At 45.7% G+C, this 72,089-nt stretch overlaps 1 protein-coding gene across 2 annotated transcripts; it reads right to left on the bottom strand.

Annotated features, from left to right (window-relative positions):
• Window positions 1–44,695: 44,695 nt before the first annotated feature.
• Window positions 44,696–66,879, bottom strand: LOC121007616. Of its 2 annotated transcripts, XM_040439664.1 has the most exons (5): window positions 66,818–66,879; window positions 66,158–66,702; window positions 64,230–64,308; window positions 59,652–59,759; window positions 44,696–45,242 (listed from the first exon to the last, which is right to left on the bottom strand). In XM_040439664.1, the coding sequence occupies exons 2-5, from the start codon at window positions 66,651–66,653 to the stop codon at window positions 44,804–44,806; spliced, it is 1,122 nt and encodes a 373-aa protein (XP_040295598.1). In that variant the 5' UTR covers window positions 66,654–66,702; window positions 66,818–66,879; the 3' UTR covers window positions 44,696–44,803. The 2 variants fall into 2 exon arrangements, with proteins under 2 accessions (XP_040295598.1, XP_040295599.1); XM_040439665.1 differs by lacking the exon at window positions 66,818–66,879 and having other exon boundaries at window positions 66,158–66,752.
• Window positions 66,880–72,089: the final 5,210 nt, after the last annotated feature.

Below are 72,089 nucleotides of genomic sequence, written 5' to 3'. Positions count from 1 at the left end.
CACGGCCAGGCGGACACCTGAACGCTGCAAGCTGCGTTCAGGTGTCCGCCTGCTGAGCGGAGCGGAGGACAAACGGAGCCAGACTGATGCATTCTGAGCGGATCCGCATCCATTCAGAATGCATTAGGGCTGGACGGATCCGTTCGGGGCCGCTTGTGAGCCCCTTCAAACGGAACTCACAAGCGGAGCCCCGAACGCTAGTGTGAAAGTAGCCTTAAATATATTTTTTTAACAGAGGATGCACGGTTTGGTTTTGTGCTGACTTCTAGTTGATGCTTGCCAGCAGGGGCGGACTAACCATTCGGTCACTCGGGCATGGACCGAGGGCCCATGGCCACTAGGGGGCCCACTCACTCCTGCAGCCAGAGGTTGCAATAACTTTTACTCAGTGGAGTTCTAAGGGGGGGAGGTCTGTCCCGGGTGCTGGCTCTCACGGGGGTGCCAGAAGCAATGAGCGCTTCCATCAATACAGATGGAAACGCTTATTGCTGGGAGCTGGGTCCTGCCACTCACCGCTCACCTCCCATCCTTCAGGCAGGCGGCACTCTGAATGGTATCTGCAAAAAAAGGGGGTTAGTCAGCACCTCCCAGTGCACAGGTGCACGCTGCCATGGCAAAGACCTAGAGGAAAAAAAGAGACAATGCAGCAGCACCCTGCAAATCAGATAAAGTACAACAATGCCATAGTCACAAAAATTATAGTGCTAATGCTACGCTTATTTATAAAGTGAGATGCTTGGCCAATGCATTTTGTACAAAACCATCTGAGCCCGTCTGCCGTACGTCAAGGCGATCTCTGTTAGACGGGTCCTAACAGTAAATACTACCTGTTATGCGCCATAATGGCCGCCATAAAATTCAGGGAGTGTTGGATCCACATGCATGCTGGATCCACTCTGCCTTTTACCATTTTTGGTGCCATAATGACCTCCATTACAAGGGATGCAGGTACCAACATGCATGCAGAGCCCACTCTATACCTTTCCTTGTGCCAGACAGCTTCCAATGAATGTAGTGAGAGCAGGCTAGAGCTTTATACTGAAACTAATTAAAATCAGCCTATAGGGAAGACAGGCTAATCAGGAGTGCACGACTCGCTGGAGTGCCACATCTCCAGCATTGTAAATCTGCAAAAAAAGGGGGTTAGTCAGCACCTCCCAGTGCGCAGGTGCACGCTGCCATGGCAAAGACCTAGACAGGTGTTAGGACCCGTCTAACAGAGATCACCTTGACGTACGGCAGACGGGCTCAGATGGTTTTGTACAAAATGCATTGGCCATGCATCTCACTTTATAAATAAGCGTAGCATTAGCACTATAATTTTTGTGACTATGGCATTGTTGTACTTTATCTGATTTGCAGGGCGCTGCTGCATTGTCTCTTTTTTACTCTGAATGGTATAGCAGGAAGACTTCTCCCAGCTCCACCATTCAGCCTGCAGGCACGGATCGCACTGCCGACCTGTGTATGGGCGGAGCCTGCAGCCCGGGAGTCTGCACACGCTCCGCCCACACAGTGCTGCAGAGCGATCTGTGGCTGCAGGGGAGAGAGGACTGTGAGCTTCAGCAATCAGGAACCGGACAAGGTGAGTAGTTACTGTTTTTGGGGGGGAGGTTGAACACAGAGGGGGCACAATGGTCATTGCTAATGTAAAGGGCGCACAATGGGCATTTATACTCTGGAGGGGGCACAATGGACATTGCTAATGTAAAGGGCACACAATGGGCATTTATACTCTGGAGGGGGCACAATGGACATTGCTAATGTGAAGGGGGCACAATGGGCATTTCTACTCTGGAGGGGGAACAATGGGCATTTCTACTCTGGAGGGGGCACAATGGGCATTTCTTCTCTGGAGGGGGCACAATGGCATTGCTAATGTTAAGAGGGCACAATGGGCCTTTCTACTATGGAGGGGGCACAATGGGCATTTCTACTATGGAGGGGGCACAGAGGCAATTGCTAATGTGAAGGAGACACAATACGCATTTCTACTATGGAGGGGGCACAGTGCACAGAGGGCATTACTACTCTGAAGGGTGCACAGAGGGGGCACAATGGGTATTACTACTATTAAGGGGGCACAATGGGGATTTCTACTATGGAGGGAACACAGAGGGCATTATTACTGTGAAGTGAGAACAATGGGCATTTTTACTATTAAGGGGGCACAATGGGCATTATTACAGTGAAGGAGGCACAATGGGGATTATTACTGTGAGGGGGACACAAAGAGGGCATTACAACAGTGAAGGGGCACAGATAGGGCATTACTACTGTGAAAGGGCCACAGAGAACGCATAACTACTGTGAGAGGCACAATGAGGGCATAACTACTATGAAGGGGCACACATCTGTACAAAACTACTGTGAAGGTTGTACAATGAGGCCAATACTACTGTGAGGGGGTATGATTTTTTAAAAGTATTGGGTGGGGGTGCCAGAGAAAGGACCCACCCCGGGTGCCAAACAACCTAGGCACGCCACTGATTTTACTAAATAATAAATTTTACTCCCTGGAAAAAGTCCCTTACATTCATCAGCGCAGTGAGCGCTGTGAACGACACGGGCAGCGCAGCGATGCTGCCTGTGCCTGAAATAACCAATAACAAAGCTCCTTACCGCAAGGAGCTTTGTTATTGGTTGGGTATTGGTGATACAGGTCGGGTCAGGCAGGGGAAGCCGGCGAGAGCTGGAAGGAGGAAGGGCCGGCTCCCGACTCCCGGAAGTGGCTATATTAAGGAAAGTGGAGCGCGCTGCCCAAGGACTCTCGGGAGCCGCAGACTTATGTAACTTGACTGGTCTAAAGGAAAAGCTGACCCTGGGCCTGTGACCCACCCCCCCCCCCCCCCCCCGGTGTTGTTGTGGCAGTGAAAAGGCCGGCCTGTCAGTCTCCAAGTAAGTGATTCCCCCCTCCCCCAATCATGGTTCTGTCCAGTCTCACAGTTCTCTGCTCCCCCCTCCTCCTGTCACCCCACTAATGACCCTGCTCCCCCCTCCTCCTGTCACCTCACTACTGACCCTGCTCCCCCCTCCTCCTGTCCCCCCTAGTGACCCTGCTCCCCCTCCTCCTGTCACCCCACTAGTGACCCTGCTCCCCTCCACTAGTAACCCTGTGTGTTCCTGTACAGAGAGGAGCCTGGCTGGAGTGTGGTGAGGCCTAGCTGTGTGTGTGTGTGTGTGTGTGTCTGTCTGTCCCTGTGTGTGTCACCATCACCATGCCCACAGTGTTCCTATGTCTTGACACAGCTGCATCAGGACGTTCTGTGCGGGGCAAGAAGAAGAAGACGGAAGAGGAGGCAGCGCTGGCAGCATGGAGTCCGTGGGAGAGACACAGGGAGGCACACTAAGGACATAGGTGACACTACCACATTATCAAGACTAGTGTTATCTGTGTTGTTACATATGACTGCAGGGGACATCTACTATATTTTCTGTACTCAGCGAGTTATCACTGTATAGGGGGACCCACTGAGACTTTATCGCCCATGGGCCAATATGAGCCTGTTGCCGTCACGGTGCGATATGCGGGTGGGGCTTGAGGGTGGGCGGGGATACAGGAGCCCATAATCTCATATTGCCTGGTGGCCCCATGAATTGTCAGTCTGCCCCTGCTTGCCAGTTATTTTTTATGTTGGCTTCCAACCCGCCTGAGAAAAAAATCCCCCAAATCACTGTTTAGCAAAGTATGCCAAGCAATGTTTTTTGCCCCATCCCTTTATATATACAGACTGACCGAATTTCCACACTTGGTTAGCTCAGGAATGTGTTGACATTTTTTAAACTCGGACAGCTCTAAAGACCCATGAACCTGCATAATGTTCTTAGGCTATTTGAACAATATTCAAAGCAACAGTCCGCTAATGGTTTGATTATGTTATGTGCCAACAAAAGTTTAGGGCAAACATTTGTAACACTTGTTGGTTCTATGTCGGCTCACCTTATATTTAGGACATGCAGCACTATTTAGCATTTTATTCAGAATGTTAGTTGTGGCAAATTTTTTATCTTATTTGCCCTACAGTACTGTGGACAGCCTGGATGATCCGGAGGCGGAGGAATCCTAGCTGCCCGACCTTGGAGGTGCTGAAACTCCAGCTGTCTTCTCGCCAGCGTCCACTCCAACCCAGACCCCGGCTGAAGATCCACAACCCCAGCCAAGGGAAATGTCAAGGCCTGCAGAAGGGAGCCCTGCACCAGCCCGACCACAGATTAGGCGAAGGAGGGGTGGCACTCAGCCTTCTTTGGGGATAGCTACTCGGGAAATAATAGATTCCCAATTTATTGAGGGGGATGGCACCATTGCTGCGGCGTGTACCTCCTGAGAGGCAAAGTAGTTGCATGTCGTCTATAGCAAGTGTTCTAGAGATGTATGCCTCCCCATACCAAGGGGACATACATTCTCTAATAAAGACAGTGCAGCGCCAGGTGATCTTGGCCCCACATCAAATACCATCCACCTTGCCAGCCACCAGTTTGAGGGCCTTCGGTCCAGCCACAATGATTTTCCATGAGCCCAACCACAAAACCCCCTTTTCCCAGGCCAATTATCCAGCCCATTACACATCAGCGGAATGTTCAGCATGAACCGTCTTATGGGGCAACCAGTTTTACCAGGGATTTGTTAAAAGAATAATTTAAGTTTATGTATCCTGTAACATTACTGACATGGTTTGTCTTTATTTTTTTGATTTGAGGTTTATAGGATAAGTAAAAAAACATAGTTTAAAATCGCTTGGCTCATGGTATTGCTTGTAAAGAAAATTATGTCATCATTTCTACACATTTTAACATAAAAGATAGACATACACACAATCTATCAAGTACTATTAGTTTAATAATTGGCATAAGAAAATGATTCATCTTGCAATGAGGTATTAGAAGGTTTTTGGGCCAAAATTGCAAATATATTTAATGATGTATTCCACAGTACACTTTGAACTGCATCTGTAGTAATTTTCATCAGATTTTTATTAATTGTTTAATGGCCAAAAAACTCAGACCACAAGCCCACGTCAAGGGTCCTCATTATCTTGCAAGTCCCTACACTCAACTACAACATAAATTTAAAAAGCTATCTAGATAATAAAAAATAAACTACCAAACCCAGAAGATATCAAACCCTGCCACGAATAGCATCCAACTGCCATGGCACGGCCCCCTCTGGGCTGCTGAAAAAGTCTGCATACATTTCCAGAACTGCAATGCCTGCAGTACTAGGTCGTCTATGCAGGGTCAGATCCAAACCCACACCTGATTATGTTGGAAATTTTTTCTCGTCAACAGCAGAGGAAGGATTGTGCATCCTGGTGAAGTTGTGTAGAACAACAACAACACAAGCTTGAATTACCAGGGTAGCATTCTCCGCATCCATCTGTATGGATGACCTAAACACCCTGCACTTTCTGCAGAGTATACCGAAAGCGCACTCAACATACCGGCGGGCATGAGTCAACCGGTAGTTGAAAATACGCCTCCTGACATCCAAAACGCTTCTGGGGAAGGTCCGCATAACATGGGGAGTCAATGCAAACCTTTCATCAGCCACAATGACAAATTGAGCCGGAGGACGGGCAGTTTTCTGGTTTCGGGCAGGGCAAGCTGGTTGACACAAAGCCGCTCACCCAATCTAGAAGCACTAAAGATGCGAGCATCCGAAGTGCTTCCATAGGCCCCAATATCAACTATTATAAACCGGTAGTTACTATCAGCCAAAGCCAAAAGCACTACCAAAAAATATTGTTTATAATTGAAGAATCGGGTGCCAGAGTGAGGCGGCTTCTTAACACGAATCTGCTTGCGATCCAGTGCCCCGATGCAGTTAGGAAACTGCGCACATTCATTGAAGCCCTCAGCGATCCGAACCCAATCCTCCGCCTTGGGCTGTGGCATCACCGCCTCTCAGAGTCTATGCCAGATGACATGACAAGTGTGATGCACAATCCAAGAAATCGTTGAGGTTCCCAAAAAAAACTCAAAATGCAGGGATGCAAATAAGTTCCCCAGTTACCAAGAATCTGGGGGTTTATGGCATTAGGAAAATGCTTACTTAAAACTGTTGGTAGTAGTCAAAAAAGGTAAACAATGTCAATGTCCATTTTTAGTACCTAAGTTTGTACAAAAAAAACATTTACAACAGAACGAAACACTACAACAAAAATGGGGGTGTGGGCCCTACTCTTACAGGCTCTATTACACCGAGTGTGGTCACGCCATTTTCATGGTGATTGTATGGACAACACAGGATGATGTGAACACTATCAGCATGATGTTGGCGTGCACAGACAAAATATAACAGTACCTTTAATCTTTGCATGTCATTTGGCTATTAAAATTACAAAGTATTTAAATTAACAATAGCACAAATAAATATGGGACAAAGACTGGTAAGTTCAGTTTACATTAGCACATGTGTAACATCAGGCACTTAAAGAACCATATTACTAACATTACTGTTAGCAACAAAAGAACATATTGCTTATCTCAGCGTGACGATGAGCCTTTCCTCAGGGAGTAATGCAGCGCCTCATATTGCTGTCCTGGAAGCTAAGGACAGTACGTAGAGACGACAACAGGCAATCAAAGGTAGACACTGACATCCGACAGAACGACCAGTACCAGTACTTTTCAGGATGCTGACGAAGATCAGTGTAGAGGGTATGGAAGTGGCCTTTCGTGTACCATTGGGAAATAATGGGATTGACCCAAAGTCTCCTCTTTCTCCTCGGTTCCTCGTCCAGCAGAAGTGACTGCTGTCCGAGTCGCCTAGTAAAAAGCCAGTACATGGAGGGCGTGGCCTGGCTGGCAATGTAGGAGGAAGTGCGTGCTAGAGCTCCCGGGCAGCGCTGGCAAGAATCCGTCTCTATCCTGTGGCTGCGGTGATTTAAACAGCCGGGCACCATCAAAATATCAAGGAAGATCTTCCTGCGACCCCAGGCCGGTATGACTCAATCGGGCAGGAAGGAAAAGGAGACGGGGGGGGGACCGACCCCAGCAAAACAACATGGCGCGGCCGCGTCTGTTAAAGCGGAGGAGGTCGCAGCCGTTGGATTGAACAAACGGAATCCCTGTCCTCCGAAAGTTACGAGAACGACTGATAGAAGAGTGGGAAATGCCACGCCTGGGACTTCACCGGGGAAAACATGGAAGACTCTGGGGACGGGCGGATAAGTATAATGTTTCCTGTCTGTTATGAGCCTATTCTTTTACGGACACCACCGTGCTCTGAAGTAACAATCTGGTGCTATCTTATAACAATGACTTTAGTAGTCATACTTGTGCTGTTGTTACATGTTTAGTTGACATACCAAGAGTTAACTGTGCCAATATGCCATTTGTTGTGCTGTTTTATTGCTGCCCGGATCTCTATTACTGAGATCTGATCCGTGAATGCGGATGTACTACCGCTTCCTATGTTGCGGGTTACAGGAACTTTTCCTGTGCTTCATGTCCTGCTTGGGGACCACCAAAAGTTCTTTCTGTTGGGAATATTATGTTCATGGTTTATTTAGGGTTAAGACCTGCAGAGAGATAATACATGCAATTGTTCTTTTGCCATACGGTAAATGCCTTATTTGGATGTATAGATCACCTTTTCTCTTATGTCTTCCACAGGATGATGGCGGATAAAACTCACATTATAGTGTGGAATGTTAGAGGCCTGGGAGATCCTACTAAACGTCAAGCGGTTTTTATAGCTGTTCAGAAGTATCAGCCAACCATAATATGCCTCACTGAGACTCGCTTGTCTAAACAATCCCATAGGCTGTTTCATAAACCATGAATCTCACAGGCCTTTCATTCTACCTTTTCTACACATGCTAGGGGGGTTAGTGTCCTAGTTCATACAGCTGTTCCCCTTGAGTGTAACTCTAGCAAAATTGATACTGAGGGCCGATATGTCTGCCTGCACTGCTCTATTTTTGGGGTTCAATTTCTTATAATTGCCACATACATTCCTCTGCCATATTCTAGCGGTGCAATACCTGGATCCTACTTTGGATAAGTTCCTGCCACCTCATAACCTAGAAAATGCTGTGGAGACCTCATTGGCAAAGCTACTCAGAGAACTGGACCTGCACTCCTGCTTCTATGCGTCCCATAATTCCTTGTCCAGAATAGATTTACCCATTGGGTCCCTAGAAGCATTGCCATATACCTCTGTTATTGAATACTTACCGCGCTGCCTCTCTGATCAGTCACCCATACACATAGAATTGAGTTTTGAAAAAGATAGGGGGCGCTGTGGCTCAGCGCTCTGGAAACGTAATCCCTTTTGGATACAATTTTTACATGAGGAAGACCCCCTAACAGAATACATAAGGGAATTCTTTAATTTTAATAAAGGGTCAGCACCCATAGGGATAGTATGGGATGCCATGAAAGCATATGTGAGAGGTCTATATATACAGAAAATTAAAAGACGTAAAATTAAAACTAGGGAACTCACTAAAGCTATACAGCAGGAAGTGATAAGGAGTGAACAATTATATATAAGTACACCCTCCCAGCAGTCTGAAGCAGTATGGAAAAAAAGCGCAATCTGAACTTACTTAACATTTGTTACATATAGCGGACAATAAACGGTTCTTTATCAAACAAAAATACTTTGAGGCAGGAGAGAGTACAGGCAGTCTGCTGGCTAGGGTGGTCCGGTCACAAGAGGGTGCATCCAGAATAGCAGCAATCAGAACCATTGATGGAGAACTCTCAGTGGAAAGTTCAGTAATCCTTGATACGCTCCATAGCTTTTATAAGGAATTATATTCCTCCAAACTGTCCATGGGAAGAGATAATATAAAAAAATACCTTGGCCAAATATCTATCCCTAAGGCCTCTTTCACACGGGCGAGATTTCCGCGTGGGTGTAATGCGTGAGGTGAACGCATTGCACCCGCACTGAATCCGGACCCATTCATTTCTATGGGGCTGTGCACATGAGCGGTGATTTTCACGTATCACTTGTGCATTGCGTGAAAATCGCAGCATGTTCTATATTGTGCGTTTTTCACGCAACGCAGGCCCCATAGAAGTGAATGGGGCTGCGTGAAAATCGCAAGCATCCGCAAGAAAGTGCGGATGTGGTGCGATTTTCACGCACTGTTGCTAGGAGACGATCGGGATGGGGATCCGATCATTATTATTTTCCCTTATAATATGGTTATAAGGGAAAATAATAGCATTCTTAATACAGAATGCATAGTAAAATAGGGTTGGAGGGGTTAAAAAAATAAATAAAAATAATTTAACTCATCTAATCCACTTGTTCGCGCAGCCCGGCTTCTCTTCTGTCTTCATCTTTGCTGTGCACAGGAAAAGGATCTGTGGTGATGTCACTGCGCTAATCACATGGTCTGTCACATGATCCATCACCATGGTAAAATATCATGTGATGGACCATGTGACGAGCGCAGTGACATCAAAGGTCCTTTTCCTGTGTACAGCAAATATGAAGACAGAAATGTAGCCGGGCTGCGCGAACAAGTGTATTAAGGCGAGTTTAATTTTTTATTTTTTAACCCCTCCAGCCCTATTGTACTAAGCAATCTGTATTAAGAATGCTATTATTTTCCCGTATAACCATGTTATACGGGAAAATAATACAATCTACACAACCCTGATACCAAACCCGTACTTCTGTGAAGAAGTCCGGGTCTGGGTACCACATTCAGTTTTTCATCACGCGTGTGCAAAACGCATTGCACCCGCACGATAAAAACTGAACAACGGAACGCAATCGCAGTCAAAACTGACTGCAATTGCTTACCTACTCGCGCGGGTTTGCCGCAATGCACCCAGAATGCATCCGGACCTAATCCGGACACGCTCATCTGCAAGGGGCCTAAATTGTCCCTAGAATCTGCCGCATATCTAGAAGAACCCCTTACTTTGGAGGAACTTGAAATAGCTTTAGGTTCTCTCCCCAATGAAAAGGCCCTGGGATCGGACAGACTACCGTTGGAATTTTTTAAACATTACTGGGACTGTCTCCTCCCACATCTTCTAGAGACCTTTAACGATGCGCTATGAATTAGAAAATTACCTGCATCTATGAGGGAGGCGATAGTAGTGGTTATTCCGAAGCCCAACAAAGACCCAGTTAGACCTGACTCCTACAGACCCATCTCTCTTCTATCTAATGATGTGAAATTGCTAGCTAAAATACTGGCCACTCGGCTTAATAAGGCAATTACTCCTTTGATACATAGGGATCAGGCTGGTTTCATGCCGGATAGGAGCACGGCCAATAATCTCCGTCGACAGTTTTTGAATCTCCAGAGACCGTTAAATACTGGGGGATGTCACGCAATAATATCCTTGGATGCTGCCAAGGCTTTTGACAGCGTAGAATGGGAATACCTGTGGGATGTCTTGGAGGCCATGGGATTTGGGCAGGGTTTTGTCTCCTGGGTTACTGTATAACTCCCCGCTAGCAAGGATTAGAGCGAATGGGCTACTTTCCGAACACTTCCCTTTACACAGGGGTACACAACAAGGTTGCCCCTTGTCCCCCCTGCTATTTGCGATAGCAATTGAGCCCCTAGCCTGTCTTCTATGAAACTCTCTGCATTGGAAGGGATTTCCAATAGGCCCCCGGGATGAAAGAGTCTCGTTATATGCAGACGATTTATTTTTATACGTGGGAGATCTACAGAAGTCCATAGACCCTGTAATGAAGGAGATTGTTGATTTTGGGAAATTTTAGGGGCTAAAAATAAATTGGGACAAGTCCACAATTCTCCTATTGGATCCTACCCCACCACAATTAGACCTCGCCCGTATACCCCTGCAGCTGACCACTCGCTTCAAATTTTTAGGTGTGATGATAGCACCAATACCAGCCGAATACATAAAACTGAATTTAGATCCACTAATTGCTAGATTTGTAGTCAAAACGAATGTTTGGTGTAAGCTGCCCCTTACGGTAATTGGCCGCTGTAATCTACTTAAAATGATATTTATGCCACAGCTATTATATATACTACAAAACTCGCCGGTATGGGTCCAACAGAGGATATTCTACAAAATTCAGGGGATTTTTAGATCGCTGATCTGAAAAAAAAAGCAACTGAGAATTCGCATAGAGACACTCCAAAAAAGTAAGGAAGAGGGTGGCTTGTCCCTCCCGAACCCATGGTCCTACTTTATAGCTGCACAACTGCAACATATTAGAGGGTGGATTAGAACAGTTGATTTAGACTCCTCAGCTGATATTGTTGCTTATAGTATGAAACAAAAAGCACCTATTGCTTCGGTGGAAATGAGTAGGCAGCACCCTCTTGGTAGAAAACTTCCCACAATCTCTCTTATAACCAAAGTTTGGTCAAAATTCAAGGAATTGGCAAATCTAACAGGTTTCAGCGACAATATGCCATTATGGCGGAACCCCCAATTGCCAGAGATATTCAGGCTAGAAGGCTTTTCCCCATGGGAGGAGAGGGGCATACTATTTATGGGCCAAATTCAATCACATGGAATGTTTAAATATTTTACACAGCTCCAGGAAGAGTTTGGCCTACCCAAAACGGCATTTTTTCAATTCCTCCAATTAAGACATGCATGTCAAACGCAATTTCCAAAGGGTATAGTAGTTGCCGTCTCTCCTCCTGTGGTTAAACAGTTACTGGAGGGCAGGTCCGCCAAAGGTCTGATATCCCGACTATATAAATTTATACTTGACGCCAATGCCTCCTCAACCCCCTTAGTGGTAAAAGGAAAATGGGAAGAGGATATAGGGACAATATCTCAAGAACAATGGAATGACGTTCTAGCTTTAACTACTAGTCTTACACTGAACGAATCTCAGAGATTGTCTCAGCTATACTTAATACACAGAGTGTATAGAACCCCAAAATTTCTATTTAAAATAGGCGCACGACCGGACTCTACATGCCCTTGCTGTGAAGCAACAGAAGCGACATTGCTTCATATGGTTTGGAATTGCCAAAAATTGGGAAGATATACGTGAAATCATAGCCGTTACGACTCAGATAAGATTGCCTAATGATCCCAGAGTCTGTGTATTGGGTATACTGAACTCTCCAGGAATAGATGATAAAATGTCTCTATGTATTCACAGAATGCTGTTTCAGGCGAGGGTTTTAATTGCTAAACATTGGATACGGTGAAATCCACCCAATACACAGGAATATATAAATAGGGTGAATACAGTTTTATGCCATCGAAAGTGGTTTATGTCAAGAAAAAATGACCAAACAAATTCCTGTCACTATGGAAGGACTGGTTGGAAGTTGGGAATCTGGCTTCATTAGCACTGACAAGAGATTGCATAAGAGTGCAATTATCCCTACTGGGCCACCTACCTTAACACAAGCCGTCTACTGGGGAAGGTCGCATACTCACTTTAGTATCAGTTCTCACTGAAATGGCCATTTTGAGATATGATTAATAAATAAATAAAAGTGATGTAATTATCTCTCTGCGGGATCAAGCAAAGGGGAGGGGGGGAGGTTGGTTGGATGTTAAGTATTTATTTAACATTATTTTTGTAATGTCCTGTATTTTTATAATACCAAGTTTCTGTCTATGTAACTTCTATCACGCTGACTCAATGTTACTATAGTGATAGACTCATTATGTTGTTAAGAACTTGATGGATAGACTGACAGGATCTTTGTCATTGTATACAAATTTTTTATTTTGTTAATAACTTTATTGATAATCAATAAAAAATTATTCCGATTTAAAAGCCAGTACAGTATGGCCTTATCCTCAGTCATCTGCCATGGTAAAACCAAGACTCAGAACGCACAAATCCTATGAAACCAAAGCCAAGGAATCGAACAACACTCTGTATCCTTGAAAGACTGCAGAAAACGGCCACCAAACATTTAGATGACCAGCATATATACCTGTATCCTGGGTGGGGATAGTTAAATTTCAACCTTCTGTTTTTTGAGGGCCGGAAAAAAACAAAACGGAAGACACACAGAAACACAACGGCCATCATTTGCGGACCGAAGGAACGGATGCGGAAACAAAAAAAAAGGAACACAGATCTCCGATTTGCAGACCACAAAACACATACGTTCCTGTGTGCGGACAGCACTCTGTGTGCTGTCCACATCCGTTGCGATGTTCCGTGGCCCCGCAAAAATTATGAGTCCTGTCCTATTCTTGTCCGTTTTGCAGACAAGAATAAGCATTTCTATAATGGGCCTCCTGTTCCGTTCCGCAAATTGCAGAAGGCACATGGGCGGCATCCGATTTTTGCAGGTCCGCAATTTGAGGACCGCAAAAAACGGCACGGTCGTGTGAACAAGCCCTTATGCTGCATTTTTTCTGCATGAAAGTCCATGTGGACAAACCGCACATCAGCCACATTGTATGCAGTTGCCCTTAGATTTAAAGGGGTTTTCCAGAATTATGGCCCTTTCTAAAGGGGTTATTCAACTATTTGTAACTGATGACCTATGCTTTGGATAGGTTATCAGCATCTGATTGGTGGGGGTTTGACACTTGGGACCCCCGCCAATCAGCTGTTTCAGAAGCCGCAGCTTTCCTGTGAGTGTCGCAGCCTTCTCGCTGCTTACCTTAGGCCAGCGATGTCACACCTGAACTCTATTCACCTAAATGGAGCAGAGCTGTGCCCAGTCTACTTGACTGTTGGTTGTGATGTCACTGGCCTAGGGTATGCAGAGAGAAGGCTGCAGCACTCACAGGACCACCATACTGATGACCTATGCACAGGATAGGTAATCAGTTACAAATAATTAGATAATCCCTCTATCTAGCTCCTGGAGAGTGTGGTACCTTATGATAAATATCACACCTGCTCCTCACCACTCAATTCCGGTGTCCCGGCTCCGTTTGGCGATCTTCCATTCCCTGGCTGGCCATAAACAGTACAGATAGCATCACATTTGCTGCTGCAGCAAATAATCAGCCTCAGAAGTAACGTGACCTAGAGTGGTATTGGTGATGTGCAGGTGTACAGGAGGTCACCACTGCAGCCGATCACTGTCCATCAAATTTAAACCACTGATGCTAGCGATTGCAGCAGTCACATGCTATATACCGGCATTGAAGAAGTTAAATGAAGCTGTAATTTTAGCGTGTTCTTTTGTAATGTGTTGCTATGAGCCTGAAAAATGCTATCGTAGTAATACATGTATGAAGCCTGCACTTTAGCGGATGGGTCAATATGACCGATATTTTAGATGTTGATAGCAATGGAGAAGTACAGTAGGTTTTGAACTTTCTCATGTGTTAGGCCTCTTTCACACAAGCGAGTTTTCCGTCCAGATGTGATGCGTGTAGTGAATCCTGACCCATTCATTTCATCTCTGTGTTCAGGAAAAATCGTAGCATATTTTATATTGTGTGTTCTTCACAAAGCCCTGGCCCCATGGAAGTGAATGGAGCTTGTGTGAACAACGGAAGGCATCGGGGTACAATGCGTTTTCACTGATGGTTTCTGGGAGTTGTAGATTGTTATTCTTCTTCTTTTTTTTCACACATGTGAAGAACGCATGCAACCTGGATACAATCCGGACAGAAAAAGTGCACACACTGAACAGAATCGCAAAAAAATTAAAACTGATTGAATGTGCATGCAAAACCATCAGTTTTATCCTGAACAGATCTGGATACAATCTGTATCGCTCGTGTGAAAGAGGCCTAAGGCTGTTGGCTATTTAAAGCGGCTACCGCACATGCTTGAAAGTGGGCATGGTCCACAAATTAACACTGAGCGTGTAGGCATGAGTTTTCTGCCTCCATTTGAGCTGTCTCAATCTACTATGGACTGATAAGTATAGATTTTGGATATTATATGGACACTGCATTTTCAATATTTCACTAACGGTATAAAAAAATAATCTCTCCAGTCAGGAAATTGCAGCTATTAAACGTTTACAGAAGATGGAAAACATCACGATTTGCCCTGCCGATAAGGGCGGAGCTATCGTTATCTTAGATTCTGATGCGTATAAACAAGAGTGCAATAGGCAGCTATCAGATAGTAAAACATATAGGAAATTACCAAAAGATCCCACAGAAGATTTCCTCCCAGTATTAACGTCATTTTGTAGGAAAGGTCTCCAGAGTAATATATTATTGGAACGAGAAGCCGATTTTATAATGAACACCCAATGCAGATTATCCATGTTTTATTGTTTGCCCAAGGTGCACAAACAATTGGAGAATCCACCAGGCCGCCCTATCGTGTCAGGGGTAGGCTCATTAACATCTAAATCTATCGCAATATATTGACAGATTACTTCACCCAGTTGTCAGACAGACAATGTCATATACTGTATAAAAGACACCACTCAAATTGTGAGAATTGTTGAAGGATTGGAGTTTGACCCACGGTGGATTTTGTTCAACAGCCATGAAAAACCAGCTAGAAAAGAGCCAAATGTATCATATTGACCAGATAGATTTTATAGCGGAAGGTGTAGATCTTATTTTGAAACATAATTATTTTTATTTTGAATCAGAGTTTGTCCTTCAGGTCATTGGTACAGTTATGGGCACCAGGTTCGCCCCCAGCTATGCTAACCTCTTTATGTCCAACTGGGAGGATTATCATATAGGGCGTAGGTTGGGGATGGACCTGGTGCTTTGGCATCGATATATAGACAACGACTTTTTTATTTGGAAGGGGGGAGATATGTCCTTGAAATCCTTCCTTGAGGAAATTAATTCGAATGATTGTAATCTAAAATTTACGGCTAACATCAGCAAAACGGAGGTGGAATTTTTGGATTTAAAAATCAAACTGGAATCCAAGAAATTGAACTGCCGTACTTACCAAAAACCGACAGCTAGGAGTAGCTTTATCATATACTCAAGCTGCCACCTTCCGAGGTGGCTCCTCAATGTGCCAGTGGGCCAATTCAGGCGTTTAACACTTAATTGTACCAAAAATGAGGACTTTAAATGTGAGGCAGTAGTTATGAAAAAACAATTTCTGGATAGAAAATACCCCATTAAATCTGTAGAGGCGGCTCTAGACAAAGTTAGACAATTAGATAGAAAATCTTTCTTTGAGACCACAGATACAAATCCACCTGATGAGGAACAAACAGCAGAATCTATACATATCATCTTGCCCTTTAGTGCACAATATAGAAAATTGAGAATATGATAAACTGACATTGGCATTTTATTTTTAAAGACAAATTAATAGGACCATTAATGTCTACAATCCCTAAGATTGTGTACACCAGATCTACGAGTTTGGGTTTAAGGGTTGCACCAACTGTGAAACCTCCTAAAAGATCGTTGAAGAACCCCATAGGCAGTTGGTTGAAATTAAACGGCTTTTTTAGATGTAAGTTTTTGCAACTGTAGAGTTACTGATTTTCCTAAGAAGACTACTAAAATCTTTTCCACCACAAATGCTTTTATGCATGAGATACGAAAATTTCTCACATGTAACAGTAAAAATGTCATTTACATCTTAAAATGTCCGTGCAATAAACAATATGTAGGCCGTACTAAAAGAACATCGCTAAAAGAGGATCTCAGAGAGCATGTGACAAAGATTAGAAACGGCTTTGAAAACCATACAGTTTCTAAACACTTTAAAACGTACCATAATCAAGATCCGACTGGCCTTTCATTTGTTGCCATACGAAGTGTCAACCCAGACTGGAGGGGTGGGGACTATTAAAAAAAAGTCCCGTGAAGAGTCTAGATTCATCTTCGATTTTAACACATTGGTACCTGGGGGTCTGAATGCGGAATTGGAGGTGTTTGGTTTTCTGTAGGTGGATGCCCCCCAGAGATGGGAGACCAGAGGTGCTTTGTCTTTACGCACCCTGGTCCCCCCTTGTTGTGGGGCCTCCACCTCCACTCCTCCTTAACGCAAAAGTATACCAAGAACATTTGTATATAACTGGCACGAGACAAAGTCCATCCTCTATGTATACCCTGTATGTTTATATTTTAAATATGTATATATTTTATACCTGATGGGAACCACATTCCGTTGATGGATGCCTCTTGGCCATTCTGAGACCGGAAGTGCTTTTTTTATGCACTCTTGGTCTCCCTTTGCCATGAGGCCTCCCTCCACCTACCATATATGAGATACGGGGAATTAATACCCTTGATCCGTAGTACAAAGGTGATGTTTCAAGTTATAATCCAACATTGAGACAAAAAACTTAATTTACAGAAAAAACGCTTCAGAAACGCATATGTGTTTTTTTGTATCTTTGGAGTATTTTATGACCTGATCTATGATATGCATAAATATACAGTTGCAAGAAAAAGTATGTGAACCCTTTGGAATGATATTGATTTCTGCACAAATTGGTCATAAAATGTGATCTGATCTTCATCTAAGTCACAACAATAGACAATCACAGTCTGCTTAAAGTAATAACACACAAAAATTTAAATGTTACTATGTTTTTATTGAACACACCATGTAAACATTCACAGTGCAGGTGGAAAAAGTATGTGAACCCTTGGATTTAATAACTGGTTGAACCTCCTTTGGCAGCAATAACTTCAACCAAATGTTTCCTGTAGTTGCAGATCAGACGTGCACAACGGTCAGGAGTAATTCTTGACCATTCCTCTTTACAGAACTATTTCAGTTCAGCAATATTCTTGGGATGTCTGGTGTACTGCTGTGGTGCTCTTGTGCAAACTGTAAACGTGCAGCAATATCTTTTTTGGACAGCAGTGGTGTCACGAGTTGGAGGTCCCAGGAGAGACCACCGCGTCGTCAAGCAATAAACAAACAGAAATCAGGTACAGACACATAAGAGTTTATTGCACAAACAAAAACCAGGGAAGGCAGCACAGACAAAACATGAGCTCTATGTACCGTCAGCACAGTGGGAGAAAACCCCCACTGCGCCACTGTCTAGTAATACTCCAGAGGGGCGTGACTAAGCAACTCCTGGTATTCACTAGAGCCCTAGATGGTAGGGTTAGACTTTGCCGCAGGAAGTTGTTAGGGTCCACTCTGGAGCGTGAACTAGACAGTGACAGCAGGAAAGAATGGACAACAGGTACTAGAAGGTACCGACGGCACATAGGCAAACATAACAGACAGGCAAATACAAAACAGGGCAACTAATAACACAAGCAGAAATACATAGCAAGGAAACAGGAGTGACAAAGAGCAGAGAAGGACTTGCTCCACCAGTAGTAAACTGCATGGCCTTGCGCATTGCACTCTGCTGCAAAGAAAGGTGCAGCACGGGCTTGCTGAACAGAGACATAAATACACACAAGGTAACTAAAACATAACTGACAGAACAGATAACAGAAACACAGGAAAGAGGACATCAAAGAGGACGGGAATGAACAAGTAGGGAAACCCACAGAGCACAGACAAACAGACACGGATCCCATGGGTCAGCAGCATGGGAGAGAGTACAAACCAGGAGCAGGACAAGACAACACACACCAGGAGAGCTGACACAGAACTGAGGAAACCTCAGCCTTATATACAGGTTCCATGGGTGCAGCAGAGAGGCCACACCCATGGAGCAGACAGAGAGGATTAACTCCTAATAGGAACACAGGGGAGTTAACCCATACAGAACCACAAATCACACAGAAACGAAACTTCAGCGAGGAGCGCCGAACGAGCAAGGACGGAAGGTCACAGCCAGAGATAGTGGCTGTGACAAGTGGCTTCCTCTGTGGTATCCTCCCATGAAATCCATTCTTGTTTAGTGTTTTACGTATCATAGATTCGCTAACAGGGATGTTAGCATATGCCAGAGACTTTTGTAAGTCTTTAGCTGACACTCTAGGATTCTTCTCCACCTCATTGAGCAGTCTGCGCAGTGCTCTTGCAGTCATCTTTACAGGATGGCCACTCCTAGGGAGAGTAGCAGCAGTGCTGAACTGTCTCCATTTATAGACAATTTGTCTTACCGTGGACTGATGAACAGCAAGGCTTTTGGAGATACTTTTATAACCCTTTCCAGCTTTATGCAAGTCAACAATTCTTAACAGTAGGTCTTCTGAGAGCTCTTTTGTGCGAGGCATCATTCACATCAGGCAATGCTTCTCGTGAAAAGCAAACCCAGAACTGGTGTGTGTTCTTTTATAGGGCAGGGCAGCTGTAACCAACACCTCCAATCTCATCTCATTGATTGGACTCCAGTTGGCTGACACCTCACTCCATTTAGCTCTTGGAGATGTCATTAGTCTAGGGGTTCACATACTTTTTCCAACTTCACTGTGAATGTTTACATGGTGTGTTCAATAAAAACATAGTAACATTTAATTTTTTGTGTGTTATTAGGTTATGCAGACTGTGATTGTCTATTTTTGTGTCTTAGATGAAGATCAGATCACATTTTATGACCAATTTGTACAGAAATCCATATCATTCCAAAGGGTTCATATACTTTTTCTTGCAACTGTATATGGTTTCTTTTAATTCATCACCTAGCAAGTGGATCTTAATATATAAAGTAGGAATACAAGATGGCAGATATCCAAGTTCCTTTGTGATGGCTGAAAAACTGTATATAGAGAACCATATTGAGGTTACTTAAGCAATATTGAGACAAAAAACGCAATTTGCAGAAAAAACGCATCAGAAACGCAGCCCTGGCCCCAAAGACGTGAATGGGGCTTCAGTAAAAAACGCATTGCATCCGGAAGCAAGAGCGGATGCACTGCGTTTTTCACTTATGGTTGCTAAGAGATGTTATTTGTAAACCTTCAGTTTTTTATCACGCGCGTGAAAAAATGCATTGCACCTGCGTGGAAAAAACTGAACACAATCTCAAAACTGACTGAATTTCCTTGCAAAATGGTGCGAGTTTCCCTGAACGCATCCGGACCTAATCCTTCACGCTCCTGTGAAAGAGGCCTTAGTCCTTATGCATTCTGAATGGAAAGTGATCCGTTCAGGATGCATCAGTGAGTGGTTTTGTGTCCGGTCATAAAAACGGATCTGGCACTGAAAACAATATTGTGACTGATCCGTTTTTTTAGGAGCCTAAAAAACAGATTTTTCGCCCATTGACTTTCGATGTATTTAGTGACGGATCAGTTTTGATTTCACACAACCGCATCCTAATGGAACGGATGCATCTTGATGTGCAAAACTAAAACGGATCCATTTAATTCCAGTATAGAGATCCTTTGCCGGATCTCAATACCGGAATTAACAACGCAAGTGTGAAAGTAGCCTAAAGGAAATGTGTCAACAAAAATCTGCCAGTTAAAACCAGATAGCGACACATCTCCGTTTTTCTAATCTGATTATATTTTCGGATTACAGATTTTTTTCTTCTATTTCCTGAACATGATTATGGGGGCGGCCGTCTTACCTGAGCTGTTCTGAACAGAAAAATGCTTAACAGCAGCCCTATGGGCCATAGACACGGAGGGGACCTCATTGACTTCTATGGGAGAGTCTTCTAGGCATGCTCTGTGATCTGTGCAGAGGTCATTGTACAAGGAAAGAATAGATAAGCTTTGACAATCACCTATTGTGAATGGAGGATCCTGCCATATCTATAATATCATATATGTATAATATTACAGGCATGATTAGAAACATATACACTCACCTAAAGAATTACTAGGAACACCATACTAATACGGTGTTGGACCCCTTTTGCCTTAATTCTACGTGGCATTGATTCAACAAGGTGCTGATAGCATTCTTTAGAAATGTTGGCCCATATTGATAGGATAGCATCTTGCAGTTGATGGAGATTTGAGGGATGCACATCCAGGGCACAAAGCTCCCGTTCCACCACATCCCAAAGATGCTCTATTGGGTTGAGATCTGGTGACTGTGGGAGCCATTTTAGTACAGTGAACTTATTGTCATGTTCAAGAAACCAATTTGAAATGATTCGAGCTTTGTGACATGGTGCATTATCCTGCTGGAAGTAGCCATCCGAGGATGGGTACATGGTGGTCATGAAGGGATGGACATGGTCAGAAACAATGCTCAGGTAGCCCGTGGCATTTAAACTATGCCCAATTGGCACTAAGGGGCCTAAAGTGTGCCCAGAAAACATCCCCCACACCATTACACCACCACCACCAGCCTGCACAGTGGTAACAAGGCATGATGGATACATGTTCTCATTCTGTTTACGCCAATTTCGGACTCTACCATTTGAATGTCTCAACAGAAATCGAGACTCATCAGACCAGGCAACATTTTTCCAGTCTTCAACAGTCCAATTTTGGTGAGCTCGTGCAAATTGTAGCCTCTTTTTCCTATTTGTAGTGGAGATGAGTGGTACCCGGTGGGGTCTTCTGCTGTTGTAGCCCATCCGCCTCAAGGTTGTGCGTGTTGTGGCTTCACAAATGCTTTGCTGCATACCTCGGTTGTAACGAGTGGTTATTTCAGTCAACGTTGCTCTTCTATCAGCTTGAATCAGTCGGCCCATTCTCCTCTGACCTCTAGCATCCACAAGGCATTTTTGCCCACAGGACTGCCGCATACTGGATGTTTTTCCCTTTTCACACTATTCTTTGTAAACCCTAGAAATGGTTGTGCGTGAAAATACCAGTAACTGAGCAGATTGTGAAATACTCAGACCGGCCCGTCTGGCACCAACAACCATGCCATGCTCAAAATTGCTTAAATCACCTTTCTTTCCCATTCTGACATTCAGTTTGGAGTTCAGGAGATTGTCTTGACCAGGACCACCCCCCTAAATGCATTGAAGCAACTGCCATGTGATTGGTTGACTAGATAATTGCATTAATGAGAAATAGAACAGGTGTTCCTAATAATTCTTTAGGTGAGTGTATAACTGCAGCATAGTGATCAGTACAAACCAAAAAGTGGAGCCAATTATTAGGCTTAGTGACCAGTGCAAAAACTGCAGGATTTTATCGTTTTTGTTTAAATATAGATAGTGACATGGAAAATTAAAAATTAACCATCAAAAATTCTTTAAAAATACGTTAAACATAAAAAAGTGATTTATGGTTCAATATCTTTTTATTGAAATATAAAATACATATTAGCATAAATCGAAAGAATGCTTTCAAAAGAATGAAGTCTTCATCATGTATGAGGGATAAATCCTCCAAGGTAAGCAAATTACAAAGCATGTAACAATAATTAGACCAATTTTCTGAAAGCTACATAAGTGGTCTCTAGGCTAAATATTGTCAATTTAGAAAACCGGAGAGACCAAGAGTATAATTGACTTGAGAGAAAAAATTGAACAGTCAAGCTAACTTAAAAAAAAAAAAAAAAGGGTGGTGGGAGTGGACATACAGGAACATAAGAAAAAAAAAGGGGGGGGGGGGGGGGGGAAAAAGCTAGAGCTTCAACCAGGTAATATTACAAGGCACCTGACGATACATTGCCGGTAATTAACCAACCCGAGAATGCTGTTGAGGAGCGAAACTGATACCAAGGTTCCCAAACCCGCAGAAAGGTCGGAAGTATATAACGGTCAGTAGCACCCAATTCCTCCATGTGAACCAGGAGATCAAGCGCCGTGACTCAATGGACTCTCTGTAAACTCTCGGTTGATCTCCATCTGCGGGGAATGATCTGTTTCATGGCCAGGACAAAATCTCAATGAGCCCTTTTTGACTTGGGAAATTCGGCCAGGGAAAATTGACAAAAGAGCTATAGCAGAAGATGCTTGTACACTGCTCAAAAAAATAAAGGGAACACTTAAACAACACAATGTAACTCCAAGTCAATCACACTTCTGTGAAATCAAATTGTCCACTTAGGAAGCAACACTGAGTGACAATCAATTTCACGTGCTGTTGTGCAAATGGGATAGACAACAGGTGGAAATTATAGGCAATTAGCAAGACATCCCCAATAAAGGAGTGGTTCTGCAGGTGGTGACCACAGACCACTTCTCAGTTCCTATGCTTCCTGGCTGATGTTTTGGTCACTTTTAAATGCTGGCGGTGCTTTCACTCTAGTGGTAGCATGAGATGGAGTCTACAACCCACACAAGTGGCTCAGGTAGTGCAGCTTATCCAGGATGGCACATCAATGCGAGCTGTGGCAAGAAGGTTTGCTGTGTCTGTCAGCGTAGTGTCCAGAGCATGGAGGCGCTACCAGGAGACAGGCCAGTACATCAGGAGACGTGGAGGAGGCCGTAGGAGGGCAACAACCCAGCAGCAGGACCGCTACCTCCGCCTTTGTGCAAGGAGGAACAGGAGGAACACTGCCAGAGCCCTGCAAAATGACCTCCAGCAGGCCACAAATGTGCATGTGTCTGCTCAAACGGTCAGAAACAGACTCCATGAGGGTGATATGAGGGCCCGAAGTCCACAGGTGGGGGTTGTGCTTACAGCCCAACACCGTGCAGGACGTTTGGCATTTGCCAGAGAACACCAAGATTGGCAAATTCGCCACTGGCGCCCTGTGCTCTTCACAGATAAAAGCAGGTTCACACTGAGCACATGTGACAGACGTGACAGAGTCTGGAGACGCCGTGGAGAACGTTCTGCTGCCTGCAACATCCTCCAGCATGACCGGTTTGGCATTGGGTCAGTAATGGTGTGGGGTGGCATTTCTTTGGAGGGCCGCACAGCACTCCATATGCTCACCAGAGGTAGCCTGACTGCCATTAGGTACCGAGATGAGATCCTCAGACCCCTTGTGAGACCATATGCTGGTGCGGTTGGCCCTGGGTTCCTCCTAATGCAAGACAATGCTAGACCTCATGTGGCTGGAGTGTGTCAGCAGTTCCTGCAAGACGAAGGCATTGATGCTATGGACTGGCCGGCCCGTTCCCCAGACCTGAATCCAATTGAGCACATCTGGGACATCATGTCTCGCTCTATCCACCAACATCACGTTGCACCACAGACTGTCCAGGAGTTGGCAGATGCTTTAGTTTAGGTCTGGGAGGAGATCCCTCAGGAGACCGTCCGCCACCTCATCAGGAGAATGCACAGGCGTTGTAGGGAGGTCATACAGGCTCGTGGAGGCCACACACACTACTGAGCCTCATTTTGACTTGTTTTAAGGACATTACATCAAAGTTGGATCAGCCTGTAGTGTGTTTTTCCACTTTAATTTTGAGTGTGACTCCAAATCCAGACCTCCATGGGTTGAAAAATTTGATTTCCATTTTTTTATTTTTGTGTGATTTTGTTGTCAGCACATTCAACTATGTAAAGAACAAAGTATTTCAGAAGAATATTTAATTAACTCAGATCTAGGATGTGTTATTTTTGTGTTCCCTTTATTTTTTTGAGCAGTGTATATTAGATCTGTAAATGTAATTGTGGAGAGAGAAGACTTCACACCAGAGGGGGGCAACTCCCGGACAGTCCCACAAAATATAAGACATTGTACCCACATCTGAAGAACACCTCCAGCATGTGTCTGATACTTACGGATAGAACTGATGTAACTTAACCGGGGTCCTATACCATCTGGTGAGTACCTTATAATTAAGTTCTTGTAAGTTGCAGGAAACCGTCAGAGCATGTGAAAAAAGTAAGGACCTCTTCCACTGCTCAATGGCAAACGTTCATCCCAGTTCCGCTTAGGGTTGGGCGATATAAAAAATATTCAGACGATAACGATATTAAGAAATTTATCGCGATAACGATATATATCACGATAAATACCCATTTAAAAGAAAAAAACACAAGGCGAGATTATACTGTATGGGGGCAGCCACAAGGAGACGTTATACTGTATGGGGGCAGCCACAAAGAGATGTTATACTGTATGGGGGCAGCCACAAGGAGACATTATACTGTATGGGGGCAGCCACAAGGAGACGTTATACTGTATGGGGGGCTACAAGGAGACGTTATACTGTATGGGGGGCTACAAGGAGACGTTCTACTGTATGGGGGACCATAAAGAGACGTCATACTGTAGGGGGCAGGGGCCACAAGGAGATGTTATAATAAAGTCTTGTGGCCACAGACCACCATACATACAGTAATGTCTTCTTGTTGCTCATGTTTAGGGGACTCATGTGACTCATTATTCCCTAATGCCTGCTATTATAGATCAATGTGCTGACACTAACTGCAGCTTGCAGGCAGGAAGGGAAGGACCTGGACAGGGCCACAGAAGACATAGACAGTCTGACATACCACCTTTATTTATGACACTATTCTATGCTTTTTAGGGTCTCTCGCTCACTCCTGTTCCTCTGCCTGGACACTCCTCACAGGCCAGGAGTCAGGCAAAGTGGCGAACTCTTGTAGGTGTCTGGAGAGACTTTTCCCGCGGCTGCCTCGCTTGTGTGCTCCGATTCTGACATCAGATGTCGGTGGGCGGAGATTTGAATATGGGAGCAAGGAGGAGGGAGAGCCGGGGACGGCCCACTGCGGGAAGTAATACGTTTGCAATTTTGTCATCAGAGCACACGAGCGAGGCAGCCGCGGGAAAAGTCTCTCCAGAGACACCCTACTCACACAGAGTTCGCCACATACAATAGAAGCAGCCCAGGTGGGTCACGGATGGTGATGTCAGATTGTGGGTGGAGTCTGGAGACTTGAATATGGGAGGCGGAGCAAGAAGGAGCCAGGAGCGAGTGGCGGGAAGGGAAGTAATGTGTTGTACTTCTCAGCGCTATGCAAGGTGCAGGGGTGGGCGGACGCAGATGTAGAAGCGGTCAGCGCACATGACCGCTCCTATGACGTCAAGAAATACCGCGGTAATTAGCAAACAGCGATATCGCCATATCGCTGTTCTTTAATACCGCGGTATATCGTTGCCACCGGTATACCGCTCAACCCTAGTTCCGCTTCCCAATCAATCATAAATTTAAGTTTGGTGCGGAAGGGGTCAGTGGCGGTAACTCCAGGCTCCTCGGTGTTCAGCATGGCATATACCATAGAGCTCACTCTGAGGTCTGAGCAGTGGCGTACATACCAAGATCGCAGTTGCGACCGGGCCCGGCACTCCAGGGGGCCCGGCCGCCTGTGGACCCCCCCCCAGGCTGCTGGCAGGGCCCCCACTGTACTCACATGTAATGGAGCACTCTGATGGGGCCCGGCATGAAGTACAGTGGCAATTTCGGGCCCCATTTCGGGCCCCATCAGAGCGCTCCATGCCTCACAAACACCCGGCCAGGCAGTTCCGTTTCCATAGTGAAGCAGGGAAACCTCTCTGCTCCCTGCTTCACTGATCTTCAGAGCTCAGGAGCTCCCCCTGCTGGCCCCAGATCGCGCTGCTGGCTGTGGGAGGAGACCTGAAAGCCCGGCAATCTGCCTCCTCTCATCAGGGAAGAAGGTAAGTATGTGTATTTTTTTTTTCTAACGCTGCAGACTGGGGGCAGGGGGGGGTTTGATGGGCACAACTAGAGTGAGGGGGCACAAAAGTTGGCATCTCTACTGAGGGGCACCTAATCTGCCATAACTAATTTGAGGGGGGCACCTAATCTGCCATAACTAATTTGAGGGGGGCACCTAATCTGCCATAACTAATTTGAGGGGGGCACCTAATCTGCCATAACTACTGTGAGGGGGGCACATATAAACGCATAACTATAAGGGGGCACATATGAAGGCATAACTACTGTGAAGGGGCACATAATCTGGAATTACTACTGTGAGGGGACACATAATCTGGCATAACCACTCTGAGGGGGCACATATCTGGGCATATTTACTTTGAGGGGGCACATAACTGGGCATAAATACTGTGAAGGGGCACATAATCTGGCATTACTACTGTGAGGGGACACATAATCTGGCGTTACTAGGTGAGGGGCACATAGTCTGGCATTACTACTGTGAGGGGGCACATAATCTGGCATTACTACTGTGAGGGGACACATAATCTGGCATAACTACTATGAGGGGGCACATATCTGGGCATAATTACTGTGACAGGAACAAAGGTGGGCATAACTACTGTGAGGGGCCACAAGGTGGGCATTAGTACTGTGTGGTTGCATTTAGGGGAAATGTCCTAGATTACCCTGCTATACATTGGCATGGCTCAGTCTTACAGGCCAGCACAGCACCCCCTGCTGGTGATTTCACAGGGGCAGTCACCATCCCTTCCTTATGTGATTATTCTTTTTTTCTCACCACAGGGACCTTGTTCTGGATCCAGCGGACATCACGCCGATACCAGCGACACCCTGGATGAGGTAGGACCAGATTTTATTAGGACTGGGTGAGTGTAGCCATGCATTGGGCTTAGGGCTCTTTAACAGGAGCAGATCCCGTGCGGGTAATCCGCTGTGTGAAAGAGAGCTAAGCCCCGTTCCGGACAGCAGAGACACGGAGCATTAACATGATTGGTAATGCTCTGTGCCTCTCTGTGATCTTTTTACTACAGTAGTAAAAAGATCACAGTCAATCATGTTACTGCTACGTGTCTCTGCTGTCGAGAATGGGGCTTGGCACTCAGTCACGCAGTGGATTAGCCGCACGGAAAGAGCCCTTAGTAAGAAAATCTGCCGGTTTTTTGTAAAAATGTTTGCACTGTGGCCCATTACACTATAGTTACAACACTAGTAGGGGAGTTGGTGGAGGCAGGTTGGGGGGGGAGGGGGCCCCATAGATCAGTTTCGCACAGGGGCCCCATGGATTGTGTGTACGCCACTGGGTCTGAGGGCTGGTATTTGTTTGAGGCCTGATGGTAAATCTGGATGATCAGTTAGGACAGTTAGGGGGCCTGGTAAATTTGCAAGGTGGAGTTTTGTGGAGAATCTGTTCCACCTTCTAGCTAGCGAAAAAAGAAGTAAGTCTGATTGTGAGTGAGGCAACTGGTTCAAAACATTCCGCGGTAGCCAAAATATACCATTCGCCAGATGAGGGGTTAATTCGTGTTCAATTTCCACCCATAATTTTGAGGAGCAGTTGTGATGTAGGTCTAGGATACAGGTCATAATCGTAGCTCTGTAGTATGTGAGGAGATTAGGTAGGCCTGTTCAGCCTCGTTCCCAGGGCGGCTTTTGCTAGCTGGGAGGCTCCCTGCTCCTAGGTCTGCCTTGAGAGCCGAGCTGATCACTCGGTGCTCGACTTGTCTGTCTGTCGGTCATGTGACGCTGGCCACGTCACATGACCCTCACTCCCCACTATAAATACAGGCAACCTGCTGGCTACAGGTTGCCTGTGATTTTGGTCCCTTAGGCTGTGTATTATTACTGTTATTTAGCTTACCTTTGGATTTGACCCTTGATCTGCTTCCTGACACCTCTTCTGCCTGCTCCCTGAACCTTGACGCTACCTCTCGGATTTTGACCTCGGCTTGCTTTAGGATTTTGTCTTTGCCTCTTCTCTTGTACTAACGTGACCTCCCGGATTTTGACCTCGGCCCGCTCTTGGATCTGTCTCCTCCCTCGTACTGACGTGACCTCCTGGACTGACCCGCCTCGCCCTTCCGTTTTTGGGGGTACCTTGCTTGTTCCACCTCTCTGTCCGCTCTAGTGCTACCTCTCATTGGCTGTCCGCTTCCCTGCTGTCTCTATCTCTCTGCTTGCACTTACTCAGGTCAGGGACTGTCGCCCAGTTGCGCCCCGTCACCTAGGGCGGATGGTGCAAGTAGGCAGCAAAACTAAACTTTCCCTTAGTACTGGATGCAGTGTTTTTTCACAAAAATAATAATTACTAATGTCCTAAGGACTAATTTACACCTATTAATCCAGCACCTACTCATATACCTAATACTTAACTTTTATTGGTATGCTTATAAAAATGTATTTTCTAACTTAACTAAGTATTAAAATTCCAGTGCATCGCAGTCCTCACTCATCTATTTAGTTTGCTATAGTGTTATACAGCGCCCCCTTACTAGGTGCAGGGTACAGGTCACTACTGGTTAGCTGGCTGCGCGCTGCCAGCATACTGTATGTTCAGTGTTGCGATTCCCCTTACGCTGTTTGGGGCTGCAACATGCACTGTATTAAAATTGAAGCCTCACGCTGCCCACCGACATGTTTCACCGCGACCGGCGTCTTCAGGGGTTAGGGCAGAGTAGGCAGGGACAGGGGACCGGGTGGCAGCTCAGGGGGTGCACCTCCGCTCTATCTTTATACCCGTAACGCTACCCCATGACAGAATCACAGGCCTTAATTTAGCATGGACCCTCTACAGAGCCTCACCGAACATGTGCAGGGTCTTGCTCAAATAGTACAGGAACTCGGGGAGAGACTACAGGTTCAGGAGACCGTCCGAACTCCCCCCATTCTTGCTCCCGCCACCGTTCAGGTGGAACCACACATTCAACTACTCGATCGGTTTTTGGGTGACCGCCGAAGTTTTTTGACTTTCAAGGAAAGCTGTAAACTTTATTTTCGACTATGTCCTCACTCCTCTGGTCCTGATCCACAGAGGGTTGGTATTATCACCTTGTCTTAATTACCTAGTCTTAATTCTGTGGACCTCTTTTTCCAGGCGTTAGGGGTTCTTTATGATGAACCAGACCGAGCCTCTGTGGCAGAATCCAATCTTAAGGCCCTCACTCAGGGGAACCGTCCCGTGGAGGATTATTGTACGCAGTTCCGCAAGTGGTGCGTTCCCTCGGGTTGGAACGAACCAGTGCTTAAATGTCAATTTAGGGCAGGCTTGACTGAGAAGTTAAAAGACATGTTGGTTTGTTATCCCTGTCCTGACTCTTTAGAGGAGACCATGACGCTAGCCATCAGACTAGATAGATGGATCAGAGAGAGACAGCGAGAGCATTTGTTTTCTTCTCATACCCTTCTTCAACCTGAGGTTTCCCCCATTGAACCCAAGATGGAGGCCCACTCGGACGAGCCAAATGCAACTCGGGATGACGCGAAGAGAGCTACGCCGTCGTCGGGGCTCTTGTTTTTTTTGTGGAGATCCCGACCACTGGATCTGTCAGTGTCCTAAAGCTCCGCCTTCCGGAAAGTCATCCAAGTCTGAAGGATCCAAGGACAAGGTACTCCTGGAGGTGGTAAGAAGTAAATTATTGTTGCCGGTTTCTATTGCCTTTGGAGTCTTAAAGGGGTCAGGAAATGCCTTTGTGGATTCAGGGTCAGCTTTTAGTTTTATTGATTGCAAATTTGTTGAATAAATGGGAATTCCTATACTAGAATTGTCCACCCCGATCCAGGTTGTCGCCATCGATTCTACCCCCCTGCTAGGGGGCACGGTAAAACTCTGTACTCCGGAGGTTACCCTGTCTGTGGGGGTCTGCTACTCAGAGAAATGCTCTTTCTTTGTTTTAGAAAATCTTCCTGTTCAGGTAGTCCTTGGTATGCCCTGGCTTCAGCAACACAATCCGGTCAATAACTGGAGTTCCGGCGAGTTAGAGAGATGGGGCCTAACTGTAGTTCTTGCTTAACCGTAGTTCAAGCAGGGGTTTCATCAGATATTATTCCTCATTTTATTTCTGATTATTCATATGTTTTTTCCACCACTGAGACAGATACTCTCCCTCCCCATAGGTCTTATGACTGTGTTATCGACTTGGTACCCGAGTCCAAATTTCCTAAAGGACGGATTTATAATCTTTCCGGTCCTGAGCGCAGGGCCATGAAAGACTATATCCAGGAGAGTCTCAAGAAGAGACATATTAGGCCCTCCACCTCTCCCCTGGGAGCAGGATTCTTTTTCATTAAAAAGAAGGACGGTGGTCTCAGGCCCTGCATTGACTATAGAAATTTTAATAAAATCACTATTAGGAATCAGTATTCCATCCCGTTGATTCCTGATTTGTTTAACCAGATTTTGGGTGCTTCGTGGTTTTCTAAATTTGATTTGAGAGGAGCGTATAACCTAGTTCGTATTAAGGAGGGAGATAAGTGGAAAACTGCTTTTAATACTCCAGAGGGACACTTTGAGTATCTTGTTATGCCATTCGGTCTTTGCAATGCCCCAGCTGTGTTTCAGAATTTCATGAATGACATTTTTAGAGAACTCATCGGCAAAGTTATGATTGTTTATCTCAATGATATTCTGGTCTTTTCACCTGACTGGGATTCTCATGTGTCTCACATCAGATTGGTTCTTAAAATCCTCAGGGAGAATCATCTGTCCGTTAAATTCGAGAAATGTGTGTTTGGAGTTCAAGAGATTCCTTATCTCGGCTATATTCTTACTCCTCATTAATTTAAAATGGATCCCAGTAAGGTTCAGGCTATCCAAGACTGGGTAAGACCATCCTCCTTAAAGGCACTCCAACGCTTTTTAGGATTCGCCAATTTTTACCGTAAATTCATAAAGAATTTTTCTGTTATTGCCAAGCCCCTTACTGACTTAACTAAAAAAGGTTCTGATCTGGTTAACTGGTCGTTGGAGGCCTGTCGGGCCTTTGATACCCTTAAAAATTGTTTTCAGATGGCTCCAGTCTTGGTTCAGCCCGATACAGAGGAACCTTTTGTGGTGGAGGTTGATGCCTCAGAGGATGGTGTGAGGGCCATCCTTTCTCAGGGATCTTCTAACCTTACTAATTTAAGGCCATGCGCCTTCTTCTCTCATAAGTTCTCTCCTTCAGAGAGAAATTACGATTTTGGAAACCGCAAATTACTGGCCATAAAATGGGCATTTGAGGAATGGAGGCATTTTTTAGAAGGGGCTAGACACCGTATTACTGTCCTCACCAATCATAAGAACTTAGTGGAGGCGGCCAAACGCCTTAATCCTCGTTTTGATTTTTCTGTTACTTCAGACCAGGAAGTAAAAATGTTAAGGCAGATGCCTTGTCCCAGAGTTTTAATACCGTCCAATCTCCTGACACCCCCCCAGAACCCATCTTTCCGGCAAGCATCTTTGTGGCAGGAGTTTCTGCGGATCTTTCCTCTGAGATTCAACGGGCTTAGCAACTTGCTTCGCCACAAACACCGGCAGATAAGTTATTTGTTCCTGAGTGCTTTTGTTTTCAATTATTGGGTGAATGTCATGACTCAGTGATCTCTGGTCATCCAGGTATTGCTGCCACTAAGGAATTGCTGCTGAGGTCTTTCTGGTGGCCCACTTTGTCTAAGGATGTACAGTCTTATGTTTTGGCTTGCGATGTTTGTGCCAGGTCTAAGACCCCGAGAACACTTCCCGCTGGTGAACTACAACCACTACCCATTCCCTGCAAGCCATGGTCTCACATTTCCATGGATTTTATTTCTGATTTGCCCCCTTCTGAGGGGAAATCAGTGGTGTGGGTAGTGGTTGACCGTTTTAGCAAGATGGTGCACTTTGTTCCTTTAAGTAAGCTCCCTGATGCGAAGACCTTAGCATCCATGTTCATTGAACATGTGGTACGTCTGCATGGTGTCCCTGAGAATATCGTCTCTGATAGAGGCGTTTAGATTGTGTCTGGTTTCTGGAGGGCTTTTTGTCGAAGATGCGCCATCTCTTTATCCTTTTCGTCTGCTTTCCATCTACAGACCAATGGGCAGACGGAACGGTTAAATCAGGCAGTGGAGCTTTTTCTAAGGTGCTATGTATCACATAATCAACTCTTATGGGTGAGATACCTCCCGTTGGCAGAATTCGCTATTAACAATCGAGTTAATTCTTCCACGGGGGTGTCTCCTTTTTCTTGTAACAGTGGTTTGCATCCTCGCTTTTGTTCTAGTCCCTCTGTATCCTCACTCAACCCGCAGGCAGATTCTTTTACCTCTAGACTGTGCACAGTCTGGGCACAGGTTCAAACGAACCTGGAAAAGGCCCAGGAAACCCAGTGTAAACATGCCAATAAGAGATGTTCCAAGGGGGTAAATTTTGTACTCGTCGATAAGGTGTGGTTGTCGACTAAGAATCTTGCTTTGAAACAGTGTTCTAGGAAATTCTCTCCGCGTTTCATTGGACCATACAATATTATTGAGGTTGTTAACCCAGTGTCCTTTAGACTTAAGCTACCCGACTCCTTTCGTATACATGATGTGTTTCATAAGTCGTTGCTTAAGAGATATGTGTCACCAGTGGTTCCGGTTAAAAAAAACCTCCTCCACCTGTGGAGGTTGAAGGTCAGGAGGAATTCATCATCTCTAGAATTATTGATGTTAGAAAGGTTAGGAACTCCTTTCAATACCTGGTCCACTGGAAGGGCTATGGACCCGAGGAGAGGTCTTGTGTCCCAGCTACTGAGATCCACTCCCCGAGGCTCATCAACAAGTTTCATGATGAGCATCCTGGGAGATTTGTACCCAAGGGCTTGGGTCCGTTGGCCCCTCGTAAAAGGGGGGGTACTGTAACGGGTTGCCGAAGGCGCACTCGGTCTCCCATCAGCCGCAGACCTGCTGCTTAGATTCAGGAGTGAGGATCTGCATTCAGCCTCGTTCCCAGGGCGGCTTTTGCTAGCTGGGAGGCTCCCTGCTCCTAGGTCTGCCTTGAGAGCCGAGCTGATCACTCGGTGCTCGACTTGTCTGTCTGTCGGTCATGTGACGCTGGCCACATCACATGACCCTCACTCCCCACTATAAATACAGGCAACCTGCTGGCTACAGGTTGCCTGTGATTTTGGTCCCTTAGGCTGTGTATTATTATTGTTATTTCGCTTACCTTTGGATTTGACCCTTGATCTGCTTCCTGACACCTCTTCTGCCTGCTCCCTGAACCTTGATGCTACCTCTCGGATTTTGACCTCAGCTTGCTTTTGGATTTTGTCTTTGCCTCTTCCCTGCTGTCTCTATCTCTCTGCTTGCACTTACTCAGGTCAGAAACTGTCGCCCAGTTGCGCCCCATCACCTAGGGCAGGTGGTGCAAGTAGGCAGGGACAGGAGACCGGGTGGCAGCTCAGGGGATGCACCTCCACTCTATCTTTATACCTGTGACGCTACCCCGTGACAATAATAGGACAGTGCCCCCTGTTGCAAAAGAGAGGATACATATCTAAAACGGCATCAACATTCAACCGTCCAGGCCTTGAGAGCGTCTGGAGGGTCTCTTCTGCTTAGGTGGATTCTTCTGCCATTGTTCCCTGTGTGGAATGGAGAAAAGTCCGGCAGTTCAATGCAAGGGAGATCAAAGGTCGCCAGGAAGTAGGACAGGTCCACTAAGGATTTGAACACCGCTGACTTTCCGTCCTTTTTAGCTATTAATTGGAAAGGATAGCCCCATCTGTATACAATGTTATTGGCCTTGAGTGCCACTAGGAGTCGTTTCAGGGCTTTATGTAACATCAGGGTACGCCTCGCCAAATCCGGAAGAATTAGGATCTCATTATTCTCAAATAAAGTTGGTTCTGTATTCCTGCATGCTTTCAAGATTGCTTCCTTATCTTTGTAGAAATGTATCCTACAGATGACATCTCGTCGACGGGAGGGGTCCCCGGATTTAGTGCCCAAGGCCCTGTGTATTCGGTTGATTTCTATAGGATGATCAGAGAACCAAAAAAGGAAATAGCCCATGGCTCTAAATCTTGTGGCAGGATGGATTCCGGAAGTCCCCGTATACGGAGATTGTTTCTCCTATTACGATTTTCCATATCGTCCAAATGAGAGAGGATATCTTGTATTTGATCAGAATGTTCCACAAGCACTTGCTGATGGGAATCAAGCGCTGCAAACACATGCTCTTGAGAGGTCTCAATGTCCTCAACCCTCTGGCCCACTTGTTTGATATCATGTTGTAAGGCCTCAATACCTTGTTTATGGGACGCCTCAAGACGTAGGAATAGGGAGTCAATCTCCAATTTAGTAGGGAGTGACTTAAGATGCGCCTTACAGTCCCAGTCCCCCATGTTCTCCTGTGTTTCAGAGATTTTCACTGCCCTGGGATAGTTATCTGCAGGGCCGCTGTAACAGGGGGAGGAGGTTTGCGCTGCAGGAGTGGTAGCAGACATGGCGGGGAGGATGAGGCATGCGAACGTGGGCTGACTGCCCCTGCATAAGAGGAAGGAGAATCGCCGCTACCTGGAGTCATGGCACACCGAGGTGTGATTCCTGAGGAACTAGCACATGGCGTTGTGTGGGAGATACTGTGTGCCGTCACCATCTTGGGGAACTCATCTTCCTCCTGTTGCTCACCAGAATGGCTGCAGTGGCCGAAATATCGGGAGATGGCTCCCGAAGATCGCTTCACAGGCGCAGGGGTTGAAGAGGTTCTCCTACTGCACCCCTTCATGGGTTTAGGATGTCTGATGGCGTCCTGTTTGAGGTAGATGTGCCAGTGTCGTTCAGGAGCTCTTTGGAAGCACGTCTCACAGTGCCATTGGCGAGCTCTGCCCCCATAAAAAAGTGATTTAAACAAATCGGTCATTTTCTGATGACACATTCCCTCTAGACATGGCACACCACTACAGCTAGTGATTTGCCACAGTGGCCACATGTCCCTAAAAGGGACCAGAGATGGATTGGCGAGCGCAGGAACAGGTCAGTATTACCACTTATTATTTTAAAGCATTCTAATTGGGTTTTAAAATGTTAAATGAGAAGACAACCTCTTAGTTGCTAACAATATTGCCAGAAAATATATCTAATATCAGTATGTTACCTAAAGGTGTCATGGTCTTACCTTCTTGCTGTTCTCCTTCGTTTGACATGTGCTGGCGGCCATCTTGGTTTCTGGGTTTCTTGTAGCCTTCCACCCTGCGGCTCCTCCTTCCCACTGGGAGGAGCTGGATGCCTAGCTCATATATATAGGAGGTCTGTGGCTTCAGTTCCTTGCTTGGTCCTCCTGTGTTCACATGCTTCTAAGACTGCTGCTGCTTCTGGTTCCTGATCCTGGCTTCGTCTGACTACCCTGCTGGTTCCTGATCCTGGCTTCCTCTGACTACCCTGCTGGTTCCTGATCCTGGCTTCGTCTGACTACCCTTCTGGTTCCTGACCCCTGGCCTCTCAAAGACTCTGCTTCGGTTTCACCATCCGTTTGGACTTTTGCTTTACAGCTTTATTTTCAATAAAGCCTTCTTATTTTCACTTATCTCTTGTTGTACGTCTGGTTCATGGTTCCGTGACATTAGGACCAAGCCATGAATTCTGACGGTACAGGGCCATCCTCGCTACCAATGATGGTTGCCAGACTTGATCAGCAGGATCACCTGTTGGGTCGGTTCGCTGTGGCGTTGCTAACCCTGCTTGAACGCACGGCTCATTTCGCTCCCGTTGCCGATGGGTCGGTTGTCGCTCCTACTGCCGCTCCGGTTGTTGCGCCAGAGTCTACCCAGACACCTGTTGTTGCGCCTGCGGTGTTTCGGGGTATGACCGGTTCTGCCCCTCTTCCACAGCGCTTTGGGGGAGAGCCAACTCAGTGCCGAGGTTTCCTTAACCAGGTGGGCATTTATTTCGAGTTGCTGCCACATGCCTTTCCTACTGAGAGATCAAAGGTGGGCTTCTTGATCTCGCTGCTCTCGGACAAGGCCTTGGCCTGGGCCAGCCCTTTATGGGAGAACAACAATCCGGTGGTTGCCGAGTTTTCCGGTTTTGTTGCTTCTCTTCGGAAGGTATTCGATGTGCCGGCTCGTGCTGCCTCTGCTGCGAAGCTCCTTATGTCCATCAGACAGGGTTCACGATCCGTAGCTGAATACGCCATTGAGTTTCGTACCCTGGCAGCAGAGGTGGGCTGGAATAATGAGGCTCTGGTCGCTGCTTTCTCTCATGGTCTCTCGGATGCCTTGAAGGATGAGGTTGCAGCTAAGGACCTACCAGTGGAGCTCGAGTCTCTTATTTCTTTTCTGATTTTGATTGACACCAGACTCAGGGAGAGACCTTCCTTTAAGGAGAGCCTGCGGAGGTCTTCTAACAGATTGGCGCCTACGTTTGCTGTCCCACCCGTGCCTCCCTCTCCTCCCACGCCTCCTGGGGATGACTTGTCTGGGGGTGAACCCATGCAGCTGGGGTTTGCTCGCCTGTCCGAGGGGGAGAGGGTACTCCGGAGACGCGAGGGCCGATGCATGTACTGTGGTCTCGGTGGGCATTTTCGGTTGGCATGTCCGAACCGTCCGGGAAAACGCTCGCACCTGAGATCCTGTCGGGGGCAGATCTTGGGTGGAGTCTCCTCGTCCCCGGTTTCCAGTGTTGACAAACCACTGATCACTGTTGTCCTCTCCTGGGTCGGGGGCTCGGTGACGACCCAGGCGTTGGTGGACTCTGGTGCTGGTGGTTTGTTCATTGATAGTGTGTTCGCTGCCGCCAATTCCATTCCTCTGCAGGCTCGACGTTCCCCACTGGCTCTTGAGGCGATAGACGGCAGACCCCTTCTGCCGCCACACGTGACTCATGAGACCCTTCCAGTGGGGATAGCCATTGGTGCCGTTCACAGAGAGTCGGTCTGCCTCCAGGTTATTTCGTCTCCACACTACTCGGTGGTCTTGGGGTACCCCTGGCTCCAGAAGCATAATCCGACTTTCGATTGGAGATCGGCCGAGATCCTCTCGTGGTCACCGCAGTGTGGGGCTAGTTGCATCCATGGGTCTGTCAAGTTGTTGTGTACTTCCTCAGACTCTCTGTTGCCTCCTGAATACGAGGAGTACCGGGATGTATTCGATAAGGTGCGCGCGGTTGCCCTACCTCCGCACCGCCCATACGATTGTGCCATAGAGTTACAACCTGGTGCCGTTCCTCCTCGTGGCAAAGTCTATCCACTGTCGGTAGCGGAGAATGAGGCCGTGGAGGAGTACGTGAGGGAGGCGCTTTCACGCGGACACATTCGCAAATCCTCGTCCCCGGCAGGGGCTGGATTTTTCTTTGTGAAAAAGAAGGGCGGTGAGTTGAGGCCTTGCATCGATTACAGGGGTCTCAATCGCATCACGATCAAGAACGCTTACCCGATACCCTTGATTTCCGAGCTGTTCGATCGCCTTAAAGGGGCCACGGTCTTTACCAAACTCGACCTGAGGGCGGCATATAACCTGGTAAGGATCAAGGCGAGCGATGAGTGGAAGACCGCGTTTAACACCAGGACCGGTCATTATGAATCCTTGGTTATGCCCTTTGGGTTGTGCAATGCGCCCGCAGTCTTTCAGGAATTCATCAACGATGTTTTCCGTGACCTGTTGCAGCAGTGTGTGGTGGTCTATTTGGATGACATCTTGGTATATTCTGAATCCATGGAGGCCCACATTCTGGATGTCAGACGAGTGTTGCAACGGTTACGAGAGAACAAGCTGTTCGGTAAGCTTGAGAAATGCGAATTTCACCGATCCCAGGTAACCTTCTTAGGTTACATCATTTCCGCTGAGGGGTTCTCCATGGATCCTGAGAAGGTTTCGGCTGTCTTACAGTGGCCCCAGCCCAGTGGTCTTCGTTCCCTGCAGCGCTTTTTGGGCTTCGCCAATTATTATCGGAAGTTCATCAGGGACTTTTCCATGCTGGCCAAGCCTCTCACGGATCTGACCAGGAAGGGCAGTAATTCCCAGGTCTGGCCGCTCGAGGCCATCCGAGCTTTTGAGGCCCTAAAGTCCGCTTTTGTGTCGGCTCCGATTCTGTCGCATCCCAACCCTGGGTTGCCCTTTGTCCTCGAGGTGGACGCGTCTGAGACGGGAGTAGGCGCCCTTCTGTCTCAGCGTAGAACACCAGAGGGTCCTCTGCTTCCTTGTGGGTTTTACTCCCGGAAACTGTCTTCCGCGGAGTGCAACTATCAGATTGGTGACAGGGAGTTATTGGCCATCGTGCAGGCCCTTAAAGAATGGAGGCACTTGCTCGAGGGTTCGGTGGTCCCGGTTCTCATCCTGACGGACCATAAGAATCTGACCTACCTTTCTGAGGCCAAGAGATTGACACCACGTCAGGCCAGATGGGCTCTGTTCTTGTCACGTTTTAATTACGTGGTCTCCTACCTACCCGGTTCCAAGAACATCAGGGCGGATGCCCTATCACGGCAGTACTCCGAGCTGTCCAGGGAGGAGTCGATTCCGACTTCGGTCATACCTCCGAATCAGATCCTGGCCGCCATTCGCACCAGCCTGACCTCTCCCCTGGGTGAGCAGATTTTGGCGGCTCAATCTGGTGCTCCCTCTGGGAGACCCAATGGCAGATGTTTTGTGCCTGAGGAGTTGCGCACTCGGTTGTTGCGAACCTACCATAACTCCAAGACCGCGGGGCATCCTGGAAAGAATCAGCTGTCCTGGGCTGTTTCACGTCTGTTCTGGTGGCCTTCCCTACGTTCCGACATCGCCGCATATGTAGCGGCATGCTCCGTTTGTGCCCAGAGTAAGTCCCCTCGGCACCTTCCGTTGGGCCTTCTGCAACCCATAGCCACCGGGGAGCGCCCATGGTCACACCTGGGGATGGATTTCATTGTGGACCTCCCTGCATCCCGAGGCCATACGGTCATTCTCATGATTGTGGATCGGTTTTCCAAAATGTGCCACTGTGTTCCTCTCAAGAAGTTACCCTCTGCACAAGAGTTGGCCACGATTTTTGCCAGGGAGGTCTTCCGGTTGCACGGTTTGCCCAAGGAGATTGTGTCGGATCGGGGGAGTCAGTTTGTGTCCAGGTTCTGGCGCGCCTTTTGCTCCCAGTTGGGGATTCATCTCTCCTTCTCCTCGGCCTACCACCCTCAGTCCAATGGGGCCGCAGAACGATCCAATCAGGCCTTGGAGCAATTCCTTCGTTGCTATGTCTCCGATCACCAAGACAATTGGGTTGACCTCCTGCCTTGGGCTGAGTTTGCCAGGAACACGGCGGTGAACTCTTCCTCTGGGACGTCTCCCTTCATGGCCAATTATGGGTTCCAACCTGCCGTGTTACCGGAGGTATTCTCTCCCCAGGATATTCCGGCTGTGGAGGATCACCTTTCCGTCCTACGTGCTTCTTGGGTACAGATCCAGAAGTCCCTTGAGGCCTCTGCGCAGCGCCAGAGACTCCAGGCTGATCGCAGACGAGCGCCTGCTCCTTCCTACCAGGTCGGAGACCGTGTATGGTTGTCCACCCGCAACCTCAACCTTCGAGTGCCCACTCCCAAGCTGGCGCCTCGCTTTGTTGGTCCCTTTCGAGTGCTTCGCAGGGTAAACCCGGTAGCCTATGCCCTTGCGCTTCCTCCTGGCATGCGGATCTCCAACGTGTTTCATGTCTCCCTGTTGAAGCCACTGGTGTGTAATCGTTTCACTTCCTCGGTTCCTCGGCCTCGTCCGGTCCGAGTGGGCAATCGTGAGGAGTATGAGGTGAGCAATATCCTGGACTCACGCCTGGTCCGCGGTCGGGTGCAGTTTTTGGTCCATTGGCGTGGTTATGGTCCAGAGGAGCGTTCCTGGGTTCCCTCCGCAGATGTCCATGCTCCTGCCTTGCTCCGAGCCTTCCACGCACGCTCCCCTCAGAAACCGTTTTTTGCTCCGCGGAGGAGGGGCCCTTGAGGGGGAGGTACTGTCATGGTCTTACCTTCTTGCTGTTCTCCTTCGTTTGACATGTGCTGGCGGCCATCTTGGTTTCTGGGTTTCTTGTAGCCTTCCACCCTGCGGCTCCTCCTTCCCACTGGGAGGAGCTGGATGCCTAGCTCATATATATAGGAGGTCTGTGGCTTCAGTTCCTTGCTTGGTCCTCCTGTGTTCACATGCTTCTAAGACTGCTGCTGCTTCTGGTTCCTGATCCTGGCTTCGTCTGACTACCCTGCTGGTTCCTGATCCTGGCTTCGTCTGACTACCCTGCTGGTTCCTGATCCTGGCTTCGTCTGACTACCCTTCTGGTTCCTGACCCCTGGCCTCTCAAAGACTCTGCTTCGGTTTCACCATCCGTTTGGACTTTTGCTTTACAGCTTTATTTTCAATAAAGCCTTCTTATTTTCACTTATCTCTTGTTGTACGTCTGGTTCATGGTTCCGTGACAAAAGGAAACTGCCTAGAAGACTTGTTAAACCTTACTTGGTCTTTACAGATTTAGGGCTCATGCACAAGGCCGTAGTTTCAGTCTGCATCTGATCCGCGCTTTTTGTGGATTGGATGCGGATCCATTCATCTCAATGGTGCCACAAAAGATGTGAACAGCACACACTTGTTCGCATCTGCAAGTCCGTTCCGCTGACCACAAAAATATACATTTACTATTGTTGTCCGTTTTGCGGAAAAGAATAGGACATTTCTGAAAGAGTAAAAAAAAAAAAAATGGAGGCATGCACTCGTCCGGTATCCATGTTTTGCGGATCCACATTTTGCAGACCGCAAAACACTTACAGCCATGTGCATAAGGCCTTTGGGTGCAGATCTTACGGTCTGCAAAAAATACAGATGATGTGCATGTTGCATCGTTGTTTTTGCAGGACCCATTGTAACAATCCCTTGTCTGTAAAATGGACAAGAATATTACTTGCTCTGTCTTTTTTGCGGGACTGCGGAGTATCGATACAGACAGCATGCGGTGTGATGTTTTTATTTTTGTGGCCCCATAGAAATAAATGGGTGCATGCGCTACATAAAATGCGGATTGGATACTGACCAAAAATACGGTCGTGTGAATGAGGCCTTATACAGATAATCTTCATAGACATCTTGCAGTATTAATGAAACATCCAAAGTCGATTCGCTACTTTGTTTCAATACTGTACGGAGCCAGTGCTCCGTACAGTATTAGAATGTATTGACTTTGATGAGCCGAAGTTATTACTTCACGAAGTCTTGTGAGTCTTGATTTCCACTGTAAAAAAAACATTTCCGGAACTCTGGTTTGGTTACAAACCTGAGTGATACCTTGGAACCGACGCATAGTTCGGGAAACGGTTTTTTACAGTACAAATAAATTTATGAAGTTATTATGCGAAGTAATAACTTTGGCTCATCAAAGCCAATACATTCTAATGTATAAACAAGAAACAGAACTGGATCACACATCCTCAATACTATGCTTTTATCTAACTGCTTCTCAGCATAATAAACATCGCTTCTCAGCGTAATTTATTGTATACCTACCCCTATGCTGCATGCTAACCTGAGGCATTAGTATACAATTTGATCAAAAAGCATAGGCCCACTCACCGCGACAAGGTTGCCTCTTTGAATGGGACCCTATTCTAAATTTGGCACAGCACTGCATGGCGACAGCCGACGCCGCAGAACCACCCCAGCAGGCGGCGGGACCCAGCAGTCAAACAGCGCCCCCGCTGTATGACAAAGCCACCCTGGCACTGGGCCCCACCGACCCACCAGGACAGCACCTAAGCAACAATGGCTGCCTTTTGATCAAAATGTACACTAATGCCTCTTGTACAGCATGAAGTATGGGGGGCTGTACACTTTAATATAGCGCTGAGAAGCGAGTTTAATTAGATCAAAGCTTAGCATTGTGGATGTGCAATCCAGTTCTGTTTTCTCCCACCGATAATTGTTATTTGAATCTTCCTTCTTTACTACTGGTATCAGCATTCCTCCCATTCGGCACAGGTGGTTTTAATAACAGAAGTCTGCATATAAGTGGTCATTGACCTGTAGCTCCTGATAGCAATGGACATGTTGTGTTAGACAACTGTTCACATGGTGCAGTACTGCGTGGTGGCCTTTGTTTTTGTGGCGCTGTGCTGGTGGAACCCAGTGCCAGGGGTGGCATTATCAGACAGCAGCGGTGCTGTTTGACTCCTGGGTCCCGCCACCTACTAGGGCAGTGCCGCTTTGTCACCACATTGTCCTGTGCCTCTTTGTCAGAGTAGGTCCCACTCAAAGAGGCGACCTTGGCGTGGTGAGTGGGCTTATGCCTTTTGATCAAAATGTACACTAATGCCTCTTGTAGAGTTTAATTAGATCAAAGCATAGCATTGTGGATGTGCGATCCAGTTCTGTTTTCTCCCCCCTCATAACAGAAATTTAGTTTTCTCATCCATATCATTGGGGGACACAGGCTTGACCGTGGGACATTACAGAGCAGTCCCAGGGGTGGGCCATAAACGAAGTCCTCCGGCCAGAGAACAGCCTTCTGCAAAATTGTATACCCCAGAGAAGAGTCAGAAGATGCACAGGTGTGTACTCTGAAAAATTTGGAAAAGGTGTGCAAAGACGACCAGGTAGCCGCCCTGCACACCTGAAGGCCCGAAGCCCCATAATGTACTGCCCAAGAGGTCCCCACTGCCCGAGCAGAATGAGCAGTAAACCTGGAAGGGTGGAGCCCCGTCTCTGATGCGGTACGCTTCCACAATGGCCAAACGAATCCATTGGGAAATGGAAACTTTGGACGCAGCCAGCCCTCATCTCGGTCCCTCTGAAATGAAAAATAGTGAATCCGTCCGTCGGAAAGAGGACGTCTGAGACAGATAGATGCGAACGGCCCGAACCAAATCCAGAGTGTGGAGCGACTGCTCACGAGGATGAGAAAGGGCAGGACAAAAAGAGGGGATAATGATTTCTTCATTGAGTTGGAATGCCGACACGACCTTCGGAAGGAAGGACTGGACAGGGCGAAGGACTACCTTGGCGACCGACCGACAGGAAAGAGCCACTAGTTCCGACACCCTACGGATGGAAGTGACAGCCACCAAAAAGGCCACCTTGTAGGACAGGAAGTAAAGGGACACTTCCTGCTTTAAAGGCTCAAACGGAGAGGACTGGAGAGAGCTGAGCACCAGATTAAGGGCCCAAAAGATTCAACGGACGCCGGTAAGGGGGTGCAGCGTGCAGGGTCAGAGCCACTTGGCAGTGGAGCAGAGCAAGAGGAGCAGAGGGGATCCAACTGAGCGGATGTGAATTTTTAGCAACAAGCACATACAAAATGTTGCATGGAAGTGACCACCGACTTTGGCGCCTGGGATCTGGGTTCGAACATAGTGAGTACCTGTAGTGAAAGGTAGAACGGCTAAAAGTTATACCCTGTAGGAAGGGGGGAAAGAGATTACCTGGTCTGTGTTCCTTACTGCAGCCTGTCCAGAAAAAACCTGGTGCAAGAGTCCACAGAGGTCCTCCTGAGCGGGAAATGGGCAGAGTCAGAGAACAAGTACGAAGAATTCACGGCAGGAAGCTAGATGAAGGAGTGGAGAAGCGAGGAGAACTCATGCCCCGCCCCCCTAATGGAGTCGGCCACCCGCGATAATTAAAGGAAGCGCTGGCGCACCAACTGGAGGTCTCTTCTCCCCATCCCCCATATAGGAGGTGTAGCCGCAAGGAGCCCCGGCCGAGCTGAGGTGTTGGCCGGGTGAGAAGTACCCGCGGCGAGTGGATAAGAAGTAGGCTGCAGTAGAAGCTGTGGCCTCAACTTACAAGCGGCCCCAGCGGAGGAGAATAACATAACTCTGCGAGAAACAGGTGGGGACGTGCAGTCGCGCGGCTCGGGGGGTAAGGGGTGACAGAAAGAAGTTTGGCAAGCACAGAGGGCTACCCTTCACCCCCCGCCCCCACAGAAGAGCCGCCACATAGCTGCTAGCTTTTTCCCTGTCTGGGGGGACAAGGCTTTGTGGGGGTCATCCACAGCAAGTAACCTGTGAAGGGGGAGAGGGATTGGAGCCAGGAATACTTACCTGTCTGGCGCGTTCTGCCCCCCTGGTTCCAGCCAGGTCACCACCTTCGGTGTGCAGCCCCTTGGCAAGGGCTGCTACACCGGAAACAGAGGGGACTTGTTGTGGGCGGCCGTGGTGACCCGAAGGCTTTCGGGATGCAGAGGCTTTAGGAACCTCTGTGGGAAGGGTATAGCTGGAGGGAGGAGCTCACACTTGTGCTTAGTGTCGCCTCCTAGTGGCAACAGCTATACCCACGGTCAAGCCAGTGTCCCCCAATGATACGGATGAGAATTTTTTTTTCTTTTTATTGCCATATTCAGACCCCCATAACTTTTTCATAGTTACGCCTACGGAGCTGGGTGGGGGTCCATTTTTTTGCAAGATGATCTGTAGTTTTTAGTGATATCATTTTGAGGTGTGTATGACTTTGTTTTAATATTTTATTAAATTTTTTTGGGAAGTGAAACAATAAAAAAGATAAACTGTAAAACATTTATATTACAGTATAACAAAAAATGTGCCCCTTTAAAAAAAAAAAAAAAAACAATATGGAGCATAATCAAATGGTAAGCTTTTACCACGTTTTACCAGAACTGTAACTTATAAGAAACATTTGCAACATATGATTTATAATATGGAACATTGTAGAAAGGCCCAACTTCAAATCTTAGTTCTCTTTTATGATACCACTTTTTATTTCCCCCATCTTCAGTTTCTCCAGTTGCTCTCTAAAACTTCCAGCGTGCACTGGATACTTGCTAGTTGGTCTGGCATCGTGCCCCATGGGTTCAAATGTAGATGATGTCATATGGACAGAGTTGCTTGAAGTTTCTGTGTTTTGCAGTAAGGTTTTCTTTCCTGTATTCCTAACTTCCAGCTTAAATCTTTTGATTTCAGGATTTGCAATTTCTTCCTGGCTCGAATCCAAGCTGTATGTCTTACGTGCTTTTTGGCCTATTTTAAGCTCAGTCTCCTCTTCTCGGTTGCTGGGCAAATATTTTTTAGGCCTCTTTGATTTGCGACCAGAATTTGGTAGTTTTCTCTTCTTTTTGCTTTGATCTTTAAATATGGATGTTTTCTGTGCCTCTTTACATAAGCGAATATTTCTGAACAAAACATAACATTCTGATATTAACATCAACGTCATATTCATAGGTAATAGAGATAATAAAGCATTTGCTACACATGTCCACCATTTGACTTGCTTTGTATTTTAAAGGCTAAATGGAATGTGTGGCCCCCCAGCTCAAGTGAAAGGAAATACATATGGTGGGGCTGCCTTTTTTTAGGATAAGGCTACGTTCACATATCCAATAAGGACATCCAGCACAAATGCCGGCTTGTTGGCAGGACAAAAAATTGTTGCATGCCAACCAAAAGCGGGCAGTTATGCCATAAAGCAGCCGGATCACATTACATCCAGCGGTAAAGTAGAGATTCCAGCAACACCAATTCCTGTGAGATCGTAAATGAGCTGTAACAATCAGCAATCCGTGACCACTTATTATTGACCACTTCCTACGTCAGCAGTGCATAGATCAGGAAGGAAGTCACGTGTTGTGAGATGGCTTCTTCGGTATATAAGGTGAGTGATGGGCTGTCTACACACACATCCCTCGCCAAGGGCGGCAGTATTTCTGAAACTTTGCAGTTTGTAAAATGTTCATGTGCTGCTGTGGTTAAACTGTATTGCGAGTGGACAAATGGCACCATTGAGAATAAGCGACATCAAAATTGCAGAGCAACACGTGCCATTGATGTGAGAGGTAAACGTAGGCTACGAAGGTAAGCGAGGGTGGACTGACACACTAGTGGAGCAGCTCATCGCCAAAATGAACCAGGGGGCTACCTACTGCGTATGGAGCTCTGAAGTTGCCAGGCTCATTTATTTATCTAATCTCTACTCCGATGCCTCCGCCCTGTGCCAGTCATTGCACTGATTGCCCATACAATGTAGGATTCAATTTAAGCTGCTCATTCTCACCCATAAAGCTCTCCACAGTGCTGCAACCGCCAACATCTCTTCCCTCATCTGTCTACCATCCTACCCCTGCACCAGTTAGAAATTAGGTTAATAATTAAAATTCTGAGTTTTAGGCACTTCCTAAAAACACATTTTGTTAGGTTTTTGCATCCCCTGATCTAACTCTTCTCCATACACTGCCTCTCGTCCTCCCCAACTTCAGAATCATTCCTCTGAACCTGAACCATCAGTATCCACCACACCCCATGCGATCTCCCCTCAGATATCGGCTGATGACTGGCTTCCCTATTGTGTTAAGATGGCCGGACTATTGTACAAAACAAGCACTTTTACCTTTTGTCTCACCCCTACCTCCTCATAGATTGTAAGCTCTTTTACGAGCATGGCCCTCATTCTTCCTGTGTTTAAATTGTTGACCTGTTATTTATGACTCTGTTTGTACTCAAAACCCTTTATTGTAAAGCGCTTTGGAATATGTTGGCGCTATATAAAAATTATTATTAATTATTATTAGTGGAAAAAGACAAGCTTTATGGTCTGCGGAATATTTTATAGCACTCTCTAGGCCCATTCATCCATGTGGAAGGCACTCAACTGATTTGGGTATAAATCCATCCATGCAGATCACATACACCCATACATGCTGATTGTCTTCCTTGGGGAGGATGGCATCTTCCAGGAAGACAATGGAACATGTCACACAGATAGAAATGTCCAACAATGGCTTGAGAAAGGGTCTATTGATGAGACGAAACGTTGGGTGAATAAAGTATTTTTCCTTCCACTCATTTCTTATGAGCGTGCTGCCATTTTTCTTCTTATATTGTCCTGAATTTGTTGCCAAATCCATCGGTGTGCAACGCCATATTTTTATTTGGCCTGCTGTGCTGCCATAGTCATTATATATATATATATATATATATATATTGATCAGCCTGCATGAGCCGCTGTAGTGAGGTGCAGGGACACTTTTGTTTACCTTTATACAAACTATTGGCTGGTTTATTTTAGAATTTTACACCAGATTTGTGGCACAATTAAGGCTCAAAATGTTGCTCATCAGGCCACACCCTTATCTTGAAAGCATGTCCCTATTCTGGTATGCCACACCCTTTCACCAGGCTAGTAGCTGATAATTTCCCTAAATCTAGATAGGCCAAGTCCTGCCACATTTTTAGTAATTTACTCCAAAATCTATGCTGCTCTCAAACTATGCTAATATGTTGTGTTGAGCACCATAGCTTTCTATACAGTAATTCATTGGAAAACCCTGGAATTTCTTCTCATTTGGTTCAATTCTAGGTCTCACTATGCAAGCTAAATATTATGTGACAACAGGAAAAAACAATAGATATTCCTACTGACTATTATATCTAAGAGCACAAATACATGCATTTCTAGCATTTTTAACTGCATTTATTACAAGCATATATTTTTTTTTTGTATAATTGTCTTTTTATTAGAATAAGTACAATAATAAAAGTATACATGTACAATTTCTCGTATGGTCAATAGACATTCAGATAATCCAAGTGAGAAAAACAACAGAAATGACAACACAATTACAGCACCAAAGTGCAGCTCGAGTCATTCTCAGTCAAATAACAGCTTATCTTGAGAAATCCCGAAAACCGGGAGAATGGATCACTTACTCTATTATAAAATTGAATAGTTTGAGAAAACAAATGAGAGACAAGACAAGACACAAGAGGGGAGACAAAAGAAAAATGGGGAAAAGGATTCTAGTTGCTCACATCAAAGAAAGTATCCCAGGGCTGCCAGATCTTATTAAATTTATCTACTGTATTATTAATGCCTGCTGTCAAATATTCCATTCTTCTGATCTCCGCTATACTATTGAACAGCTCTAATTTAGTAGGTATATCTCGTCTCTTCCAGAACTTAACAATAAGGCGTCTCGCCGCCGACAGAATATAAAGTACCAAGTAGAGCACTGGCTTCTTTAGTATCATTGGAGGCATGTTCAATAAAAACATATATGGATCCAATGAGAAGGTAATGTTAAAAATCTGCAGTAAAAGGCGTTGGACCTCCTTCCACAATGGAAAAATAACTGGGCAGTCCCAAAACATATGGAACAACGACCCTTGGCTAGAATCACACCTCCAACAATTACCAGAAACAGTGGGGTTCAAATGTCTAAGCATCTGAGGTGTATGGTACCAAAACATTAATATCTTAATACGAGTTTTCCCTAAAGGTCACACAAGTAGATGACAATGCGGCATTACGCCAAATACAAGCATATTTTTTAGTAGTGGTGCTGTTAAAAGCACCAATGAAACAGATTAAGACACTGGAGGTGCTTAAAAATATTTGCATAAAGTAAGCCAACCAAGTGGTGGCATAAGAAAAAGTGTCTATGTTTGGCAAGATGCACATTTATTATAACTAGAGTTGAGCGGACACTTGGATGTTCGGGTTCGACGGGTTCGCCAAAACTTCGGAAAAAAGTTAGAGTTCGGGACCCGAACTTGACCCCGAACCCCATTGAAGTCAATGGGGGCCCAAACTTTTGAGCACTAAAATGGCTCTTAAAATGTCATGGAAAGGGCTAGAGGGCTGCAAATGTCGTCAAAATGTGGTTAAGAGCATGGCAAGTGCTCTGCAAACAAATGTAGATGGGGAAAGGACTTAAAATAACATAAAATACCTAAAAATAAAAAATTATCTTGATCTAGGAGGACCAGGTCCATATGGAGTAGGAAGGTTGAGGAGGCGGTGGATGTGGCGGTGTAAGTGGAAGCGGCGGTGGAGGAGGAGGTAGCCTACACTGCTTTTTGGTTTTAAATTTTAATTTTTAAAATTAGGGTACACCCCAAAACATTGGGAAATATAACCTATGATAACCCCCTTCAGTCGTGCTAAAAACACGTTCAGACAATACACTGGCTGCAGGGCAGGCCAGCACCTCCAAGAGGTAAAGGGCAAGCTCAGGCCATGTGCCCAATTTGGAGACCCAGAAGTTGCAGGGGCTGACCCGTCAGTCAGTGCGTGTAGACGTGTGTACACTTAGTGCCCCACCATGTTGCACGTCCCCGTGATGTTCACGATCCCATTTGATATCTGCTCTATCAACTTTCGATGTTCTTTTATGCGCCTACCATGGTGATCACGTGTGGTGGGGAATCAGGGTTCCAGGCCAGAGATGGAGCGTGAGAAAGAGAGACCACATCCAAGGTAGGATTCATTTTTTCAAATTTAAGAGTAAGAGTAAGAGTAAAAAGTGTGACAACTTTTCAAAGTTTAAGCATTGAATGAAAGGATGTGGCGCGCATTTATTACTGAATAATATATTAAATTTTATTCCCTGTCACCTATGCATAGCAGGTGTTTATTCACATTTAAAATAAATTATGTATAATGTCAACCCAAGAATGTAACACAAAAATTATTGAACTTTATTAAGCTGTCAACTAGGTAGAGGAGGGGTATATTACACCCAAAAATTGGTGAATTTTACCAAAAAATGTAACTGACAATTTTTTATTTTTTTTCGGACTACTAGGTATAGGAGTGGTACATCACACCCAAAAATTGGTGAATTTCACCAGAATATATAACGGAGAATTTTTTTTGTTTGTTTAACCTGTCTACTAGGTATAGCAGTGGTACTATACACCCAAAAATTGGTGAATTTCACCCGAAAATGTAAATGACAAAGTAGTGAAATGATATAAAATAAATCACGTACAAAAAAAAAAGTGGATTTATGAGGTGGAGTTCCATATGGAGTAGGAGTTTGAGGAGGCGGTGGACGTAGCGGAGTAGGTGGAAGCGGCGGTGGAGGAGGACGAGATAGCCAACACATGTTTTTGGTTTTAATTTAATTTTGAAAAATTAAGGTACACTCCAAAAGAGTGTGAAATATCCAAAATACAAACATGAGCAATTGCGCTGCAGTATAACAATGGCTGCTTAGTGCCGGTATACATGTCTATTCTGCACAAGGTACGGACAAGTCCTGAGGGATCCATGCCTGGTTCTTTTTAATGAACGTGAGCTTGTCCACATTAACATAGTAACATAGTACATAAGGCCGAAAAAAGACATTTGTCCATCCAGTTCGGCCTGTTATCCTGCAAGTTGATCCAGAGGAAGGCAAAAAACCCTGTGAGGTAGAAGCCAATTTTCTCCACTTTAGGGGAATAAAAAATTTCTTCCCAACTCCAATCAGAATAACTCCCTGGATCAACGACCCCTCTCTAGTAGCTATAGCCTGTAATATTATTACGCTCTAGAAACACATCCAGGCCCCTCTTGAATTCCTTTATTGCACTCACCATCACCACCTCCTCAGGCAGAGAGTTCCATAGTCTCACTGCTCTTACCGTAAAGAATCCTCTTCTATGTTTGTGTACAAACCTTCTTTCCTCCAGATGCAGAGGATGTCCCCTCGTCACAGTCACAGTCCTGGGGATAAATAGCTGATGGGATAGATCTCTGTACTGACCCCTGATATATTTATACATATTAATTAGATCTCCCCTCAGTCGTCTTTTTTCTAAAGTGAATAACCCTAATTTTGATAATCTTTCAGGGTACTGTAGTTGCCCCATTCCAGTTATTACTTTAGTTGCCCTCCTCTGAACCCTCTCTAGCTCTGCTATGTCTGCCTTGTTTACAGGAGCCCAGAACTGTACACAGTACTCCATGTGTGGTCTGACTAGCGATTTGTAAAGTGGTAAGACTATGTTCATATCACGGGAATCTATGCCCCTTTTGATGCAACCCATTATCTTGTTGGCCTTGGCAGCAGCTGCCTGACACTGGTTTTTGCTGTTTAGTTTGCTGTTTATTAAAATTCCTAGATCCTTTTCCATGTCAGTGTTACCGAGTGTTTTACCATTTAGTATGTACGGGTGACTTGCATTTTTCCTTCCCATGTGCATAACCTTACATTTATCAGTGTTAAACCTCATCTGCCACTTATCTGCCCAAGCCTCCAATCTATCCAGATCCCTCTGTAGTAGTATACTGTCCTCTTCAGTGTAAATTACTTTACACAGTTTAGTGTCATCTGCGAAAATTGATACTTTACTATGCAAGCCTTCTACAAGATCATTAATAAATATATTGAAGAGAATAGGGCCCAATACTGACCCCTGAGGTACCCCACTAGTGACAGTGACCCAATCTGAATGTGTACCGTTAATAACCACCCTCTGTTTTCTATCACTCAGCCAGTTACTTACCCACATACAGATGTTTTCTCCCAGTCCGAGCATTCTCATTTTATATACTAACCTTTTATGCAGTACAGTGTCAAATGCTTTGGAGAAGTCCAGATATACGACATCCATTGATTCGCCGCTGTCAAGTCTAGAACTTACCTCCTCATAGAAACTGATTAAATTAGTTTGACATGACCGATCCCTCACGAAGCCATGCTGATATGGCGTTATTTGCTTATTTCCGTTGAGATGCTCTAATATAGCATCTCTCAGAAAACCTTCAAACAGTTTACCCACAACAGATGTTAAACTTACCGGCCTATAGTTTCCAGGCTCTGTTTTTGGCCCCTTTTTGAATATTGGCACCACATATGCCACGCGCCAATCCTGTGGGACATTCCCTGTCAGTATAGAGTCTGCAAATATCAGAAATAAGGGTCTGGCTATGACATTACTTAATTCCTTTAGGATACGGGGGTGTATGCCATCCGGTCCTGGCGATTTGTCTATTTTAATCTTTTTAAGCCGCTGTGGACAGGCGGCTGCGCTTGTCTGTGATGACGCCCGGTGCCGTGCTAAACACACGTTCAGATAATACACTGGCTGCAGGGCAGGCCAGCACCTCCAAGGCATAAAGGGCAAGCTCAGGCCATGCGCCTAATTTGGAGACCCAGAAGTTGAAGGGGGCAGACCCGTCATTCAGTACGTGTAGGCGTGTGCACACATACTGCTCCACCATGTTGGTGAAATGCTGCCTCCTGCTAAGACGTTCCATATCAGCTGGTGGTGCTGGTTGTTGTGGCGTGCTGACAAAGCTTTTCCACATTTCGGCCATGCTAACCTTGCCTTCTGAGGTGCTGGCGGTGCCCCAGCTGCGTTGGCGACCTCTTCCTCGTCCTCTGCCTTCGCCTTGTGCTTCCACTGTGGCCCCGCTGTCAGGTGGGAATGCCACCAGCAGCGCTTGTACTCGTGCATCTTACGATCACGCTCCAGTGAGGGAATTAAGGACGGTACGTTGTCCTTGTAACAGGGATTCAGTAGCGTGGCCGGCCAGTAATCAGCACAAGTTAGAATGTGGGCAACTCGGCGGTCGTTGCGGAGACACTGCAGTATGTAATCGCTCATGTGTGCCAGGCTGCCCAGAGGCAATGAAAAGCTGTCCTCTGTGGGAGGTGTATCGTCTGTGTCCTCTGTATCCCCCCCATCCACGCGCCAGTGATGGCCATGAGCTGGTCTGGGTGCCACCCTGCTGTGAACATGGTTCCTCCTCATCCTCCTCCTCCACCTCCTCATCCTCCAGAACTGTGCCCTGTCTGGACAATTGTGTACCTTGGGTTTGTGGGTGCAGGAACCCACCCTCGGAGCCACTTGGGAATGACTGGCCGAAAACCCTACGAAATGATCCCTCTTCCTCCTCCTCCTCCTCCGGTGCCACATCCTCTTCCATCATCGCCAGGAGAGTTTTTTCAAGGAGGCATAGAAGTGGGTGTGAGAAATATCTCTGTAAATGACAACTTTTTCAATTTTTTTATACAAAGTTGTCAATTTACAGAGATATTTCTCTCACCCAGCATGGGTATATGTAAAAATACACCCCAAAACACATTGCCCTACTTCTCTTGAGTACGGCAATACCACATGTGTGACACTTTTTTGTAGCCAAGATGCGCAAAGGGGCCCAAATTCCAATGAGTACCTTTAGGATTTCACAGGGCATTTTAACGCATTTGGATTCCAAACTACTTCTCACGCTTTAGGGCCCCTAAAATGCCAGGGCAGAATAAATACCCCACAAGTGACCCCATTTTAGAAAGAAGACACCCCAAGGTATTCCGTGAGGGGCATGGCGAGTTCATAGAAGATTTTTTTTTTTGGCACAAGTTAGCGGAAATAGATTATTATTATTTTTTTTTACAAAGTCTCATATTCCACTAACTTGTGACAAAAAATAAAATTTTACATGAACTCACCATACCCCTCACGGAATACCTTGGGGTGTCTTCTTTCCAAAATGGGGTCACTTGTGGGGTATTTATACTGCCCTGGCATTTTAGGGGCCCTAAACCGTGAGAAGTAGTTTGGAATTCAAATGCGTAAAAATGCCCAGTGGAATTTTTACATATACCCATAACTGTGTGTGAGAAATATCTCTGTAAATGACAACTTTTTACATTTTTTTATACAAAGTTGTCAATTTACAGAGATATTTCTCTCACCCAGCATGGGTATATGTAAAAATACACCCCAAAACACATTGCCCTACTTCTCCTGAGTACGGCGATACCACGTGTGTGAGACTTTTTTGCAGCCTAGGTGCATAAAGGGGCCGAAAGTCCAACGAGTACCTTTAGGCTTTACAGGGTTGCTCACAATTTAGCCCTGCCCAAAATGCCAGAACAGTAAACACACCCCACAAATGACCCCATTTTGGAAAGTAGACACCCCAAGGTATTCACTGAGGGGCATAGTGAGTCCGTGGGAGATTTAATTTTTTTTTGCCAGAAGTTAGCAGAAATGGAAACTATATTTATTTTATTTTTCCTCAGAAAGTGTCATTTTCCGCTAACTTGTGAAAAAAAATTAAATCATACATGAACTCCCCATGCCCCTCTGCGAATACTTTGGGGTGTCTTCTTTCTAAAATGGGGTCATTAGGGGGGTATTTATACTATCCTGGCATTCTAGCACCTCAAGAAACATGACAGGTGCTCAGAAAGTCAGAGCTGATTAAAAATGCGGAAATTCACATTTTTGTACCATAGTTTGTAAACGCTATAACTTTTGCGCAAACCAATAAATATACACTTATTGGATATTTTTTTTATCAAAGACATGTAGCACAATAAATTCTGACACAAACTTGTATAGAAATGTAATTATATTTGAACAATTTTACCAGAAAAAGTTAAAAATACACAATTGCGGTCTATTTTGATTAATATCAGAAAAACAAAAAATGTCAGCAGCAATCAAATACCACCAAATGAAAGCTCTATTAGTGAGAAGAAAAGGAGGTAAAATTAATTTGGGTGGTAAGTTGTATGACCGAGCAATAAACCGTGAAAGTAGTGTAGTGCAGAATTGTAAAAAGTGGTCTGGTCATTAAGGGGGTTTAAGCTAGGGGGGGCTGAGGTGGTTAATAGTAGAATAGAACGACAGTATGTAAAGAGTGTATCTCACACGGCCTGAACCAGACTAGGCCTCAATAAAATATTTTTTTGCCCAAAATGGCTGTATTTCAAATGCCTGAATCAAACCCCTGTATGTAGAGGGTGTATCTCACACGGCCTGAACCAGTGTATGCCTGAAGTAAATATATCTTTGCCCAAAATTGCTGTATTTCAAATGGCTGCATTTCAAAACCCTGAATCAAACCCCTGTATGTAGAGGGAGTATCTCACAGGGCCTGAAGTAAATATATCTTTGCACATAATGGCTGTATTTCAAATGCCCGATTCAAACCCCTGAATGTAGAGGGAGTATCTCACACGGTCTGAACCAATCTAGGCCTGAAGTAAATATTTCTTTGCCCAAAATGGCTGCATTTCAAATGGCTGTATTTCAAATCCCTGTATGTAGAGAGAGTATCTCAAACGGTCTGAACCAGTGTAGGCCTGAAGTAAATATATCTTTGCCTCAAATGGCTGTATTTTAAATGCCTGATTCAAACCCCTGTATGTAGAGGGAGTATCTCACACGGTCTGAACCAGTGTAGGCCTGAAGTAAATATATCTTTGCCCAAAATGGCTGTATTTCAAATGGCTGTATTTCAAATGCCTGATTCAAACCCCTGTATGTAGAGGGGGTATCTCACACGGTCTGAACCAGTGTATGCCTGAATTTAATATTGGTGCACCAAATGGCGGTATTTAAAATCTCTGAATGTAACCCAAATGTATCAAGATCCAAGATCTTGGACTGTGAGCGAACTGAAGAGCGCCCCCTCAACCAACAAGACTGGCATCTGTAGAAAACACTTGCCAGAGAAGGGGAAGAAAGGCTCAGCCAGCAAAGAAGGTCCTAGCAGATTCGACAAGGGAGGAGATGGGAACCTGTTGCATTGGGAAATAAATGACAGTTGTAGGGAAAAGGTGTGGAATTGGGCATAAGGAATTGCTTCGAAAGAGGCAATCATCTGGCCCACGATTCTTATGCACACCAGGATGGACAGGGAGGGACTGCAGGGGCGAGATACCCCTAACTGGAGAGCCACGATTTTGTCCTGCAGAAGGAATACCCTTCCAAGGCGGATGTCAAAATCATGCCCAGGAATTACATTCTCTGGCTGGAGGCAAGAGAGGACTTGCGGGGATTCACAATCCACCCGAATGTAGATAGTAAGTCCATAATTATGTGGAGACTGATAAGGTTGTCCTCCTTGGACAATGCGTTCACCAGGAGATCGTCCAGGTAGTGCTTCACCATGACCCCCTTTGTGTGAAGGAGTGCAATGAGGGGAGCCATGACCTTCTTGAAGACCCTCAGGTTGTTGGCTAGCCCAAAGGTATAGCACCACAATTTTGAAATTATAAGAACCAACCTCAAAGCAATGGAAAGTGTATAGAGGCATCCCAGAAATTAATGGAAGACAGATCTGAAAAACCTGGAAAAATCTACTTCCTTTAGATCAAGTATAGGACAGAGAAAGCTGTCCTTCTTGAAGATTGTGAAGAGGATTGAGTATAACCCTTAAAGCGTTCTGAAGGTGGAATGGGAACAATCACTTTTTGCAAATGAAGGGAATGAATGGGCTGAAAAAAAGGCCAGGTCTCCCAAAAGGAGAGCAGCCGACCCCCAACTCGAGGGAAGGACTTGAGCGTGGGAAGACCTTCATGCTGAAGGGGGCTTCGCAGGCAAGGGCTTGGAAGGCTTAAGCCAGGGCCGGGAAGCCTTTTTGTCCTGACGGGAAGAAGAGTCCTGAAAGGAGCGAAACTGTTCTGAACGTGCTGCCAAGGAGGTTAAGTGGAGGGGAAGGTTGTGATGCACGAGGGAACTGTTACCGCCTGTGGCTTTAGAGACAAGTTCTTACAGGTGCATATGAAAAAAACTTTTCACCCAGGAAGGGGAGAGCTACAAGCGCCTTTTTAGATGCCACTTCTGCCACCCAGGAACAGTCACATCGCACGGCAGACTGCCATGGAACTGGCTGCTATCCGGCCTGGTCGGCGAGCGGACTCCAAGGAAACCTCACATAGTTCCTGAGAAGCTTAGAAGCAAGGAGAGGTAGGTCTGCACTGTCTGAATAAGCGGGTAATGACCGAACAAGCTGTTTGGCCCAAACTATGCAGGCTTTAACAACCCAGGATGCGGCAAATGCAGGGCGGATAGCCGAACCACCTGTCACAAAAGCAAACTTGGACAGGGAATCTATCTTCTTGTCCAAGGGATCTGAGAGAGAAGCAATATAAGCCAAGGGTGGAGTAGTGGCCTTGTCAAGACAAGTGACTTTCGGATCTACCTGAGGGACAAACCATTTTGAAATGGATTCCTCAAAAAAAGGTAAGAGAACTTCAGAAATTTACAGTCTCTTCGGATGACGCCACTCCTTAGCTAGGAGTGTGTCAAGATCCGCATGGTTCTGAAAGATTAAGGTGGGGTGCCTAGAGCAGAGGAAAGACACTGCGTTCGGAGTCGCGGAGGATGAGTCATCCTGAATGTGCAGAGTAGGCTTGGACTGCCCTGTCCGAACCAGATTTGTTTGAAAACTTTGTTTAGAATATGTGCTCCGTACCTCAATAAAATGTATTGGGTCCACTGAGGACTTGTTCCTGCAACAAGTAATGCAAGACTTGCTTAGTCTCGTGCCTGTGACATTACAGTTCGGTTCTGTGCATAATTTACTGTTTCAAAATCCAAAGCCAGACTCTGGTTTGTGCCTCAGTTCGGATTTTGAAACAGTAATTTATGGGCAGAACCAAACTGTAATGTGATGTCACAGGCACGAGACTAAGCAAGTCCTGCATTACTTGTGGCGAGAAGAACAGGGCCTCAGCAGAGCCATTACATTTTATTGCGGTACGGAGCGCATAGTCTAAATTAAGTTTTTAAACTAACCAGTTTCTCATAGAATAGTCCGAACCCGATTCGCTCAAGCTTAGTGGATAGTGTCCCTGACTGCCTTGAAAAAGTCCTGCATGGCCGAAAAAAGGCTTATACTCTGCTCAGATCCAGAACCAGAGTCTGAGGTGTCCCCCAAGGCAGTGGAAATTAAAACAGGAAAGGCGACATCACCAGCCATAGACCTGTCCTGGGAATGGTCCGAGGATGCAGAGGAGGAGCAGCTTACAGGACCTGGTTCCGAAAAAAAAGCACGCATTGTCGGCAGAGGACACCCTTGGGGGGGGGGGGGGAAAGCGGCTGCAAATTGGGCAGGCAAACGCTGTAAGGACTTCACCATAGATTGTTAGAGCCGGGAAGAAGCCCATTCAGGAGGGGCTGACACAGGAAGGGAGGGTACCCAGGGCATCCTGAGGGAGTCTTGGAGCAAGGCACTGAGAACAGACAGGGTCAGGCTGTCTGCATGGCAGTCTTTTATTACAGCGGTTGCATGTAAAATACGAAGCAACCCCAGGGAGCATGGGAGTCTTCCTTGGAGGGAGCCTGAAAGGAAAGAAAAGCCAGCCAAAGGCTGTCCTATGGGACTCAGGGGGCTGTGTCCCCAAAGAGGTGCTGCAGCGGCTGCAGGAGGGATGAAGCTGTGCAGAGGTGCTGGACCCAGGCCAAGCAATCACCATGAGTGCAAAGAAAATGGAGGCCCAGGAGGCAAAAAATTATGCCTACTGATAAAAGCTGCGCTTGGAGAGAATTGGAAAGGAGGAAGACCTGGGGAGGTGCTGGGAAAAAGGGAGGCGGGGGAAAGGATGAAGCCTAGTCATGGAGAAAGTGGGGGCTCGATTAGAAAGTTGGCAGGAAAAGTGGCACTGTCAGCGGGTAGGAAAAGCAGGAGGTCACGGTAAAACAGGGGACCTCCAGAAGAAAAGTGACTAGATGGGGAGCCTCCCTGGGAGGGGAGAAAGTGGAGCAATAGGGGGTTCTGAGGCTCGGGTACAGACAAGGAAAGGGCAGCCAGGGACTAAATTAGAAAGGGGGACGAGGAAGGTGAAGTGATCAAAGGCCTGGAGGAAACAAGGGAGGGAGTGATTGCTAGGAAAGATGCTGGCTGAGAAAAAGGGGCAGGGAAGGACCTGGAGAGGGGATGAGCCATGGGGAACCTAACTTGGAACTAGGGAACGCCCATGGCAGCATACTTACCATCCGGCATCTTTGGGCGCCGAAGCGTCACCCCTTCGACAAACTCGCTCAGACATGGGATTGTCGGCATGCCACTGCGGAAGCAGTAATGAGGGACAGGGTGATCGGCGAAGTACTGAAGTACCCGCCCGCAGGAGGTGCTACTAAAGTGGTCATCGACAATGAAGACCCTACTGCTGCAGGCCGAGACCTGCAGATGGATGCAAGAATAAAATAAAGAACAAAAATAATCCCCAAAAAATAAGCAATACCAGCGGAAAAAGAGAGCAGGTCATATCTACCTCAAAGGAACACTAGACTGGTTAGTCCAGTGTCTGTGTAGAGGGTATAGACAACAGGAGGTATAAGCTAACATTTCTTTTTTTCTAGTGTCAGCCTCCTAGTGGCAGCTGGGCATACTGTATACCTGTGGTGCTGTGTTCTCCAATACCATTCATGATGTTCGTTTCTTCAATTTCTGGTCACCCTGGACTAAAGACCAGTGTATGAAATGCCAGGCATATATCAGGTAATGCATATTTCAGGTCTAGCTGCATGCATTTTTGTTGCAGTGTAAAGGTGTTTTAGAAAATGATAATCACTACACCACCCTCAGGCTGCTGCCACACGTTCAGGCTTTTTGAGGCAGTCTTTGAAGTCAAAATCAGTAGCGGAGGATAACTGGAGACAAAGTATTAGGGTCCATTCACACGTCCATAGAATGGGTCCGCATCCGTTACGCAAATTGCGGAATGGGTGCGGACCCATTAATTCTCAATGTGGCAAGAATGGATGCAGACAGCACACAGGAGCACGCCCCTGATCTTCCGGTCCGCGGCTCCGGAAAAGAATAGAACATAGGGCAGTTCTATGGGGTTGCCGGACGGGTGTATGGACTGCAATACACTAAGGACGTGTGAATGGACGCTTAAGCGCAGATTCAACTTCTCCACTTTTTTTCAACCCACTTCTGATTTTGGCTTCGAAAACTGCATTAAAAAAAACTGATATTGCGGCAGCACCCTCAGAGTAGAGTACTGCGGATCATTTAGTCACAGGCATTAACATCTATAATGTAAAGCAATTATATGAAATGATTCCCTTACCTCTTCAGAAATAAATGACACCTGCAACATGTCCAATGTGGTCTAGCAGGTGGAGAACACCTTGATATTGGCAAGTCTCTAAGCCTCTTCAAAGCGCTTTCCAGGCTTCTAAAATATAATTTAAAAAAAAGCAACAAACAGCTCTTCATCAGTCTTAGAACCTTTTCCATTCACATAGCCATGTGAGGACTTTTTAATGCCACCATTTAATTTACCATAGCTTGTATTAGCAAACGGGAATGAAATCTTTGTGGGTTGGAATTGGAAAAAAAACAACAATTCAGTGTTTTTGGGGTCTTGTGTTTACGTGCGCTAAAAATGACATGAAATACGTATTTTGCAGGCAGAATTACTCTAATACTAAATGTATATAGTTTATTTTATTTTTTTGTATCGCCATGTTCTGACAATCATACCTTTTTATTTTTTGCAGATATGGGAGTGCTCATTATTGCTGGCCATTATTTTGGGGAGGCAGCTGACTAAAAAACAGCAAATCGACTATTTGTATTTCTTTCTTACAATAAATATTGTTATATCTTATAGTTTTTGCACACAATACCTTTTTTTTTTAAGCTACTTTTATATGCAAAATTGGGAAAGGGGATGATTATAATATATTATTATTATTATTATTATAATATATATAATTTTATATTTATTTTAGTGTACTTTTCAGTCCCCTTAAGGCACATGTGATCTACTATTGCAGTCTATGGGATTTTCAGAGGCCTTCACAATGCCCCAAGCTGTCATAGCCACCGATCGGAAGAAAGAGGGAGCCCTCTGTCTAACCCTGCAGACGCTGGAGTCGTTATTGAAAGTGGCATCTGCGGGATTAAATGATCAGGATCGAAGGGAACATGTAAAGAGGTTGTTTAAGACAGACAAACCATGAAAGGAGTGATCTAATAAAAGACACTCCCTTTCTACATGTCATACTAGGGCATATGCATGACAATCATGGACAGGATCCCCATGCTAGGAGCCAAAAATGAGAGCTCATCTGAAAAAGCAACTTCCTCTTTGGTAGTGATAGCTGGCCCATAGAATACATCGGTGCTTCCCAGCTCAACAGTGAGACGCCCCCTGGTCAGGGCCGTCTTTAATATTGATTGGACCCTGGGCAAGAATTTACTTGGGCCCCCTGAATCCCGCCTTCACACACCCTAGCATGCAATCACGCCCTCCACCACAACACACACAAAAAAAAATAATCCACACACCTTGTAGAGTAGTAAACTTTAATAATGTAAACAAGAACTGGTTCCCAAATAAGGCTCCTTTCACATCACCATTTCGCCTTTCCGTTCTCCGGCTCCGTTGAGGAGCAGGAGAATGGAAAGGACGGATTCTGCAGATAACTGAGACCTAACTGAGCGTAACGGAGCCTATACACATATATGGATATCCTGCACTTCAGTCACACACAGCGCACACCAATCACTCATTGGACAGATGTGGCAAACAAGACACTTATACGTGGATCACATGCCACTGATACATACAGTATGTCACTGTCATACTGCACATGAACCACTAATACATAGATCATATATAGCACACACCAAGACATTTATGCCTAACCCTATTAAGTGTAGCACACCTAAAGGGGTTAAAGGGGGTTCAGCAATTGGCATTTATCATGTAGAGAAAGTTAATACAAGGCCCTTACTAATGTATTCTGATTCTCCATATTGCTTCCTTTCCATCACATTATACACAGCCGTGGTTTTGACCACTCTGCAATCCAGCAGCGGTGGCTGTGCTGTGCTTACACACTATAGGGAAAGGCTGGAAGTGGCATACCTATAGTGTGCAAGCACGGCCACCACTGCTGGCTGTCCTGAGGATCGGTTATAAACGCCTGTAGCTGGGAAACATCATAAACCTACCCATTCCCTAGTCTAGATCAATAGGCATGATGATGGCCAGTATATAGCATGTGAACACAGTATGGAGACAGTAATATGTGGGTATTACATAGCAGCGTGCTGCGTGTACCTACTATGTGGCAGTATTATGTAAGGTTGGTGTTATATTATTATTAGGTGAACACTGTATGGGGTTATTGGTTATATGTGCACATTGAGCAGCAGTAGTGTATGGTTGCTAATCACTGCAGTATTATTTATTTAGGGACTGTAAGGCCTCATGCACACGACTGTGCGTTTTTTTGCGGTCCGCAAACCGCGGATCCGCAAAAAACGGAAGCCGCACGTGTGCCTTCCGCAATTTGCGTAACGGAACGGGCGTCCCATTGTAGACATGCCTATTCTTGTCCGCAAAACGGACAAGAATAGGACATGTTCTATTTTTTTGGCAGGGCCAGGGAACGGAGCAACGGATGCGGACCCAAACAACGGCCATGTGCATTAGGCCTAAGCACATGCAGTCTCAGGAGTGGTCCACACCACACCCCTGCCTTGCAGCCTCACAGGAGTACAGGACCAGTATCTGCACACGTATGTATGGCATAATTGGGATGCACATCACAATGACACATGACATGACACAGGTCTTTACCAGGCTGCAGGCCAGCAGACACATTATTATTGCCACATGTGTCACATGCCACTACTGACTGTACAGCCGTTCAGAGTTCAGACAGTTCACAGTTCCACTTCCTTCAGAAAAGCGAGCCTGCCGTGCACTCCAGCGACTTACAGATAGAGGCAGTGGCGTTGCTATATGGCTGGTGTCACCCTTTGCTCAGGGGGGCCCTCATGGTGTGGTGTGGACTTGTCATTTTTTTCTAAGGAATATAGTTTAACTATATTCCTTGGTGAAAATGACCAGTCCAGTCCACACCACACCATGAGGGCCCCCCAGGCACCCCCTGAGCAAAGATTAGTAACTGTGGCAGGTGGTGGCCCCAGGCCACAGTTCAGCAGCAGAGTCAGACAGAGAGAAGAACCCAACCCAACCCAACCCCTTATGTCTCCTGGTGCTGTCTGTCTCTATAATAATCCCTTATCCCCCACTAATTTATGAATGGTCGGATCTGGGTTTAATTATTAAATCAGATTCGGTGACCTGACCGGTTTCTTCTAATATAAAATAAAGTCAATATATATATGCGCAGCAGTTGCTTTACCTTACCTCCTCAGTCCTCCCCTCCTGGCGCGGCAGTGGCAGGTCTGGCTGGCTGACTGTAACTTAAAGGGAACCTGTCACCTGCAAAACGCATATTAAACCGACCACAGTACCTTACAGTATCCCCCAGTGTGTTGCTAATCATATTTTTCTTTGCTCTTCGCGTTTCTTCATACTTGTTAAAAACGTTGTTTTAATGTCGGTTGGCGCTGTCTCAGAGTCAGGCTTGAAGTCAAGGGGGCAGCGGCCTGCTTGCTTCAAGTAAAGCTAAGCCCACCCCTTACCCCTCCTCTACCATTAGATGGACATGCTGCCGGGATCGCGCTCTTCTAGCGCATGCGCGGTACTCTGCCTGTTACAGCGTGACGGCCGGGCGCACGCGCAATCAAACTGTCCGGAGCATCCGCAGTCAGCAAAATGTAGGCGGGTGAGTGAGGATCGCGCTGTAACAGGCAGCGTACCGCGCATGCGCTAGAAGAGCGCGATCCCGGCAGCATGTCCATCTAATTGTAGAGGAGGGGTAAGGGGCGGGCTTAGCTTTACTTGAAGCAAGCAGGCCGCTGCCCCCTTGACTTCAAGCCTGACTCGGAGACAGCGCCAACCGACATTAAAACAACGTTTTTAACAAGTATGAAGAAACACAAAGAGCAAAGAAAAATAGGATAAGCAACACACTGGGGGATACTGTAAGGTACTGTGGTCGGTTTAATATGCGTTTTGCAGGTGACAGGTTCCCTTTAAGGTACTACTACTATTAGGTCAGGTGACGTGAGTGAGTCACTGGTCTGGTTCTGGTCTGGTCACGTGAGGCCATGACTTACCACCGCCACCCATTCCCTTTAGCTCCGGACCGGAGGCGGGGACTTAGTCCCTGCTGCTGGCTGCTCCGCCGTGGCGCCACTCACCAGGCTGAGGTGAGTCACACACCCCCTTTTACCACATGACGGGCGCCGAAGTGCTTCTCTTGTAAGTTCAAGTTGTTCTAGTGAAGACTGCTGTGCCTGCGCTGCTGCATAGACAGTCAGAGTCAGTGGATGGGAGTCGCAAGGGCCCCCAGGAGCAACTGGGCCCGGAGCAGCTGCCCCTTTTGCCCTGCGGCAAAGATGGCCCTGCCCCTAGTTCTTGGCAAGTCAGTTTGTACAGAAAGCAATATGAGCTGCACAGTCCGTACTATGGCTGCAGCAATATCTGGATAAGGGATTATTCACACAACCATTTTTCTCTTCAGTGTGCTTTTTGTTTTTAAAAACAAACACCACATGAATACAAGGTAAAGCGCCTATGCCATAGTCAGACCCATGCTGAAAATGGGCAAACTAACAGCCAAAATGCCATCTGCAGGGCTGTAGACAATTTTAGATAACTCACTGCTGCTCTGCAAATCCATCAAATGCCATAACCTGCTGACAGTCAGTATGTACAAGGACTTACTCCAATTATAAATAACTCAAACTTTTACAAGAATGTTTTGTTGTATTTCACCTTTTTGAAGTTTTCCTGGATCCTCTTGCTGAAGATTGATTCACAAATATCCAAGATTTACCATACCAGGGTCCTGGATCTAAAATACACAAACGTTAGGAAGTTTCAGCATGTCATGATACAGCAAGTATACATAAGATACTTGTGGCGGAAATACGTTTAAAGGGGTTTCCTGGAACTTATATACTTATGGTCTACTCTCGTGATAGGTCAGGGGTCTGACTCCTCGCACGCTCACTGGAGGTGCTGCCGCCTCTTCCTCAACGTATGACTTCACGTGCTTCTGTCACATGAGCCTGATGCAGATCAATTTCATACAAGTGAATGGGATTGAGCTGCAATACCAAGCACAGCCACTATACAGTGCTGTGCTTAGTAGGGTGCAGCACTCCTTCGGGTGCTTCAGCACCATCAAACAGCTCAACAGCAGGGTGCTGGGAGTCATACCCTTCACCGATCCTAAGATTTAATTCTCGCAAAATCAAGTTTAAGCTTCCATCTAAAACTTGATTTTCTGATGCACCATTTTTTCACAGAATGAAGAAAACCTTCTGATAGTTTAGCAGCCATAACTTCTGAGTTATGGGGTGACCAAAATAACCTTTGCATTTTTTCCCCATAATAAAGCCTGAGTTTTTGAAATACCAAAGCAATCTCTTTTGCTAAATAGGGACAAATTGTACAAAGAATTTACTGGATTTTTTCTACTGGTTGGGCTCAACACAAGATTTAAAAAGGCTACAGCGCATTTTGGATTCTAGTGGCCTATTTTTCTATAGCTGGCTCTATGGCACCGTACTGTCAGCACAAATGTTGTACGGCGCCATTATATCAGAAACTCCTTCAAAGTGACATTTTTTATGTTGACCCACTAAGGTTTATATCTTGGGAATATTTTTACATTTTAAGCTTTATTTTGCCTTTATTTTTAAGTATGAAAAAAAGTTTGTATGTTACACACACTATTGCTGGAACTAATAACTATATTTATTGTATTTTTTATTTAATTTTTTTTACTCAAAAGTGATCACATGCCCGTAGACTATTTAACTGGTCTCTGGGATCTTCACCAGAGGGCGTTGCGAGATCCTAGTGCAATGCAACACTTTTATACACCGGGTTACTGTTAACAGCCTACCGCAACGACATGCATAGTTGTGTGGCAGTAGGCAAGTGGTTAACGACTATGTCCACCTACAAAACCAATTTCCTTTTATCGATGCACCTCCATGGTATCAAAACAAAATCACTGGAAATTTTGGCACCATAGATGACAATTCATTATACAATGTAAGCATACAATCCTCAGGGCTTGTTCACTATTCAGTTGGAGGCTCCCTTAGTGACCTCAGTTGCACAGTCCATAAAAAATATTGGACAAAAAAGTCCTGCATGTAGAACTATTTTGTCTGGTAAAATAACTCATGAACGCAATTCATGGGGCTCGTCTGGTGTCGTTAATTTTGGTAATGTGTCGGCATTATCATTATTTTTGTTGTTCTGCTCCTTATTGCTTTAGTCAAAGCAACAATACGTTGTTTGGCACATACCACAGAAAATTTTCAGTTCCAGCAATATATGCAACAAATTTGCCATATGTTAACATATTCTAAGGCTCCATTCAGATGTCCGTAGTGCATTGCGGATCCGCAATACACCCGGCCGGTATCCTCATAGAAATGCCTATTCTTGTCCGCAATTGCGGACAAAAATAGGACATGCTCTATTTTCTCGGGGCCGCGCTACAGAAATGCGGATGCAGAGAGCACATAGAGTGCTCTCCGCATCTCTTCCGGCCCCATAGAGAATGAATGGGTCCGCACCCGTTCCGGATAATTGCAGAACGGATGCGGACCCATTCTACGGACATCTGAATTGAGCTTTAAAGTGACATGATAATTGCAGAGCTAGACTGGCCTCAGACCAACCTGTAGAGCGTCGATCTTTGATGATTGCAGGTCCTTTCCTTGTTCTCAGTTTTTTGTAAAAAGTTTTACATTCTTCACACAAACGCTGGACATCCCTACTATTGGACTCACCAGACTGATAGCCATCAGTTGCCTTGTAAGTGTACTGGGAAAAAGAGCAGTCAGACCCATGGTCCTCTTGACAGACAGACTCATCAGCTATCACAGTGACACCATTCAGTGCAGAAAATTCACAGCTACTTTCTTGATGCAGCTCTTCTTGTACAGACAAAATCTCCTCACCTTGACAAATAGTTGTGTGCTGTTCACTCTTGGTGGATTTCATCATCATCACATTTTTCAGACTACGTATTCTCCTATCAAAGTGCTCACTGCTTACTTGTCTAATTTTTGATAATATACTGCTTGATGCCACATTATTTGTCTTGAATCTCTGGTATCCTCTAGGTCTGTAATGTCGTTCATATTCATTGCTCACATATCTTAATGATGGCATTAGACTGTCATTTGACGGAACGTAGTGTTTCTTTACCAGTGACTGATACCTATAAAGGGGAAAAAGCAAAAAAAAAAAAAAAAAGTTACTTTCCTGTACAGATGCATTCACATATGTATTTGACAATAATTCTCATTCTTGTTCATTGGGGACACAGCAAAGACCTTAGGTATAATCTGCGGACACTGGGAGGCGGACACTAAGTAAAAAGTGTTATCTCCTCTCACTACCTGTACCCCTTCTGCAGGCACTGAGCTAATCAGTTTGTACAGAAGCAGTAGGAAAAATGACATGAGTAAGAAGTGAAAAAAAACCATATAACCAATAACATATCTTAACCAAGGGGAAAACAATCCAACAAGGGCAACCATGCACAGAACAGATGATATACAAGAGGGGAGGGTGCTGTGTCCCCCTATGAACAAGACGAGAAAGGGATTTTATGGTAACAAAAAAATCTAATTTTCTCCCCTGTGTCATTGGGGGACGTTCTAGAGCAGTCCCTATGGGTGGGAAGACAAAGTATGAGAGCTGTTAATGCACTGTTGCTTTGAGTGACCATAAGCTGAATCAGAGGAAGCAAAAGGATGCACCCTTTCACTTCGAGAAAGTGTGTAGGGAGGATGTAGAAGCTGTCCTGCACACCCGCAAAGGTGAAGGCCTTGTGCCGCATCTCCCAAGAGGTGACAACCGCTCCAGTGGATTGAGTAGCCACCTGAAGGGTTGATGCTGTGTCCTCAATGAACCACGTCCTGATCCAGTGACCGATAGAGAACTTGCCAGCTGACATGCCTCGCTGAGGACGAGCCAAGACCATGAAGAGAAGGCCCGACTTGCAATAGGGTGACGTCAGTCCAGATAGGCCCCATTCACACGGGCGTAACGGATTACATCCGGATGCGTTCAGTTAAAAACTCAAAATAAGTCAGTTTTGTCTGCGATTGCGTTCAGTTTTTTCCATGCGGGTGCAATTCATTTTTATAAAAAACGGAAGGTTTACAAACAACAACATCTCCTAGCAACCATCAGTGAAAAACACATTGCATCCACACTTGCTTCCGGATGCAATGCGTTATTCACGCAGCCCCATTCATTTCTATGGAGCCAAGGCTGCGTGAAAAATGCAGAATATAGAACATGCTGCAATTTTCACGCAATGCAGAACTGATGCATGATAAACAACGCTCATGTACACAGACCCATTGAAATGAATGGGTCAGGATTTAGTGCGGGTGCTATGTGTTCACGTCACGCATTGCACCTGCACGGATAACTCGCTCGTGTGAAAGGGGCCATAGAGTTTGAGTGCGTAAACCATGCCCAAGGTGTGGAGTGCTGCTCCAGGGAGTAGGCTGGGGCTGGAGAGACAGAAAAGAACACCATTTCCTCATTCAGATGGAACGAGACCACCTTTGGCTGAAAGGAGCGAATTGGTCCCAGGATGACTTCATCCTAATACAGAACCAGAAAGAGAGGCCTAGCACAGACAGCCGTGAGCTCCAACAGGCCCCATAAGGATGTGATGGAATGAACAGCCCACAGGAAAAAATCTTGAGGGAGTGAGAAAAAAGAAAACAAAAACAAAACACACACACACACGGAAACAAGACAGTGGAACCGACCCAAACCCCATAAAAAATTGGGGTGTAACCTGTTAGGAAACAGTGTCCTCTGGGATAAAAAAAAATAAAAATTATTCCATTCATCCCCACGGCCGAGAAGTTTTCCCCAATTAAAATGGCAATGTAGTAAGCAGGGGCATATAGAGGATGACCGGAAACGCCATTACAGGGGAGAAGTCGTCTGCAACTGCAAGGAAGACCGCCTGAACTGGCAGACCCAACCAGAGGCTGTAGAAAAACATACCCACGGGACAGGTAGAAGCAATGCCAATGGCTGAACACATGAAGGATGTCTAGACCCATCAGACACTATCCACCGCCATAGCGGAAAAAACTCAGTCTAAAGGAGAGAATGTAGTTATCAGATGAATGCACAAAACAGCCAGACAGGGAGCAGAGATTGTATAAATACTGAGCCAAAAAGGGAGTGTGGACGCCGAATACCATGAGAGTCCCAGAAAAAACTGGCGATATAGAACCTATACCACCCGCGCAGGCACTCCACAACAGAAAGGGGCAATACGAGAATCCAATGACTATGGAAAACTGGCCAAGCAGGCAGAACCAGTATCTGGGGAAGTGCAACTACTTGCCTTGTGGAAGGGGAGAAGCAGAAAGGGGCGTAGGGGCTCAGTAGCAAACCCGCTATTAACAATGACAACAAGGACAGTACACCCGCTCTACCTGATGAGGGGAGAAATGCAGGCGACTCACATAGGAAAACTGAATACGTGCGTACCCAAACTCTCAACGGAGATAAAGCTGATGCTGTCACTATCTCAAATTGGGGTGGCAATACACTACTTGTGAAGGGAACAAAGCGCAGACCAGTGCCATAGAAATTAGTAAGGATACGTAAAGAAATAAAACGTACTAGCGCACACCAAAGAGAACAAACTCATCAGGTACTGCACGCCATGCTATTGGCAGACGACCCGTGCCTTGAAGGGGCTGTCTCACTTCAGTAAGTGGCATTTATCATGTATAGAACGTTAATACAAACCACTTACTAATATATTGTTATTATCCATATTGCTTCTGGTGCTGGCTAGATTCATTTTTTCCCATCACATTATACACTGCTCGTTTCCATGGTTACAGACCACCCTGCAATCCATCAGTGGTGGCCGTGCTTGCACACTATAGGAGAAAGCGTCAGCCTCTCTGGTGGCCGGGACCGTAAGAGCTCACATAGGCTGGTGCTTTTTCCTGTATTGTGCAAGCACAACCCACCACTGATGGATTACAGGGTGGTCTGTAACCATGGAAATGTGCAGTGTATAATGTAATGGAAAAATGAATCCAGCCAGCACCAGAAGCAAAATGGACAATCACAATACATTAGTAAGTGGCTTGTATTAACTTTCTCAACATGATAAATGCCACTTACTGAAGTGAGACAACCCCTTTAAGGAATGAGTGTACCTGTCAGCTACTGCACCATGTGCAGCATAAATACCACACCTGCTGGATCTACCACACCCCAACACTGGCAAAACATGAGCACAGTGCCACTTGTAAAAGGAAAGTAGACACAATCACAGCTCCTAGAACAAGCAAGAAGGTTTCACCCATAGAAGGGGGAATGCATAACATCTACTGCACCAAGTGCCAGGGCCGATCCATGGAAAAAGGAGATGCAAGCAGCGCTTTGGTGTCCGTCTCCAAAGCAGAATGGAGACGGAACTGATGCAAACAGATGCATTCTGATCCGATCCTTTTCCATTAAGATTGCATTAGCGCAAAACTGATCCGTTATGGACCGCTTGTGAGAGCCCTAGATGGATCTCACAAACGGAAAGCTAAAACGCAAGTGGGAAAAGTAGACTAACGCTACTCTGTACAGTAACCAGCGGTAGTGAAAATATTCCGCCTATGGAAAGAGAAGAATGCTACAGGATGGACATTGTCCAGTGGTAGCGGAATTACACCACCTAGAGAAGGAGGGTAATACTACAGGATGTATGGTATCTAGCGGTAGTGGTAGGAACTCAGACTACGGAAGGAGGTTCAGCTAGTATGGTCCTTTGGTGGACACAGTAAAAATAACAGGAAAGATGGGTGGTGGGAACTTGGTCCAGGTAGCTCCAAGGGTTAATTCATTTTATTTTTTTGTAATGTTAAATTACATAACTAATGCTATAATAACATGGCAACACCAAACCTACAATAAACTATCCCCAGGTATCGGGGTAACCATTTTACCCCACCACTAAGGTGTAAAGGCAGGAAAAGGGTTAAGTAGGAGGCTGGGGGCAGAGCTCAGCGGGCCGCTGGAGGAGAGGAGGTATGGGCGTCAAAATCGTGCAGTATGAAAGGTGTGGCCTAGTAGGCCACAAAGCCGGGGCCTCACGTACAAGCTGTAGCTGGTGGGAGGAGTTAATACTTTTTATTAAGTGTCCGCCTCCTAGTGGCAGCAGTTTATACCCAAGGTCTTTGCTGTGTCCCCCAATGACACAGACGAGAAAAATATTCTGTAGATACTTCATATTTATGTACTTGGTCAATTCCAGTAGTAAATGTGTCAAAAGAGGAGCATGTGCCGGGATGGATGTTTCTATATGGACTGGGAATTCATCCTTTCTGCCACAGCCCTAGTGCCAACCAACTTTACTGCAAGGAATTTTCTACCTTTTATATATTGACCACCAATCCTCCCGATAGGTCATCAATATCAGATCGGTCAGGGTCCGACTCCAGCAGAGATCAGCTCTTCACAGCAGCCTCTGGTGTTAGAGTGGATGGAGCCACAAGCACAAGATTCTGTTAATTCTGTAGTGGTCATAGTGGTTAAATGCATCCCAGCTGCTGTTCACATGAAACGGGACACCGACATGGCCACAACACAGTGTAAGAAGCCTCTGCTTCCGGTTCCATCGACTGTTATGTATCTGGCAGTGGCAGGTGCTGCAAACAGCCGATTGTTCGGAGTGCCGGAACCCCACCGGTCTGATATTGAAGACCTATCTGGAGAAATTTAACATATAAAAAGGTAGAAAATTTCTTGCACTGAAAAGGTGGGAAAACCCCTTTAACCCCTTAAGGACCGGGCTCATTTTCACCTTAAGGACCAGGCCATTTTTTGCAAATCTGACTAGTGTCACTTTATGTGTGAATAACTTTAAAACGCTTTTACTTATCCAGGCCATTCTGAGATTGTTTTTTCGTCACATATTGTACTTCATGACACTGGTAAAATGGAGTAAAAAAAAATTCATTTTTATTTATAAAATACCAAATTTACAAAAGATTTGGAAAAATGTTCAAATTTCCAAGTTTCAATTTCTCTACTTCTTAATTTACATTCCCCATATGTCTACTTCATGTTTGGATCATTTTGGGAATGACAATTTATTTTTTGGGGACGTTACAAGGCTTAGAAGTTTAGAAACAAATCTTGAAATTTTTCAGAAATTTTCCAAAACCCACTTTTTAATGACCAGTTCAGGTCTGAAGTCACTTTGTGAGGCTTACATAATAGAAACCACCCCAAAATTACCCCATTTTGGAAATTACACCCCTCAAGGTATTCAAAACTGATTTTAAAAAGTTTGTTAACCCTTTAGGTGTTCCACAAGAGTTATTGGCAAATGGAGATGGAATTTCAGAATTAAAATTTTTGGGCAAATTTTCCATTTTAATCCAGAACCCCTGATGCACCCCTAGAGTAGAAATTCCATAAAAGTGACCACCATCTAAGAAACTACACCCCTCAAGGTATTCAAAACTGATGGGCTTCAAAATAGGACATGGTGTCAAAAAACCAGTCCAACAAAAACTGCCTTCCAAAAACCATATGGCGTTCCTTTCCTTC

This window comes from Bufo bufo, chromosome 7 (assembly GCF_905171765.1).
Source record: "Bufo bufo chromosome 7, aBufBuf1.1, whole genome shotgun sequence".
Lineage (NCBI taxonomy): Eukaryota > Metazoa > Chordata > Amphibia > Anura > Bufonidae > Bufo > Bufo bufo.
This window is presented reverse-complemented; position numbering and strand designations above follow the sequence as displayed.

What these genes read in the sequence shown, in the direction of transcription:
- LOC121007616 (XM_040439664.1), bottom strand. Translation starts at nt 66,653, where the DNA reads ATGCCATCATTAAGATATGTGAGCAATGAATATGAACGACATTACAGA. An exon ending in CAAAGATCGACGCTCTACAG is followed by an intron (nt 64,309 to 66,157) that starts GTTGGTCTGAGG and finishes TGTGTATTTTAG; the next exon opens with ATCCAGGACCCTGGTATGGT. An exon ending in TGTCATTTATTTCTGAAGAG is followed by an intron (nt 45,243 to 59,651) that starts GTAAGGGAATCA and finishes TGTTTTGTTCAG; the next exon opens with AAATATTCGCTTATGTAAAG.